Source organism: Pundamilia nyererei, unplaced genomic scaffold (genome assembly GCF_000239375.1).
Source record: "Pundamilia nyererei isolate P.nyererei 1_Seehausen unplaced genomic scaffold, PunNye1.0 scaffold00229, whole genome shotgun sequence".
Lineage (NCBI taxonomy): Eukaryota > Metazoa > Chordata > Actinopteri > Cichliformes > Cichlidae > Pundamilia > Pundamilia nyererei.
In genome coordinates this window covers 1-69,549 of record NW_005187630.1, presented here as the reverse complement: position 1 = coordinate 69,549, position 69,549 = coordinate 1, and the positions used below count along the sequence as shown (strand labels likewise).

Sequence of the window (69,549 nt, the reverse complement as noted above, 5' to 3'; positions counted from 1 at the left end):
GTATGTATGCAGTTCTATAGTGTAATGTTCAGATGTATAACAAAAATTATGAATTTTAATTTTTCAATTCCAGAACTCATTTCTTGTTCATTCTTGTTATGTTGTCATTTTGTCAGTTTTTGTAGACTGTAACTAAAAATGGTCACGCAGAGGTTTTATCTAATAAATGATAAGTGTAGAGCAAGTTTCCAACATAGCCAGACTGTCGTGGTTACACCACAGTTCTACACAGTGTGAGATAGTGGTGATAGTGTATTAGGCCCAACATTGTAATTTTGAGAAGAAAGGATCTGATTTAAGGGAAAATGTCTCTGTTAAAAGAAAAAAAACTTTACAAAAATAAAAGTTTTCTTATCAAATAACCAAACTTTGCAAAGATGCATCAGTCTTACTAGACCACAGATAGCACTGCCTGTCATTTCTTATGGCAATAAAGATGTACTTTCTTGCCATAAAAATATAAAATCATTATATTGTCACAAGCCTTCTTCAGTTTAAAGTTTGGTTAACTGGAAGTATATCACATTTACCTACTGAAGGCTGTCTGGCTTAATGGGAATCTACCCAACATCAGGAGACAACTGTCAGGTCAGTTTATCTGATTCATTGAGAAACTGCTTCTCAATCCTGGAGTTGTCTTGCTTCTGGTAAATGTTAGCTTTCCTGCTAACACAGACATTTTTGCTTTTGTACATCAGAAACTGTAGCATTCTGTTTTTAACAATGCAACTGTGGTCTGATCAAATCAATTCAATATTGCAAAGTGTGGGATTCTAGGTTACTCCTTTGAACATAGAAGGGCCCTAATCCACCCAGCGTAGATTCACTGTCCAGCTTTATATACAGTCTATAAGGGGGAGGGGCCTGTATTTTCTAAATACTATGAAGTGTGAATTAAAAAGGAAAAGATTACATTCACTTTTCACAGCTCCCTGAACACACTATAACCCCTTCTATATAGTGATAAATGGCTTTTCCAATTGCAAGTCGACATCACTGCTACACTAATGATGCCGTAGGAAAAACATGGATATTGTGTCTTGTCCCTCACTGACATGCACAGCACTACAAAGAGCACCTTCAAACAGAACTCGTTAACAATCAGCTGCAAGTTTTTGTTTTCAATTTTTAAGCTTTTTTTATGTAAAACTTCACTTCAACATGTCGTCATTGCAGAAAAAAATGTACTTTGGTTTCTGTTCCAAATCAACATTTGCTTTAATCATGGACAAAAACATAGAAAGACGAGCTCAGCACTGTAAAGTTTGAAAACAGTGCGCTGTGCACTCAGTTTGCAGTGTTGTGCATCACTGAGTCAAAGACAAAACATCCAACGACAGCAGGGGTAGGAAATTAAATACATTTATTACAAAAAGTCTAGGAGCAGGAAGGTGCTAAAAGTGAACATCAGTACAGATGGAAACAGGAAGTTACACTAATGAAAAAAGTTTAAGCAGCTTTTACCCTTTGAAATTTATAAAGTTATACAAATGTACAATAACACAGCAGGCTGAAACTTACAAATTTAATGAGAAAAGGGGTTTTTCAATTCAATGAGCAATGCCAGAAATTCCATAAAAAGTGCTAACATCCCAGAACAGCTACAAGAGCAGCGAGCAGTTCTTTAGGAGGCCTCGAACATCTTCTTCCTGTCAGCCTTGTCCTCAATGTTCTTACGCCAGTCGCCCACCGCCTCTGCAGGCTGCAGGAAAAACAGTGACAGTCAGAGACAGTCAAGACTTTCTAGCCTCCTAAATGAATCTTAAATTAAAATATTAAATGCAAACACTCACCTCCTCTTTCACCTCCTTCTTGACCTGCTTCAGGTTGGCCCTGAGGTCCAGGTTAACTGTGTGTTTGGAGCCCAGCAGAGCTTTCAGCATGGCATCGGCAGACATGCGCACTTTCTTCAGAGCGGGCTTCTTCACTCCAGCCAGGTCGACCACTTTGATTTTCAGGTCATCAATCTACGAGCGACCAAGCAGTTTAAAGGTGAAACCAAGTCGAAAGCAGAGCAGTGCGGACGCATTTAGAACCAGCGGCGAAACGCTGAAAACGCTTTACATTTGGCATGCACCCTACATCGGTGTTTTATCTGTAATGTGAGTTTATCACATTAGCAGTGCAGGAGGGGCTCTGCTTATGAAAACTAAACTGCTACTGCTACTCAGACAATGATATTTCTAGAATGTCTGATTTATTTATTGATTTATTTTAATTTGCTGATTACACAAATATCTCCGGCTCTGTGAAGAATTTGCAACAACTTTTGAACCTGATCAACTTGATCAGGACTCAGAAATTTAAAAAAGCTTAACATAAATTAATTATCACTAAATTTGAAAAACAGACAATTCAAAGTATTATGTATAAAATAAATCAAATTTAGATACTTAAATAAAATGTTAAGATAGAGTGAAATTAAATTCCTTGGTGTGACAATAAATGACAAAATTTGCTGGAAATTAAATGTACAATATATTTTGTTGTTACTTTATTATCCATATTTAAATGTTAAAAATAAAACAGTCTAATCAATAATCAGTATTAATGAGAAAAAAATGATCTCTCATGCATCTAAATTGTAGGAAATATCAAGAATAAAGAATAAAGCAGACATCATGCACAAAGAGAAAGGATTTGTGCTCATCCAGATAACTTCAGGATTTAACCTTGGTGCTCAGTATTACTTTCACTTCTTCCTGGGGAACATCACCATGGTAACTTACACTGCAGATCTAACCTGCTCTGTAGGAGGTAATGTTCTAGATTTGAGACTAATAGGTATGAAATAACCACAGATCAGTCAATTCTAAGGAAAATGACGTGATTTCTGAAAGACCCTTGAAATATGGAAAGAAATGTGGATTCTCATGTGCAACAATTTATGATACTAATATGGGACATCTATTTATATTTGTTGAAATTATATCAAATTTGTATGTAGATCAAGCACAGAGTTCAATTTGTTCTTTATATGTCGTCTCTATTGACGCCCAGAACATTAAACAGCTGCAGCTGAACAGATAAAAACTAAAATTGTCTTGACTCAGCTTCAAATAGGCTTTTAATACAGTAGCCCTACTCCAATCTTACCAACCTGATTATTACAGTGAACCTTTGTACTTGATGCTTTAACTCTTGTGCAAATCTTGTGCAAGAAAGAAGGTGAAAGAACAACCTGCCTTCCTGTTTTGTTTACAACTATATCACACTGAGTGATTTCAAGGTTAACACGTTCTGTGGATGTGAAAAGCTGCCAGTCTGTTCTGCAGAACAGGTGGAAGTGTACCTCTTTATCAGCCTTGCCCACTTTGATCTCCAGGTCGTACCTCTCTTCATCAAGTTTGTCGATGAGGGCGTGCAACTTTTTGCAGGTTTCCTGAGCGAACAGACACATCCAATGTTTGGTTACTTAGGACTCATCTTTAGTGAGGATATTATAGTTACAAATATCCTCACTAAATGAATATTATAAATAAGAGCTGACAAGAATTCGGAAATCCTCAAATAAAAGAACCATTGTCTGCATGAAATAATGATAAAGGGAATATTCAGAATGATTTCCATTCAGCAGCTTTCAGTTGAGCTTTGACTCTCACCATGAGAGTTGCCTGGTCTCCACTCAGCGCAGGAGGGGGGCAATTCTCTGCCATGTAGGTCTGCTTAGAGGCTGCAATTTCCTGTTTCTCCTTTTCAATCCAGTTCACCGCGATCTGCAGCATCAAACTCTGCAGGACAAAAGAAAAGTCAAGAAGTCAGTAGTAATGAACCGTTGAGTGCGAAAGTGAAACCTGAATACTTTAAAATGTTCAGCAGAAACACCTTTGGCTGTATAGAGGTCTATGGGAAACTAGTTTTTGAGTCAGTTGACCTGTGACCTCAGAAAACACTTTGCTGTTGAGTTTATGGCTTAACTGTTACTTTTAACACTTGGAATATAGCACGGAGTTCATTTTGTCCATTTTGTCATTTTGTCAATCGTCATTAGTATGTGGAAAGATAATAAAGTAGGGTTGGGTTCCTGATATATTGGCCTATATTTGCCAGTATGTGAGTATAATGACAGATAAATGAAAATTAAAAAATAAAATAACAAAGAGACAGGACACAAAAAACTATGCAAACAATGTTGCATAGTCTGTCCACCAGAGGGCGCTGTGTAATTAAATGTTGACAACAGGTGCTTGGAAGACCAGAAACCCCACCAGCTGATCTGAGCTGAGTTGGGGAGCGCACAAAGGACTGATCTACAACTTGCTGTGACAATAAAGAAAGATTACTTTTCAGCTGCATTGTCATATTATCTTACTAGCTCATAAATAACTACACATAAGCATTAGGTAACCCCATTTGCTTAATGTGGTTGACGTTACAGTATCAACATCCATCTTTTATTTACAGTCGATACAGAGAACATGCCAACTTTCTTTTTAAAGTAATAAAACCGTTCAAAGCTCAGAAAGACTGCCGACGACATACCTTCAGATGATGCCTGCGGCTTGAAGTCATCTTTTTTCTGTGAGGAGTGAACACAACAGTCTCTGTCACAACTGTAACAGCAGTAATTCAAACAGCTGTACAAACACAGCTAGAAAGAAAATGACATGAAGTTTTTAAAGTTTTCCCTCCTAATTTTCTTCTTTGCACTTTCATTTCTGATCATTTTCTTTCTTTAGTCTGTTTGACCTTTCCTCATACTTTTTCCCTGTTTTAGTAATTCCTCTAATTTTCTCCTTTATTTATTTCCTTCTTTCTGCTCTTTCCTGTATTTTCCTTTTCATTCTCTCCTCATTTTGTTCTCTTTTCTGCTTTTGTTATTTCTTCTTTTTAAATTCCTCCCTTTTTTCTAAATCCTCTTCTTTTTTCTGTTTTTCCTTCTTTTTTGTCAATTTTTGCCTTCCTTTCCATTTTTTCCATCCTCCTTTTTCTTCTTTTGCCCTCTCCTTCCTTCTTTTCCTCTATTAACGTTTACTTCCTAAGTAAGATCCATAGTAATCTTATGTTCATTTGATCCAGTGAAGTCCAGTAAAATACTTGCTCCACTAAAATCACTGATATATGATGAAGAGACAGCACTTACTCAGACATGTTTACGGTTTCTGTTCTTCACAATCTGTTTGGAGAAAGAAACAGAAGAAAAACTCATCAGGATGGAAACATATGAGACACCTTATTTGTATGAAATGTGATCTATTCAGCCAGTTGATGAGCAGCTGAGTGATGACAGAGCTAACTTTGGGGTTGGGGTCAAATGTGGCCACTGACGCCTGCGATAAGCTCCTTTACAGGGGTTCATAACTAAATATCCTTGGGGAGTTAACACTTCAATTCCTTTCCCAGAGAAGAATCTTTCCAACAGAATGTGCTGCGGCAGCAGCTTCGCGGCCAACACCAGCGGGTAAACACACCCCAAAAACAAGGCAGCCGGTCCCAGAGTCAAGTTTCAGAAGATATATTTAATGAGAATAACGCACAGGTTTAGTTTTCCAGCTGAAATATGACACAAAGAAGCTAATTTAAGGCAAGAAGGTTTATAGTTTTAGGCTATAAAACTTCTAAAACTGTAAAACAAAAAGAAGAACTTTTATATTTGTGCAGTCCACAAATCAAACCGTAAAACACTCAGAATCAGCTCCATGCTTTACCAATCAATATACTTTAAAAAAAAAGTAACAAATAATTACATTTTGTGATGCTTATAGCAGAGTGACTTCACAGCTTGAGAAATGTTTAACAGTGGAGCACAAATTCCCTAAACAGTCAAAAAGGAAACTAATATCCATCATAACACCTCATTTTTTTCCATGTTTTTTCCTTCTGTCCTTCAGGACATGTAAAGATCCTGATCTTTAAAACTCAGTCAAACAACAAAATACAATAAAATGTACTTTGATTTTATTTTTAATGCTTCATAAATAGTTTTTACAGAGAAACATACAGAAAAAGAACAGATATTCCCAAACATAAATCTGTAAGACGCATCGCAGTAACAACTGTTCTGATTATTTTAGGAAAGAAAAGTAAACTCGTTCCATAAAATGCTTTCCAGTAATTTCAGCAACAGAAAACTCTTAAACTAATCTTGAAATCAGTAGAAATATCCCAGCTTTGTTTTTGCTTTTTTCTAAAAGAAATTAAACATCTAAAAAAATAAACCTAAAAATAAAATAAACCATCTAAATTTTATCAAAACTTTCCAAAACTGCCAAATGTTCCCAAAATGTAGAAATCTTCATAGAAAGTCAAAATCAAATGAGAGCATCGTTCAGTCTCTGCAGCGCTGCTCAAACACACAACGCTCAGATCGCCCTGGTTCATGTTTCCCTTCAGTTATTAACAAACCCCAGAGGTCAGGACTTTCATCACCTTAGCGCTTTCCCCCAAAAGATTCCACACAGCAGTGGTTTCATATCCGTTCACCAGCTCTGTACAGACATGCAGAGAGAGGAGGAGGAGGAGGAGGAAGATAGGGAAACTGGTCTCACCTACGACGAGACGGAAAGTCCAGGAGGAGGGCAGCAGTGGCCAGTGGCAGTGGGAAGAAATCATCCCAGGGGTGTATATATACGAGGCATCAGATATGGATATGGTGCTCCTGTTTATGGAAATGCAGAATCCTCAGACCAATCGGCCAGCAAGATCCTGAAATATCATCAACCCCTTCCAACTTCACCCCATAAATCAGCGTTTATTGAGGAGGAGCCTGATTTCATTTTAGGACTTTGCTGGGTGCCACCGGGATGCTATAAAAGGGAGGAAGAGAAGGATGATGATGATTCACATTTGATATGAAACTATCAGAGTGCAAATATTTCACTGGGTGATCATGGGACTGCTGGAAATAGAGGGACAGTAAAAACATTTTTGGCTTGTTATTGAACTCAAGATGCTCAAATCCAAAAAGTTGGTAAGAAGTTGTGACAAAACAAACTTTTCAGGCTGGTTTTCACTTTTGAGTCATTGATTAAAGGATGATTTTTCTCTTTTTAACATCACTACAAGCAGTCAACACCCCTTGGTTTCATTGTGTTCCTTTAAAGATTTACAGGTCCAACATGATTGCTTAAATGTGTCAAACCTCTCAGGATTCAAGGAGAAAGGTCTGAAAATGCATTGAATTCATTCTTGTGAGTAATTTACATCAAAATGTAACTGTATCTATATCTATGTGATAGTCAAGAAGTCACTTTGTCTTCTGGAGTCCTAAAGTGTCAGACCTGGGTGTGCCAACATTGGAAACATGAGCATTTTATCACTAATTAGAAGGAACATTTCTCACAAAGCACACAACCTTTGAAGCTGGCATGAACTTAAATCCCAGCATCTCCATGTTGTCACCTTCATCTCCACAGCTGCCTGACTCGTCTGAACGCAGGACGGGGCAAAAGCCTGGTTTTCCCGGTAATGACAAAAAATAAACAATTCAATTTAATCCTCAATGGACCAAAATAAAGATGCAAACATTGCTAATGTGGGATGATATCTCTTGTTTGAGCTTACCTTCATGTAACTTCCGAAGATGGATCACATGAAACCACTTCCTAAAAGCCAGAAGGGATGTGTTTTAGTCTAAAAACGAAGTTTCTAATGGATAATTTAACTTTTAAGTTGTGAAAAGCTGATCTGGGATTGTACCGGTGATCAAACTGAACGCTGCGATGAATGAAGAGCGCTGGACCGAGCGGAGTTAAGGAGGTGGCTTCAAATAATCAAACAAACAGGAAAACTTTGATATAACTTTTAAACATTGCTCCACAAACAAAGTGCTTCACAAGCTCACATTTCTGCAGACTATAAATACCACATTAATGACTTGCTGGCCTGCTTACTGTTTCATATTGGACCTCTTATCTGAGCTATGGCTCTGCCTTCAGAAAGGCTTCCAGATCTTTCTCTGGCTGCAGAAGGGCCATGTTGATCAAGTTACGTGTCTTAGATTGAGATGGAGGTTGTTTTTTTCTTGGATGACATAAAATCGCATCAAAGCATTTTACCTTCGCTATTTTTGACCATTTATAAACGATGGACACAGCTGCCAGGAGGGGAAGCTTCAAGCTGAGCATTTTCACCATCACTGGAGACATTATAAAAGATGCTGGTGGGACATAGCAAACACATCATTCTTCAGTCTCAGTGCTTTGGTGCATTCTTAGAAGCTCTCTTTTTTGACCTAGAAACTTTAAGGGCACACAGCGCTCCATGCTGAGATTTGCCCATTTTTACTTGCTTCCAGCATGCACCTCTCTTGTTTAGCCTGGTTAAATCTCAGTACTTAATCACTACTTTGTTTTGGTTTAGGAGCAGTTGGAATCATGCAGTGGTAAATGAAACTTGTACTTTACGTCACATGTGCAGACACATATGTAAAGAAAAAAACAATACAGCATTCTCTGATTGTAGTTTTAGAGTTTTAATAAATATTGTAAATTAACAATATATTTAGTAACTAATGCTCAAAAATGTAGTGGAGCTGTGAGACTGACCAAATTCTACAAAGAGCCTTTTAGGAAATCAAATAAAAGCATAAAAAAAACTGGATTGCTTTGTTTGTTAAATTTTCACTGGCGATCACCTCAGGCCCACGAACGAATGTAAAAGAGTCTGCAGAGCCAAAAGCGTTCAGCATATCAGACTATAGTCTTATAAGCTGACAGCTGAGGAGGAAGGTGCTGACGGGTCTGAGTGATGCACAGATGATGAAGAGTCATGCTGGGAATGCAGCATTAAGGGGCAACGTTTGGGCTCAGGTTTACGGTCCCGTCACAGAGTCCAGTAGGTGTTTTCTATGAAAACACACGACCTACAACTCAAGCTTCAGGAACGCTCCATACCTCCGGTGTGACTTTAGAAACTCAAGTGAAGCGTGCTGCCTTTCCTCACTATGTGAAAGTATTAATAACTATATGTTTATGTTTACACGCAGTTTGATACATGCTCCTGATGCTTGTAGTAGTTTGCTCGGAGTCATCCACCATCTGTGTTCATGTGGCCTCCTGCAGGGATGGTTTGCAGTTAGATTTATTGCCTGTCATTAAGGCTTTCCCAGTGTTAAAATACCATGCATCTATCTAAAGGCATCTCGCAACCAGAGAAAACTGCTGACAGCGATAACATTTGGAAAGTGTGAACAGTTTATTGCTCTTTGTTTCTACTTCAATTTTACAAGTTAGATTTACTAAATCACTGATTGGGCAAAACAGATGTAACAATTTTTCATGGGATATGTACAAAAATTTTTTTATTAATACACATAAGCCAAAGCCAGATGCCAGGTCATCCTCTTCAGCATATAACTGCAGTGTGTTAGCTGCACACTAAAAAGCCTTGTCCCAATGGGAAGAAAAACCAAACCAAAAAATAAAAAATAAATCACTACGTTGGTGCTAAAAATGCTTTTTTAAATCAGTTTCTTTCTTTAGAATAACTTTAGACTTTCAGGCTCAGGCAGGTGATGCTTGGTTTATACTTCTTGTGGCAGTGATGAGAGAGCTGGACTGGAGCGATTAATGATGCCAGCATTCTGCTCACACCCCTATAAGGAGACAAGCCCAATGCTTAGGCTGGACCGGAAAACTCACTCAGCAGGTGTGTTTGGTCTGGTGTCATTTTCCTTTAACTCACTCACCTCCAGCCTGACCTCCTTTTAAACCCCCTTTCTGTCCCTTCAGATTGGACATGTCGGTCCGTGCTGGCTGCCGACAAGATAAAGGACCGGACACAAAGTACAGTACAAGTGCTGCCAAAAACTCGCCAACACTGGGAGGTAAAAACAACTCCACCTCACTGATAAAACCATACAATCCTAAAGGTAAATGAGCTTTCTGGGTATGCGGTCATGGCCATGTGGTCATCCAACAGTGTGCAAGATGCTCTGGTTACAACGCACCGAGGTGCATTTCTCACTTTTGACTGTAATTTAAAATTGCCACCTGATAAGTGCAAAGTAACACTTTAGCACCACAGCTTGTCACAGTAATTTTTGGAGGAGCTGAAGTATGTGACATTGAGAGCAGCTGATTTCACTCATTAACACGTTTGATTCAGAGAGGAAGAGCTAATCGGTGCGATCGGCTGCTGCTGCGTTGGACTGGAACTCAAACCTGCAGGTTGGACTGCATTACACTCCACAGATGTACCACAAGCAATGCAGATGCGTGATTAGTGCATGCAGTGTTTCAACTCAGTATTTATTCGCCATCTAGTGGACATAGTTTATAATCTTCCCAATGCACACAGAGTGGGCCAGTCCAAAACAAGGATGACATATAGTATTTCACATTAATGACAATATCGACGCTCATTCTAAACCTGTGGAGAAACTGGCACAGGTAAAAAATAAAGGAGGGCCTTTGTTTTACTTGATTCTTATTCTCATACTTAAAAAGACACATGAAATGCCAATAAGTGCTTAAATTATATGGAAATTTGCAGAAACAGATGAATGTTGTCTTTTGCAACACTAGTGCCTCAAGAGAGGCATTTTAAAGATGGACAAAGCTTACATTCCTGCGTTTTAATCATGGATGGAACCACGGCAGGTTTCAGTCATCTTTGGGGTAGAGTTGGACTTCATGTTGGCTACATCCATCTTTTACATACAGAGTGATCACAGACTGCAGCCTCCCATAAATTAGCATTGGACACTACTGAACCTTGGTTTTTAATGACACTACAATTAATAGCTGTTATTCCCCTCTTGTTACAATATATACATGCATACAATCCATATCATCTTTGTCAGAATCCATTGGATTCTACCAACGCTGAACATGGATGACAATCTTTCATCAAGACAGTATCTGTTATGTTAAAACAAGCCCTCAGATTCTCATCCATCTCTTACCTCTAAGTCCTGAAGACACTTATTCATGTTCAGGCCTCTGAGTATGACAGAGATTATGGTTCCCTTCCTGAAGGTGAGAAGAAGGATGTACTGTGAGCAGCACTTTTCTATGGGTTACTGCAGGTCAGCATGGAGGAGACTGTAAATGCTCCTCTCCTTGTCTGTTCTCTCATTTCTAATTCTGGCTGGTGTGAATCTAAGTGGAGAGGCAGCTGTTATCTGAGGATATGATGCAGCTGTCAGCAGAGGTCAAATATAACCTGCGGTAACACTGAGCAGTGAGATGCCAAATGCACAAGACATTGTTGTCAAGTGGAGGAGAAAAGTGGATTAATAAAATCCAACCTCCAAGTGTAACCGTGAAACAAAACGACAGGAGAAACCTACACAGTGGTGTGAAAGAGAAATTTTCCACAGGATTCTTTTTAGTCCTGTGAAAAACTAAATCCACCCTTACTCCTTCATTAGGAAATAAGAGAGTACTTATCAGCCAGGTGCTGTTAGTTAAATGCACTTGATTAACTGATCATCACCAACTATCTGCACCTCTGCAAAAGCAGAAGTTTGGCAGTTTGCAGGTGTGGAGCTTTCAGGTGTGTGTTAACACAATAACACAATCATGTCAGGAGCGCACATGCCAGCAAATTCACCCCAAGGTCAGAAACTGTGAAAAAAAAACCCTAGAGGTCCAGCTCAGTCTCTGCAGGCCTCAGTTAACATGTTAAATGTCAAAGTTTATGGCTTGTTTGGAAAGGCTGCTGGGAGGAAGCCTCTTCTCTCGAAAAAGACTCAAGACTTCTGGAGCAAAACAGGACCAAAGTGGAGATGCTTGGTCATAAAGCACAGCAGCACATTTGGAGAAAACCAAACACAGCATATCAACTATTCACACAGAAGGGGATTTATGTTTGTCTACCTTTTTACCCTGTAAAGACCAGTGGGCCAAACTTTCCCCACAATAATGTGAAAGACTGGGAATATGGCTAAAATAACAAGGAGTCCAATGCATTATTAGTTATGTCTAAATAAAAGCTTTCTGGAGGGAGTGAATCAAGCATTTTTCATTGAACTAGTGACTCTGAAGCTTTCTTTCTTTCTGTCTTTTTCCTAATTGCTCCATCGAAGGAGTAAAATTATTGCAGTTTTCATACACGGGGTCTTCTGCTCTGTGCTCATACTGTAAGTATCACAGTGTTTTGCTTCCTGCTGCCAGGAGTGACAGACATGAGAGGATGGATTTAAGCTGTGAAATCTGGTAACGATTTAACAAAATGCCACACGTGTCTGTACAGGACTGGGACCACCTGCACCTCCAGGTTTCAGCTGAAAGTTGAAACCAGTACTCCCAGTGGCATCTGCATGAATAACCTTTTATTTGTTTATTTTACTACCATCAAACTACATGAAGACTTTTAAATTTATGGATATTTTTGACTTCAGCGTACCTTTGTGGAAAAGCATGCTGTGTCACATCTAAGTGATCGAATCTGCAAAGAAAGGAAAGAAAAGTGATTTGGGGGGAAAAAGCTTAAAATCTAAAAATAGTAAAATGCGGTTTAAACGCTCACCTTTTCTGCTCTGTGGAAAATAAGCCAGACTTCTTCATTTATGACAAAAACATTTAGGATTCAGGTTTTGGAAATCAGCTAATTAAATATATGCAGTTATTACTCACCTTCTAAATATTACTATTTCAGCCTTTTCCACAAGCAAGCCAACGGCTTTAAGCATCATAATTCAATGTTGTTTCTTCCATAAATTCAAATTAGGCAACTTTTTATAAAACATCACATTACTATAATTTTGTGTACAGGTAAAAAATAGCTCACTTAGTATCTTAGTACAATAAAATAGTTAAATAAAATTAACCTCCAGTGTTTTACAAACTCAGGAAAACTGGGAACAAGATGAGCATGAAGCTTTTCTAGTTAATGTGACAGCAAAAAGACGGTAAAAGTACATCACATCTTGTTTTAGAAACATGAAGTGATTTAGTACTGTTACAGTTCTCCAACGTAGGAAGCACAACTATTCCTCTACACTGGCCTTGTGCCTTATTTGATCCATTATAGGCTGTCAGGCAAATGCAAGCCTTCTCAAATTAGTTATTTCCCACAGGCTCTATAAGAACTATGGATAAAGACATCGTAATGTTACAAACCGGCTCCCAAAGTCCAGTTTTTGATGGCTCGCCCTCCTATCTTTTTAAAACCAGACGTCACAACTGAGGGATGCGATTAAGAAACCATTTTTATAATGCCGTCCACTGGCAGGGTCCATAACTTTCATAAAGAGCATAATGTTACTTTAAACATGAGCAACTGAGCCCCCAGTCTCATTAGCAAAGGTCTGGAGGGGGTTCGCAACCTGTTTAAGGCGCTTCACATGGAAGCTACATGTGGGGGGGTCTTCAAATATTTGCACTTGCAGACAACAATCAACTGTTACATTCACAAAGCAACTAGGCAAAATAATAAATGGATGAAATTTATTAATAAATGAAAGTGTATTACAGGAAACATGTTGGCAGACAGAATAAGAGATGTAACTTGTGGGTCTGACAAGTTTCCAGACTAGTTTTAGGTTATAATGAATGAAACTTTAGGTCCATTTTATAAATTATCTCATTATAAGAGCCAGAAAAGATAATTGTCCAGAATATGCTCATTGGCCACATCAGTGTCAGTTATCAGACTGACAACCAGCTTCCCAACAGGACTTTACAAACCACTAAGTGATGTAATGGTGTCTGTCCATCTTTTGATATTTACAGTTTATGGTAACAGGTCATGTCAGAGATCTAATGGTTCTTGGACAGCTAAGTGGCACGAAACACTTGACTAGACGTTCTACAATCTACATCAAACAAGGGAGAAGTGAAGGATTGACCAAATGAATGTGTGTAAAGAGCATGTTGTAGTGTTTCATTTATTCATGCTGGGCCAGTTAGAATATGGGTCATGATTTATTTGCAAAATATGCGTCCATTGCATTTGGATTTTAACCTCAGACACTAACTAGAGTTTCAGGAAACGTACATCACAACAGCACATTAGTAAAAGCAAAAGGAGAAAAAAGTAGAATTGATTTATCTGACACATACTAACTGTAACACAGTACAAATATATCACAGTACAGTTTCAATACAGGCTAAAGCATGAAGGAAGCTTAGTGACGAGTATAATTCAAAGTGAGATATCCAAAAACTACAACCATGCTTCACTGGCATCAGTGCATATCACAGATTCCCTACATTTCACTGCACCTTAACACAAGCCTTGAATTAAAGTAAAGGCCATTTATCACATACTGTACCAAAACAGAAGCTTAGTAAGCACCATAATCTTCCACCAAACATATGCCTTTAGATTATGTTTACTAAGATCAGGATCTACAGATCAAGTAAAATGAATTAGAAATGCATCACTTTGGATTAAAACCCTTCAGTTAACAAAGACAGTAAACCCAATTTCTGTCCTGAAAGTCACCCTCGCATTTAGCTATCAAACATCTTCTTCCTATCAGACTTGTCTTCAATGTTCTTACGCCAGTCTCCCACATCACGCAGCTGCTTGTCCTGCAAACACAGACGATGCTCTGTTAGTCCAGACTGAAATCAGATGCAAAAAGGCTGCTAATCAAGAAAAAAACTATTTGTTTTGATGGTTTTTCTGCCCCCTAGTGGCCAGAAAATGGATTGTTACAGTTTCTGAGGATTAAGTCCTCCTCGATGTTGAGAAGAAACTCTACCTCCTAAACCAGGGGTCTCAAATCTGCAGCTCCAGAGCCACATGTGGAGCTACTGTAGATGCCTCCCTGTGGACACCTTAGTATTGTAGGTCTTAGTATTGTTAATTAAGACCTGCTGTGCTGTAGAGCCCAGTGAGGAACTCTGTGATCCTGTTTCGCTGAGTGTAATTCTAATTTGACTGTGCTGGCACTCAATCCTTTAGCCTAAATGTGGGCTAATAGTCACAACAGCACGAAGGCAGCAAAAATACTAATGCTCTAGCTTCAACCAGTGGGTAAAGTAGGCACACTCCTCTTTTTTCTGTCTGTGGAGTTACTTCTCATCGCTGATAAGGACTTAGACCTCACAGGTATCTGTGATTTTATTGAGTGAGGACCAAATGAACCAGGTAGCTGCTCACCTCCTCTTTCACCTCCTTCTTGACCTGCTTCAGATTGGCCCTCAGGTCCATGTTGACAGTGTGTTTGGAGCCCAACAGAGCTTTGAGCATGGCGTCAGCAGACATGCGCACTTTCTTCAGCCGGGGTCTCTTGAACTTTCCTCTCAAATCCACAATCTTGATATTGAGGTCCCTGACCTGAAGGAGGATTCTGAGGATTACTGACCTGACAGATTAAATAATCAATCATGAAGCAAACAGCAGTGACATGCAGGGTGTTTGGTGCTGAATTCATCACCAAGTACCACTAGCTTTAAAACAGTGTTGTTGGGTAATTAAAATGCTGACAGAAAAGCTACAGGAAGGAATAAGGATGTGAAATATTTCCAGTTAATGTTGCTATACGATTCACGGCAACTGCAGACCTCACAAGAAGGTTTGTTGTGTCTTCCATCAAAGTCTCAAGAGTGTGGAGGAGAAGTCAGAAAATGGTCAGTTACTCAATGAAAGCCTGACAAGCATCAGCCTAGCAGCAAGATCAGTATCTGCTCCTTTGAGGAGTAACGGGCAGAGGACACAGGGAGGAGCCCTAAAAGGTGACGACTGCATGTGCATGTTTCTGGCCTGTGTACACAGAGCAGTGCCACCCAGATGGACTGCAGAGCCAGCATGCATGTACAAGCAAATGTGACTGCATAATATTATATTTGAAGTAAGCAGTTTTGTAATGTACTTTTTCCTTAGTGTCAGACCAAAATCCAAAAGATAGGGAAGCTTCTAACATGAAAATAACCAAACAGCAACTGAAAATGACTGAAAAGTTTAAAAAAAACTTCAGGTATGTGATACTTGTTCCGAATACTTTTTTGGTCTTTTTTTTTGTTTTAAGGTGATCAGGAGAAAATACAAGAATTCATTTGGTTGATATTAAAATATAGCTTCCTATGTTTGTTGCAGTTTGGTTAAAGACATATACAGATACAGTATCTCTACTCGGTGCAAATAAAGACAAAAGGCCAACCTGGTGCAATGAAAAGTGTCTCACCTCATTCAGCACCATGTTCAGTTTGAACTCTATGCCGTATCTCTCATCTTCACTGATGATGATCTGCTCATGAAGCTTCTGGCACAGTTCCTAAAGTCAAGATAGTGATAAAAGTTTTTTTTCTTTTTTAGATGCTTCCAATTTCAAAAACCCACAAAAGAAATGAAATGCAATATGAAACGTGTCAAAAGCATAATTGTTTGAAACAGTGCAGTTTCTTCTCACCAACAGCTCATCCCTGGAGTACGGCAGCTCAACAGGAGGACATTTATCTGCCAAAAACGTCTCTCTCTCTTTGGCCTTCACATTCGCTTCAGCGTCCAACAAATTACCTGCCACCACGAGCATGCAACCCTGAGGAGATTACATCATCACCCCATGTCAGGTAAGAGGAAGCACAGGCAAGCAGATGGGCATGTATGAGGTATTTTGCTCTGTTAAGCTTATCAGTTAAAGTTAATCTTACCTTCAGGGTGTGCTTACGCCTCGCAGACAGCCTTTTCCTGCAGACGGAAACACAAATTATAATTGATGGAAGTAATGTATATTTGTGATGATCAATTTTATTGCAACCATAAAGATCGGTTTAATCCATTCCCAAAGGAAATAGTAATATATGTGGGTCACTGATGTGACATCAATATTTCATTGTCAAAGCAAAAAACGAGATGTAGGTATTTTGATTTCTTTAAAAAAATCTTTAAGGTTTTATAAATTTTCAGCGCATTGAAATAAGTGAACAGCTTTATTGTGACTGTTACAAGGTTACAAAATGCAAAGCAACAAAGTCAGTAAACAAACTCCAAAAGAGCCGGGCGATCACGAGGGAGAAGACACACGGGACTGACAGGAAACAGTACTATTTCTACACAAAAAGATAATCAGGGTAGACACAGGAGGGTGACAGGATGCAGTTGAAGATGACCAGTGACAAAGGGGCAGGAGGTGGAAGTAAAACTGAATACAAAACACAGAAGATTAAGGTATTAAAATACAAAATTGGACAATCAGGAAATGAAAAACAATTATAATGAAAGGAAAGGACAGACAGAGGATGTCAAGTCAGAGGGAAATAAAGCAGGGATTAATTAAAGTCTAGAAATACACAGTAACTAGAACTACACAGAGTACCAAAGATAAATGAAAATCAAAGATGAAATAAACAAAACTAAGAGCTTTTAATATTAAACAAGAATTAAAAACTTTGGGACCATCCAGGGATCGTGGAAAACATATGCATGTCTCATTAGTGACCCATAAATAATTTAATAATAAAGTAATCAGTGCAGTTATGATGAATGCAAGCTAAATGTCACACACTGAATAAAAACAAAACCAAACAGTCCTTGTGAGGGAACCGCTTGTTCCTTTGCACACTGGCTGGTTACACAAACAGGGAAAATAAACTTACATGATTTACAGAAAATAGTAAAGTTTTTACTCACTCAGTGGCCATGTTTGCTGGATGATCCCGAGGTTACCTGACAAACACATAACAAGAGTTAATGCTTTTTATTGGAATCAATTTAGATACAAATATACAAATATATACATTTTAATGTCCTTGCCAGCAAAATGGTGACAGGGACACAATAAAAAGCAAAACTAGAGAAAAACATAAGTCACAAAGGATAAGGAGAGAGCAGTGGTCTGGAGCCACCACCTGTTAAACCATCACCTGTCTGGGTGTTATCTTTCATATATATATCACAAGGTTTAGGATTGTGTTCATGGGAATTTTTGACCATTTTTCCCAAGCACATTTCTGAGGTCAGACACTGACGCTGGCTCACACTCTGCTCTAATTCATCCCAAAGGGCTTCTGTCGGGTTGAGGTCAGGACTCTGTGCAGGCCTGTCAAGGTCTTCCACACCAAACTCTCTCATCCAATTCTTTATGGACCTTGCTTTGTGCACTGGTGAGCAGTCATGTTGAAACAAAAGCTGTTCCCACAAAGCTGGTAGCATAAAATTGTCCAAAATGTCTAAGGGATTGACCCAAACGCCTGAAAAACACTCCCACACCCTAATCCCTCCTGTACCAAACTTTACACTTGCCACAATGCAGTCAGACAAGTACTGTTGTCCTGGCAACTGCCAAATCCAGACCAGTCCATCGGATTGCCAGACAGAGAAGCATGGCTTATTGAGATCACATCTCTACTGCTCTAAAGTCCAGTGATGGCGCACTATACACCACTGCTTTCAGCACTTTGCACTAACCTTTGTCATGTAAGGCTTGGATGCAGCTGCTCGGTCATAGAAACCCATTCCATGAATCTCTCTACACACTTGAGCTAATCTGAAGACCACATAAAGTTTGGAGCTCTGTAGTGATTTAACTCTGCAGACAGTTAGGTAGATGAGTAGAAGCACCTATGGTAGAGGTTGGCAACTTGTGGCTCCCTCACAAGCCACAGGTTACAATTAGGGTGAACGGTAATCCTGTTACTATTCATACTGGATGTAGTAATACTTAATGTATCCTCTCCCAGTTACATCTGCAAATCTGTCACCTGCGTGTGCTGCTCTTTTTCTCACGTTCTTTGGTAGGAGGAGCTAAAATGGCTCTTTTGATGTTGGAGGTTATGGACACCTGACCTGAAGTATTAATTCTCACCAGGGTCTCGAGTTATCATGATCACCAATCTGAATGTCCACGGAATAACAACTATACTCCAAGCCTTTTAGACTGAGGCGTAACTTACCAAAGATAACCCAAGCAAATACAACATGAAGTTTTTAAATGATGATTTCTTTTATTAAAGGGAAAGAAAGCTGTCCAAACCGCTTTTATGACATCTTCCCATTCAAGTATTATACACAAACGCTGTGTATCAGCATAAACACCTCATACCAACTTTCATTTTTCAGGGGCTGATTATTTAGAGACCTTTTAGTCACCGAGTGGACCACGAACTCCTCTTTATACTAAAGTAAAGTCGATTTAAATAAATGTGAGGTAATCTGTCCAACAGCTGAAACCTGGCCTACACTGCATCATGCAACAGGATAATAATCAAAGATAATAAGGAAATAATCAAGGTGCTGCAAATTTGCAGCCAATTTTCAGATGTCAGTCTGATTGACAGGACATTCAGAGAGCTGTGCATGTAATGAGTGGGCCAGAATTCCTCCACAACAATGTAAGCGACTGATAAACTCATACAGAAATCTATTATTTCCAATTATTTTTTGCTAAAAATGTACTTTTTTCACAGGACTGCAGAGAGTCCTGTGAAGACATTTTCCCTTGGGAGTAAATAAAGAAATGAACGCCCATTTTCTTTGGTATATTAACAGCATTGGCAGCAGTGGCAAAGATCTAAGAATAGCACGGTTGTGTTATCTTTCCATGGAGCACTAACAAGGCAGAGTTTCAGCGTACTCGTTTTATCAAACGGACAAAGAATAAATCTTTGGAGCACTTTCAAATGTGGCCTCAGAAAAATCCATGCAGCTTTTCTGCTGACGGGTGGAGGAACGCTTCCTTTAGTCAGGCTGCCCGCAGCTGTCCACTGTTTGCTTTATAAAGAATTGAGGGTGAACAAGGAAAAGCAATAACCCACATTTTTATTTCAGTATTAAACCACATCATGTCTCCGTTCTCTGACGCTGTCCTGCACCCACATTCACCTATCTCATATTTCATGTTTGGACTGTGTGAATTCTATCTTAAGACATCAGGTTAATTCCAGGAAATTTCATGGAACGGCACTTTGTAACCCAGGACGTGTTAATGCCTTAAAGGAACCATGCCGCTATTTCTAGCAGCACAGCTCAAGGGATACAGGTCCAGCACTGCGAAGGGAAACATTTCAACAACTGTGGATTGCCATGACATTTGGTTTGTTGTCTGGTGCCTGTGCTTTCAGCGCCACGAGCAGGTCAGATTTTTTTCTTCACTGTAGCATGCAATAAAAAATGAATTTGCATAGATTTTAGAACAGATTACTACAATGCTAAATCAATGTTATGTTAACTAACTAAAAGCCAGTGTTATAACATTGTTATAAGGGTCACAGTGTTATAACAAGCATATAATACCAGCGCCACACCTCTAAAATAACCTGAACAGACGTGTACTTTTGGTGTGATGTTTACAGAACATGCTAATATTAGCATGATAATAAGATAATGACCTTTACAACGCCCAGCATATGATATAAAGAACATTGAGGAGTTCATGACTATCCTTCCACTTCACACACTCTCTATAAAAAGACAACTACTTTCTCCTTTGCTTCTAAAAGATTATCCCTACCAGAAGTGTATCATGTAGCATGCTTTATAACATCCACCCACGTCTTCTTCTGTTTGTCCAAAGTTGGATATCACATCTTAAGCAAGGGTATTCTAGACATCCCTCTCCCCTGCAACATTTTTGGTCCCTCCTGGTCAACCTTGAGCCATTCCCAGGATAGATGAGACATGTGATACCCCCAGCTCAGGGTCTACCCCGGGGTCTCCTCCCAGCCGGACATGTCTGTAAAACCTCCAAAGGAAGGCACCAAACCACCACATCTGACGTCATTTGGATGTCCTTTTGACACAAAGGAGCAGATGTCAAAGCAACCCAAGTTCCAGGGCTGAGCTCTTGTAGCTGTCTCATTCTTTTTCATTTGTCACTAACTAGAGCTTATAACCATGGGTGAGAGTTGGAGCACAGATCTGCCTTTAAAGCAAACGTTGATTGCTTTACAAGTCAAGCTTTTCACCATAATAAGCCTGTCAAACTCCTGCATTTCATCTAACTCCAAATGAGTCAGCCTTCCTATCAGACACTCTACATTGCCATCACTTACAAGCAAGACCTCAAGATATTAAAACATCTTAACAGCAACCCAGCCCCAGAGGGAGCTATCTGCAGTTTCAGGAGAGAACCAAGGTTTCAGACTTGGAGATGCTGACTTTAACACTTGGCTACAAGATGTCGCAGTGGGTGCTAAAGATTGGGGCCTGATAAAGCCAACAGAACACGTCAAGTGGAAAAAGCAGAGCACGATGCCATGTCTCCATACTTGACATGCTACTCACCAAGGCCCAGACCTTTAAGCCTTTACTGTCTGAGAATACAGATAGTTGTCTGAACTGTAAACAACCCCAAATTTAAGGGTAATTTTGTCCATTTACAAGCCACACCTAAGACACAATCTGTCAATTAAGATGCTGCATAAGCTTCACTTCTGGAAATGTACCTTCTCCCTTTATTATCATCACAGATAATGGTACATAGCTAGAAAACAGTTGCTTAGGCATGTCTGTGGATGGCAGTATCAGTCTGTCAGCCCATATATTCAGTTATTCTGGCTTTTCTTCCAATGTGACATCCCTGCTTACTAATCACTCATCTTATCAACAACTTCAATAACTTTGTTGAGCCTCTGAATTTTCATCTAGCCCAACCATTAGGTACTTGGAAGTTCATGACATGTAAAACTACTGACATTTCCATAGTATCAGCTGGAGTTTTTGTTTTGTTTGCAAATAGATCCAAACTCCAGGCAAACAAAATGCAAACTATCTGCAGGGTTAGATATCAGTGGACGGGTAAACCAACCCTACCAGCCACACGACACTTGTAGACATCCTCAGAAGTTAGACGGTCACTGCCTGAGCTGCTTGTAATGTTTAGGAGATGTGATGGAGGAGAGGATTAAGACTATTTCTGGAGCCACAGCTGTTCTTGACGTCTTCATTGTACAGGGGGGAAAAAGAGGGACAGCAGGCTCGCCTTAAAAGAAAAGACGAGTGACAACCACTGCAGGCATCCTAACGCACATAACTGACCAGGAACACATGGTCGTCATCTGTAAGCCAATGAGAAGCCGGTGAGGGGGGTATCGCCGGGTATTTTAAGACACTCAGAACTCCGAGGGCACAACAGCATGTTGCTCTGGAGATAAAATCATATTTGTAGGGGCCTTGATTTTTAAGTGTGTGTGCGTGTGTGAGTATCATGAGCAGGATTGTCTCTGAAGGAGCAGGAGGATTCACAGTAACCCAATACTGCAGAACATCCCTCAGACACTAGAGCATATCACAAAAATAGCGTGCCGCTGCCCTCAGACACACACTGCTTCACTCTTACAAAAATAAAAACAAGAAGATACAGGATACATTTCCATCCAATGCAAAATCCTGAATTGAATCTGCTGTAATAGCATGTGTGTTAGAGAAAAGACTCAAAAGTGTTCAAAAAGCCTAAATGAAGCTTGTCTCAAACACTTGTAGAAGAGCATCAATAGATGAATGATGACTTCAACAGCGGCTAAAACAGAAAAACAGTTGGAAAGTATTTTTAAAAACGAGCCAAAACACAAACGACATGTGGAATAAAATATTTTTCTAGCTTTGTGGTTGGGCTTATTCTGCACAAACATAGTTTCAGGTACTATGTTTCCCTTTAAGCCTCATCCATGCATTTCCATTTGAGTGTCCCAAACAGCTGAAAACTCCAGATAAAGACATTGATGTGAAGCTAGCTTTGAAATGAAGTTGATAAAATGAAGTTTTGTTGTTTCTTAACACATTTGAAGATTATATTTTCCTCAAAAATAATATTTCCACAAAATATAGACATGGGTACAACAAAAACAATATGACTTAAAGTTATATTTAAAATACACAATCTGTTGTTCAGAGAAGTCCAGAAAAAGAACCAAAAACCAAGCCATAGTGGGCTTTAATGCTTTAACGCGTGTGGAAAAAAACAGGCTAAATTTGATAAGCAGGGATTAAACTGAAGTGTAAAATGTGAAGTCAGGTCCCTGAAGATTAGACCCAGTTTTCTTCTGCTGTCCCCCCGCTTCCCTCAGTGCTGACAGGAGGATAAACACTGGCAGATCGACTTTCAGGTTAATGCCTTGTAGTGGTGTCATCTTTCAGCATGCCACATCACCACGCCATACATCACCGTACGCCAATGCAGCAGAGCGAGCACACGTCCAGACGGAAAACTACTCTTTCAAACTTTGAAATCCTAAAAATATGTCAAGTAATTACATGTAACTCCACACAAACATTAACTACAGAGTGAGGAAATCACTCAAATTCTCCACTGTCAACATTCGATATAATGGTGACTTCCAAAAGACGTAAAACCTCCAAGAACCTTTTATGGTCACTACAAACTTATCAAACTGACACCATCTTTAAATAGTTGGCCAGGCGCCAACAACATCCTCCCATCAATGACAGCAAATATCAAATATTCTCCTCTGAGATCAAAGCTTCAACCTTCCACAGAGACATTTACGTCTGCACTCCCAAGACGAGACAAATCATCTACAGCTGCAACCAACCAAAATGTGATCAACTAAAATAAAAGAGGAAAAGAGAGAAATCTTACTTTAACCAGGCCGAGCTGTTAGAGTCACGGAGACACAGACAGAGTCGCAGGCAGACCAAGTGTTAAGAAGGTATATATTGCAATCTCCATGGCCTTCTAAATCCTGCACTTTCTCGTTATGGAAGTGGATTACTGGTCAAACCAATGAGCTGGCAAGGTCATGAAATACAGTACACTGTCATCTGCCCCTTCCACGGCTTGCCTCATTATAAATAACCCGCCCTTTAACATTGTAATCTGTATTATCTTGAGCCATCAAGTCTCTGACAGGCAGAATTCAAGGAAGAAATGAAACCACAGAGATATTTTATGAATCCCACTTAACACTTATATAAATACTTTGCTGACAAATGATGAGTTGGGATAGAGCAGGAAAACACACACTGCTAACTTTAACTCGTTGGCTATGGAGAAGCTTTTTTTTTCATTTTAATATTTGAAAACAGGAGGAAGAGGAACTCCCAGTGTGCTGCTGCAGAGATGAGCTTTGGAGGTGACTTGGTTAAATAAGAGAACGTTAGCATCCTATAAAACATTAATAAACAGTGTAACTCACATTTTAGATTATTTTAAACCTGGGATAAAATGTGGTGATAATTTAAAAAGAACTAAAACAACTTTAGAAAAACATTTGATAAAGAACACTTACCTGTGATGTGTCCCTGAGTGAAGACAGTCAAACACCCTTTTTCTACTGATGGCCCAAAGTCTGCGACCACAATTAAAAAGTTGTCATATTTTCAGAGAAAATTCAAAATTAGTTTCAAAATTTCAAAGAAGTTTCTCAGAACTTAGTTTTTTTTTTTTAATACTTGCATTGCCCGTGCTCTTAAAGGTGAGAGCGGCTGTTTTAATTCCATGCAGGTAAAGAGGACTCATCAAAAAGTCTTTAAAGGATGATCGAAATACATCAAGTCTAATAAGCTCTTTGAAAAGGAGCACCAGGAAATAAGAGGAGGCAAGGGGAGAGACAAGAATATGGACACACACACAGAGGAAAGAAAACAAAGGAAGGAACGGACTCAGAAAGAAAGTCGTTACCAAAATAAAACTGTGAGCAAAAGTGAAGGAGAAGGCCACTAACAAACCGGCACAGATGACGGCAAGGAAACACAGTAGACATCAGGAAATTTTGATATTATATCAAAACCAAAATGTAAACACTAAGCAAGAAACCATGAAGCTTGTATTCTTTCATTTACTCAAAAAAGCTTCTGCCCAAAATGCTGACTTTAACATATTAGGCGGCATGAAGACTCCAGCAATACTTGAACAACAACAACAACTTTATTCGCAGACCAACACGTCTCGGCTTCATCAGGGACAGAAATTATTAGATTTAATGGATTCTGCTCAACTGAAATGTATTAATTGGTATCATTCATTTAATAACAATCCAAATTTCTTTAAAGATTATGCATTTGAATAAATAAACCTTTAATTTTATATATCATTTTACTTCCAATTGAGACTCAAGTGTCTTTCTCGAGACATTTTTTTTTAATTTCTGAGCATGATCCAAAACAACTTTAAATTTAATGTTCATGTGAATGATCAGCAGTTAAAATGTTCATCTCTTTAATAGTTTTTTTCTCCCGGGAATTATACTTCTGCTTTCTTATATTATACTTTTACATGAGCCCAAAAGCAAGATTTTTTTTCATAGTATATTTAAATAATACATTTTATGAAGCTTTGTAAACCATATGGTTGTAATATTCCGAGTTAAACACGAGTATTTCAGAAACGTTGTTGACACAGAAAGAATAAAAACTAAAAGACGAGCCTGGTATCAGAATGTAGGTAAAAAGCAGAACTTTCATATCATTTAGCTTCTTCTGAGAAACCAGAATCCTCCATGCTCATAGGAACCTTGAAAGTTATAGACTTGTGGAGTTATCTCCAATCGTGTTTTCAATGAGAAAACTGATCAAACATCCAGGGTACCAATATGTTATACCCTGTGATACTGGTGCTCAGATTTCTTCATAGGCAAAAAACAAATAAGATAAAACTAAAGCTAAAAATAGTTCTGAGGAAAACTAAGAGTTTAGTTTAGATTGTGACGCTTGTAGTCAGTGTAAAATTGCTGTTTGTAGCAGAGCTTAAATGTGTTTTGTAGCCTTAAAAATCACACATACAAGCTTCAGCCCATCCCTATAAATGTGTATGATTATGAGGGATGAGGATCAAACTTTGTGTGACTTCATTAAACTTCCAAATTGTAGAAATAACAATCAGCTCATCAGATGAAAACTGGGATCACAAATAAATCTTAAAAAAATGACATATTGGTTTATTGGTCTATATTTGCAATTTGTGGAACTTTTCTCACTCAGGATTCTTCAACTGAACTTTTATTGACAAAAGATCCAACCATCATTATAACTGAATGGTGCAAATCACTACGAAAAGTTCTGCTGTTCCCAAAGCAAACAGGGAGGTCAAACACATACAAAGATATTCTGCTTTTTCTTAAACAGTCATCTTTTCTATCAAACTGTGAAACCTGTGGGAAAGATTCGATTCCAAGGTGATTTGTATGAAGTCTTGGTGTCACCTCTGTCTGTCACCAAAAATCAAAGAGCCATCGAAGATGAATTTAGAGTTTTAGTTAATCTGCCTGACACCATTAGATCCTTTGGGCCTCATAAAGCAAAAACAGCCACAAACACGACTCAGTCCGGAACTCTGAACCGCATTAGAGCTGCTGCTTTTTAACATTCCCGCAAGCTAAAGAGAAACCACAAAAAGATCTTTTTTTAAGAAAAAATAAAGGACGTGTTGTTTCATTTTCCCTTCACTCCTATTTATTGAAAACTATCCCAACCTCCACTTCGGTATGTCAGCACAGCCCCGAAATGCATATTCTTAAGACCAAATAGTCAGCTAACTGACCACAGGTTAAAGAATATTTAAGAAATGTTCTCAAAAACAATCATCGTGATGCTGAAAAGTCATTGTTCAACTATAATAATAATAATAATAATAATAATAATAATGCAAAGATTAAAGTATTATGTCTATGATATCATACAGAGGGAAAAGTATAAAAAACTGCGTGAAGTTAAGTGTTTCGAGCAGTCGGCAGCCTGAGAGTTTGGTTGACAGGGATTACTGAGTATGTGCAGTAATCCCTGTCAGCCAAACGCTCATTATTACAAACTTTGGATATTTTTAATTTGGGTATCCAAATTAAAAATATCCAAATTAAAAAAAAAAAAAAACTCACTGTTGTTTTGGAATAAATCACATTTTCTTCAGTTAAACACACACTATGTCCATAAGCATGAGCCATCACAGCGCAGTTATCATTTAGAGGTTATTTTTTTAGACTGTGGCTGTCTCTACTGTCATAGTTTGGTTTCTATTAGTGTAAACCAGAAATGCTTCAACCTGGTTGGCATTACCATAAGTAAAGACAGCACATCTTCTTCAGCAGGAATTGTTTGTTTATTCAGTAAAAATGTTTACAGGATCAAAAATGGTTGTGTGCTTTCTAATCGTCACATTAAGCCTGTCAGTGACAAACAGAAACTAAAAATACTCTTAAGCATTGTTTAGGCCTCAGCCTCAAACATCTTCTTCCTCCCATCCATGCCGGATTTGTCTTCAATGTTTTTGCGCCAGTCGCCGACATCACGGAGATCTTTGTCCTAAAACACAACCAAAAAAGAGAGCCAGGTTAGGTGCTTTAATTAAACAGTGTCAGAGAATAATCTCAGCCTCATACACCAAGTTAGAGTCTAATAAACTGTTTTCATTTGAATACAGCGATAAAAGGCACATTTCACCAAAAGCAGAAATATTTGGGCATGATCTCGATCACCTTTTGCAGTTACCGCTCTATTAGGGTGTTGACAAGTGTTATATGGCCAGATGTGGCCCAAATGTCACAACACACATGGGATCTGTTCAGTACAATGTAGACCGATGTGTGGACCCTGAGACTCAACAGTGTTAGTCACGACCAAATATGACCAAAAGAAGAATCAAATGTCATTGCTATTTAATGAAATTTGATTAAACGTTGGTTAAGTGACAAAATGTTAGAAACCTAAAAAATATAGCATCAAATGATAAATGCACATTGATAAATATTACTGGCGGCTGCTTTTGAGACAACAACAAACACATTTATAAAATATGCATCCAACCAGGTCCTCACCTCGTCCTTCACCTCCTTCTTGACCTGCTTCAGGTTGGCTCTCAGGTCCAGGTTAACTGTGTGTTTGGAGCCTAGCAGAGCTTTCAGCATGGCGTCTGCAGACATGCGTACTTTCTTCAGCACGGGCTTCTTAAACTTGCCCATCAGGTCCTGGACTTTAATCTTCAGGTCATCGATCTGGAAAAGCAGATTACAGAGACCATGATGAAAGTTCTTCAGCATGGAATTTGATCCAAAGCACTGGATATTCCAGTTTTATTTAATCATCAGAACATTAAAGTGTCGGGTGAAAAAAAGTAGAAGGTTTGCCATCTGGGCAGCGGTGCTGTGTTTTACATCATTTTATTCACACTCCCTAAATCTGACATGACATCCTTCTGCCCCATGGAAGACTTCACCATCAACCGATACCTTAGTTTAAATGTTCAAACAAAGCACAACCCGAGCTTCTGATGATGGACGCACGGCAGGTTCCGCAGGGTTATATTCTACCTCTTTGTTGGCTTTGTTGACTTTCATTTCCAGGTCGTATCGCTCCTCATCGATCCCGTCGATCTTGCGGTGGATCTCCTTGCACAGATCCTGAGCACAGATGCAAAAGCCATTGTTACACATGCACTGCAACTATGAACTTTTCCAGACGTTACCCAACAGAGATGCATATTAGAACGCAAATGCTGGACATGAAATGGTCATTAACGAGCCAGGTCGCTAGTCTGTGTGACATCCTCAGCACAAGTGTTGGTGTTCTTTTGTGACGTGCCTGCAGCTCCTGCATGGTCCTGGGCATGGACACAGGAGGACAGGTCTCAGCTATGTACCTCCTCTTTGCCTCCTCTCGCTCTCTTTCTTCCTCCTCCAGTATACCTTTAGCGATGGATAGCATCAAACTCTTCAAAAAAAATAACGTACATGTCACATCGAGTGTACATGCAGATTCCAAATAGTTCCGATTGCAAAAGAGCTTTTACCTTCAGCTGATGCTTACGACTTGATGACACTTTTTTCCTAAAAGAAAATCAATCCGTTTGTCATAAGCAAACTTCAAAATTCAAAATCAGCTTAGATAAATCTTTTTTTTTTACTTCAAAATGTTTAAGAACTTTTTCAGACTTATGTAAAAACAAGACAGAAGTACTCACCCCGACATCTTGGTGTTTGTTTGGGTTCAAAACCCTGCAGAGAAACATCAGGGGAAACAAGAATGGTTAATTATTAGGAAATAACTGGGAAGTCATGGGCTAACAGAAAGATTGGGAAGGAAGGCAGGTTAAAGTGGGGTCAGACTGAGAAACAGTTCAAGAATGCTTCTATTGGAAAGAATAACTCCACTTAGGAGAAACACGACACCGACTTGAGGAAAAGCCTCTAGGCTAAATTAGGATCAGGATTTTGGGTCTGTTGTCCCCCCCTGGGTTCCCTTGTCTGTCTTCTGGAAGATTATTAAGAAAAACTTGATACCTCCTGTGTTGGTGCAAACATCTCAGACATGACTAAGTCATGAAATGCCTTCTCTGAAAATAGAGACTGAGCAGAACAATCCAGATCAACAATCGCTGCACCCAGACCGAGAGGAGGGAAATAAGGACCCTGCCATTTTTAACCAAGAAGAATCAAGAATCTTCCTTAGGTACTCAGTACTCAGTACTCAACTAGCAATAAATGTTTAGCGCAAATGTGGTCCACAATCTGTAGTTTCTCTGGGCCACATTCAGCCCTGATTGATGGTACAGACTAAGGGTGAGTCCAACTGGCTTAACTTAGGTGCACCTTATATGGCATAGATGGCAAGCTCGTTTGTGGCATTTGGACCACATGTGGTCCACACAATAATTGCAAAACCTTTCTTGCCCCCAGCTCTTGATTTTTGGGCTACCAACAGCACACACTACGTTTGCTCTAAATAGTATCAGGCCTACATCGTGACTTTTGGTCCAGGTTGGACCAACAAGACATTCCTGCAAATGACAAAATTAACCCAGATTCAGCCCAGAATACAGAATCGTAGCTTCACTTTGCATAAATCTGCAGTTTGAACCTTTCTTCTTTTTTTAATCTCATCCAAGCTTTCTAGCATTCAAAGTATTAAAACAGAATCCAATAAAAAGCTTAATATTTCTATGGAATAACACACACACACACACACATCATCATCATCATCATCAGTTAAAAGATGCGGATCTCAAGATGGTCTCAAGAAAAAGCAATAAATTTAAAGTTATTTTGATGCCTTCAAACTCCCACCATTTTTCAACAACACTCAACTTTTTAGAACTCGCAAACTCCAAACATCAGAAATTTAAACCATGAGAAGAAAAAAGTACTGATGATACAAAAGGGAGAGCACATGTTTGAAGTGACTTTAAGCTTTTCTTTTGGGATAATGACACAACGTACCACAAAACAACCACTGAAGGATCACAGAGAGTTGAAAATGTAACGCATTTCTAATTACTCGCAAGGCAGAACACCATCGGTGCGCTTCTTCTGTGCAGCTGTCGCACTTTGGTTGGACTTGTGACAGCTACAGGTGCTGGAGCTCTCAGAGTGTTTACAGTTGACTCAGTCCCACTGAGTTACATAAAGAAGAGTTTTGTTCTTTCTACAAATACAAAACGGATGACATTTCATTATGTTTTGGATGCTGATGTTTTCATGTATTGGAGCTTATCTGTATAAAACATGGAGCTGATTTCATTAGACCAGATAAATGTGACACACGACCTCTGTGATGACACGGCGAGAAACACTGGGACTATCACTTTCCAAACGTGAGAGTCCATTTGGACCAGCACACCTCATCACACTGCACTCCACACCTGGAGCGCTGACAGCGCCACCCCCAAAACAAACCATACTGGCATTAAAAAGCTTCTCATGACCATCGTCATCATCATCATCCTGCAGTGACACTTTCTAATGAGCTCATTTCCTCTCACCACATCACAAGTTTAGCTTTAGCTTTTTTTTTTTTTAAAAAAAGATCCCTTCAATGAACTGCAACAGAACGAGATCTGTCCAAAAGGTAGTCTAAGAGATTTCTCACCTTTTGGCTGATGAGGAAAACAGAAATGACCAACCGATTTGGGAAGCAGCCTCGTTCCTGGTGCTATAAGTTGGTATATATACTGCATTCCCAAAAGGCAAAGGGAACCCCATCTTTCTCTTTATGGAAGGCAACTTTTTCACTGACCAATGGGATCCAGCACCTGAAATATTATATCTGACCTCCCCTCCTCACCCCCTGAGAATCTCCCCGCCCTATCTCGTCATTATAAATAACCCCTTCTGCCCAGATTGCTTTGCTTATTGAATTATTCTCTTCCTACCCCCAAAAAGGAAGTCGCTCCTGTACTGAGTAGAAACGCAGAAGTTGCAAATCAAACAGCATACATTCCTCTGGTATATTTACAGGGTCGAGGGGTTTTAGGCAGTTTTTCAGGAGATCACAGAGCAGGACTGATGAAAGTTAAGGAGACAGCAGGTGGGAGGGCAGAGCAATGTTGTCAAGACCCTGGCTGAAGGATACAATTAAGAAGCTGTTAACAGAAGGTGGCCAAGCACTTTCTACATTTCAGTGCAGGAGGGGGAAAAAAACAGAGCGGGAATTCCCCACTGTTTCCTGTTTTTCCTCTTAATAAGGCAATAGATGAGAAATTAAAAAAAAGGTTTATCTGAGGAGAGGTGACATGACAGTTCCATGCAATCTGCTGTTTTCATGCTCTGATATGCTGCTGAAGCTCTACCAGTGGCTCAAAACGAGGCTTTTTTGTTAATGTGGCAGCAGAGGGAGAATAAAGACTACACTGGGAACAATTTTCATGCTCTTGTGCAGCCCTGTGCCCTCATTCAGGCGTATTACACAGAAAGTGGCGCTGCACACGAGTCTGATAATTGCTTTGCATTACATAAGTGTTTTGTATTCAGAAGCGATCGTGCAGCTGTTACAGCTGGAACTCATTTCAACATATCTGAAATCTGCTTGGTAGCTTCATCGTTTATACTATAACCTTTTATTATATTTAATGTTAAGATTTAAATCTGGAACATAATTAGTGGAGCAGAAAGTACAAAATGTGACACTGCAGGTGAGCGGGCTGTACGAGAGGAAGTGGACAGCACTGTCGCCACATGGCCGGGTTCTCTCCAAATACTCCAGCAGGAACCTGGAGATTTTGATCATTCGGATCTCATATTGTCTCGTATTCTCTGGATGTCTGTCATTTTCTTTCTCTGGCTCCACTGCAGGAAATTTCCTGATTGAAGGAACTTAGTTCTTTAGTGCATGTCAGAGGAACCAGGGCACAAACGAAGCCACAGGAGACAGTTTGACCTCCACATTGTGCTTATTCAGGGAACTTCCAGGGTGGGAGTGGCTTACAAATCAACATTTAGCAATGAGCTAATTTCTTAAATGGTAATGGGTGACATCACAGTGGTTGTGTCCATCATCAGTCTGTGCTTCTTACTAAGCGTGCACACAACACCAACTCTGAACGGCTTCAACATAACAGAGCTGTGTGTGCTCAAATCACTTCCAACACATGAGCAGCTGTTAGATACATCAGTTTCTTTAATATTTCAACAGTGCAAATTAAATCTGATTAATAAACACGACATGAGAAATACATTGCTTCACATTTCTGAATCACATCGTATTCATTGAGAACATTCTGGGATACTGAGAAATCACCTGAGAGAACGAGTTAGAAAACCTATTCAGTCTGATATGATGATTGTGATGGCGAGAGTTTACGACGACGGGGAAAAAAAGAAAGAAAAAGAATCTGTTGATGATCGTTTCCACTAAACGAGCGTCAAAACATCTGTCAAATATAGAATCCGTTTCAGTCTCACCGCTACTATACACTAAAGTCTGCAAATATATCACAGCAAGGACGAGTCACACAAATGTCTTTTTTCTTCTTCTTTTTCAAAATAAAACATCCAAAAATATTCAACATCTTACAAGATATCTAGAAGTTAAAGTCATACAAAGTGTGCAAATGTCACCGAACGCTCATGAGATGACTCCAAATGAAGGCACCATACTTTTAGATTCTACTCCATCACATGAACTGTGATGCCAGGGTCACCGTGGCGGCCTGTCCGATACCAAATTTGACTAAGACCCCCCCACCAAAAAAATATATATATATGGAAAAAATGAAAATAAAAATGAAACTACAAGCAAAATAAAACCCAGTCAGCAGTACCAGTTCTGCCTTGATGCCATTTAACAACCAGCCCACATTTTGACAGACTTCAGATAGAATCTGAGCTAAATATGGAAGTCATTGGTGAATTTCTTGTGGTAGTTCCCATGATACCCACAGCAGTGGTTTCAACATTGAAACCAGTAATTCTCACACTTTTTGCAAAGGACACTGGTCCATTTCCCCCTTACTAAAATACATGGACCATTTGATGTTACACTCCCATTTAAGTGAGAATTTGGCAATGAGCTAATTTCTGTATGGCTAACACTCTGTCCTAACAATATATATATATTTTTGTACAAGGGTTCAATAAATTGGCTAAAAAGGAAGAGGCTAGCAGTGATGTGGCGACCAAAGACCATCAAGACTCAACGACATTCAACTTTTTCAAGCAATGACTGGCAAAATAACCGCTCGGGGTGAGAAGTGGAAGGTTCAGCACTTTCCTCAACTTTGAGGCAAGCAAGTGCGCCGCCTACCAATGAGAGGGCAGGATAGTGCTGATTGATGAGAGCGGGTGGTAAATACATCCCCACTAGTGTTCAACCTTTGTTACCGTCTGCTCACTCACTGACATCCAAACAGTATGGCTCCTTAAAAGTCCTTCCACCTGGCTCTACCTCCTACAGTTCACAGATGATTACTACAAGCAGATGCATGTATGGAAGACCAAATTAATCAAAAATAAAAGACCTCATATGTACATCTATGTTATTACACCTAAAATATCAAAATGCACATTAATTTTAAAAATGACTTTTTTTTTATTTCCTTTACAATTAATTTAAAATTCCTCATGTTTTTTTGATTTTGTTTTGTTCATTTCAGTGGTATGTCCCAGGTCATTTGATGTGTCGCTTCCTCTCATCCTTCTTTCCTCTGTACTGCACTGTCTAATCAAAGGCCTGAAAACCCCCAAATTAAACTTAAAATTGAATGAAAACGAAAAACGGTAAGTTTAGGAAACAAAGATATGAATTAATGTCACAGTTTATGAAATGAAGCCTACATTTGATTTTAATATTTTTAACACTTTACTGAGTCATTATTTCATTTTTAATTTTGGCAGTTCAGGTCCTCCACAATACTTACTATTTTTGATATACACGCCTGCGTAAGCATTAAAGATATAACTAAAGTAATTACAGCAAGAAATGGTGATGCTTTCCTGGTGCAAATGTTTTTTGTGTTTAAAGGTACTTCTAAATTCATTAATTTAACACACGCAAAAAAAGGCAATTGCCAGTGCTATCCCTTTAGCCTCTTAGTAGATGTGTCTATTGTATAAACTTCAAATTCCTAGATGATTTTCAGAAAAGCTGACCTCTGACCTTCAGGTGAAGGTCACTGTGATTCAAACTTATACAAGATTTTTATTAGATACAGCTATAAAACGACTTCAGAAATTTGGTGTGATGACAATACACCATCAGCCTTTCACAGCTGAGGCATTAAGGCTGCTTATATATTTACTTAAAAACCAACTACACCCACAGAATGTAAAGAAGCAACTGCTTTGAATTTGTCAAACATATCTGTGTACTGTGTTGAAGCGACATCAACTGATGTTAAAACAGGCCTGTGCCGTTGTTTCGTGTAGTACCACAGGATGGCACAGCGAGTTACCCAAGAGCAGATTCCCACAGCTAACCTGGTAAAATGCAAATCATCTAGAGGAAACGGGGCTGAGAGAAACGTTGGAAGTTTAACGAACAGCAGCACACATCTGAACATGTTTTAATACACCTGCTGTTAAAAAGCTGCTCCCTGGTGGTGACATTTGCAAATGGTAAATAAAAAGGGTACCTTTAAAGACAAAACAGTACCTCTGAAAAGGTCATTTTCACCATTTTCTGACATTTAACAAAATATTTGTAGGTTAAGAAGAATTTGACAGGTGAAACACTCATGACTTCAAAGCCCTGACTACTGTTAACACCTTCATCTGGTTACTTTTAATGAACATAGTCTCATTTTTCCCTCATTGTGAAACTCAGTCATGTTAAGTGTCTTTAAACATTCACAGGGAAACTTTAATACTCTTCTTTTTAGACAGTTCTGTAAGCAGTGGAGCGAAAAAGTAAAGAAAAAAAAATTACCTCTTGCCATCCATAAACCCCGAATCGCAGTTCAGCAATGATGGTGCACTAATACTGATAAGAGATGCATGTCACTCAACTTCACCGCACACCAAAGTTCAAATTCACAGAGCCACGCTCCTAAAGACATTTCAGCGAACTGTCACTAAAAACGAGGCTCAAGTCTTCCTCACAGAGGACAAGAGGGACCGTTCATCCTGTCGAGTATGACCTCAGCGGGGGGAAAAAATAAATAAAAAAATAAGCACACAAAAGATAGATAACGGCACAAAAAGGTCAGAAGCAACACAAAGTGTCCATGTGCAAAAGTTCCCTTTTAAGACAGAAGATGATGAAACTGCAACATAATCCAGGAAGCGGCTGTAGATCTAAAGATAACAAAAAGCATGCATGTCCTCCATTGGCTGGAGTACAGACGGTTTGTTTGGGTTTCAACCCAAGTCCATATTTCATCTACTATGACACTCCAAACTAAGACTTTATCAGCTATAGATCTCCAAACAAGCAATGCCTCCTCACTTTGCCCAAAAGTCTACATGAACCTGATGGCAGGTTACAGTTGGCACTAAAACTTTTTCTTAAATGGATCTCCAGCATCAGCCCAAGTCTGCAGCTCACATTAAACCTTAGACAGTAAATTTGTGAAGAGGTTCTCTGGGTAAAAACTAGGGTGGACATTTCTAAGCAAAGAGTGATGATTTCTCAAACGACTGTGTGCAGTTGTGGCTAGCTTGCGACATGTTAGCTCTACCTGGTGGACTTTGCAGTGGACTTACTTAGTAAAACAATTCTATACCATTCTCATAGAGCTGAATCACTGCCTTCCACGCCACTGCATCAATTCAATGTGTTACAGTAGAGGGTTTGCAGAAACTACATACATGGAGAGCAGAAGTATAAATCCACTGATATACATACACGTTTCTATGCAGTGCATAATTAAAGTCAATGAGCTAAAATAATTAACAGAAGACTCGTGAGCAGCTTCTGCTGAACGGTCCGACCTTTCCTACACAACATGAGCTCTGGCCGGCCTTTAGTCTATTTAGTTGTTTAATGGTGACCACCAACTACGTCTTATAGCCATCTGCACATAGTAGTAACATGTTACAGTAGCTCACTAGAAAAAACAAAAATAGGGGAAAATATGTATTTGAAGATAACAGATACACTTAGAATTTAATAAGCATTCAAATATTTGAAAGCCATGGCCATTCCAAGCACAGCTGAAGGAATTTTCAGCCCCTACTGGTGCAATTCCAGTTTGTTGCATCTTTAGGTTTTGTAATGTGCATATAGACAACGCAAAGTGATGCTGCGCTGGGTTAACTCGCTGAGAAACTAATGTACTAGTGGGAGAGTACTGAATCACAGGTGACCTCATTTACACACAGCAACAGTTATTTTATCAGGACATTGCTGTCTTTTTTCTATTAGTTCTACTAAACCTTTTGGGCTGTCTTTACGTAAAATGAGTCGTGTAAAAAGGGCACTAAACAGATACATTACAGCATTCGCCCAATATTCAGGCTGGTAACAGAGTCCATGTTGTAAGACGTTCCACGTGGTCGCTTGCTTCTACAGTTATTTCACATCTTAAAGCGAGAAAGGAAATCATCCTTTACAGGCTTGCATGTCTCACCAGTGGAATTACCGCCACCTGAAACACATCTGAGATGTCACACTGGATTTACACGACTAGGTTACACCTGAAAGGTCGTTTTCAACATGCAGCGTTTTTGTGCATCCAGGCATACTTTGCTTTATTGAGTCGTCCATAAAAGGCAAACTCTAGGCTGAGCAATTGGGCAAACATATTTGCGATAACCCGACTCAATCTGCAATTGGTTTGATTTTTGTAGTTCAACTTTGCTCATCCAGCAAGTGCGTCCTTGCTTTTAGTTGCACTGAGCTACAGTTACGAGTTGTACCACGCTCTGGTGCTCGTCTTACTGAACCTGGGCAATAGCCCAAAATGATGCAGCCCTCCGAGATCAATTTTGCTGAATAAGTATTTTTCATCGGGAAATGTTAATCTTGATTTTAAGAAAAATAAAGAACACACAAACTATATATTTGAGTTTAAAAAGGCATTTCTGTGAGTATTAGAGACGTCACAGCACGGCTGCTACTTGTACAAACATGGAAGAGCCTGTTTGGGGGTTAAACTATCAAGTTATTGTTTAGAAATGGGTGCTATCCTATCAGACATCCTCATCTGACCAATCGGGACCAATCTATTTTATGGACCAGATTGGCTTCTTAAAAGACATAAACGCATTTTATTCAAGTTCAGAGACTTTATCATTATCCGTTCACCATTTTTCAAAGTTAAAATCAAATGTGGGCTCTTGTGGGGACATAACCATTTTAGCCTTTTGGTTCCATTAACTCTTATGCGCTCTCGTCTGATCTGCAGCAAACATCGGTGCAATGGGATTAACAGGAAGTGGAAGAGCTCCTACAGTGGCCGTGGTGCCAGCTGGATGCATAACGTGAACGTGCAACGGCTTTATAACCCTTTTGGACCTGTTGCGGAACCCTTCCCAACTCTCCGAGCTGCATTTTTGATTCCACGTGTGAACGAAGCTGCAGGATAATCTAACGACCACTGACACGGTTCTAGTATGACATCAATAATCTCCTGAGATCACCCGGTAAGAAATTCCCCTGATATAGAACAGCAACACGACGGTGTGGCACAGAACTAAAGCAGGACTATATCAACTATACAGCCAACACTATCACACTGTTATACCGAGAAGCTTTGCACACTACAGCAAAGTCTATTGCGTCTCCTATTTGGCGAGTATGAAGGAGGAAATCACGGCCAGGTCACATTTACAGGTCTGAAGAGGAAATACATCAAATTCTCACAACCACAAGTGGGGACAATAATATCCATGTGATCAGTCTACAGCTGCCCTTGGTTGTCTGTATGAAAGGATCCAATACTGTGGGAGGAGCAGAGAGGGCGTCGAGCAGCAGCTGAGCATGATTGGAAACAAAATCAGGTCCACGCCACTTTGCGTGAGATGGCCTGTTTGAAGCACTCAGGGTCAATGTTTCCGCCGGGCCGCAGCGCCCTCTCCAGGCTCACAAGGACGTTTTGGTGGCACTCTCTGATGTTGACCGGGTACTTGGCCCTCAGCAGCTCATAGGCAGCGATCAGCCTCATGTTCTGCTTCACCATCAGGTACTGGATGATGCATGTGGGTGCCAGAGAGTAGCCGTCCCGACAGTGGACCAGGACGCGCTTCCGCTTCTCCGTGGAGGCGTTGATGCACTCGTTGATGTCCTCGAAACAGCGCTGCTTCAGCGACGGGCCATCGCCCAGAGCGTCCGGCACATCTCCGATGTCCACTTTGAGGCGGGACCAGCTGTGGCGGGCGCCACGAGAGCAGGTGCAGGGTATGAGGCTAAGGGAGGGGGCCGATTCTCCTGGAGCACTGCTCATGTCGATGATGCTATCGATGTTGTTGCGGCACAGCGTACGGCCATTGTACGCTGCGTTTAGGTTGCCGACATAGATGTAATCGGTCACCTTGGAGATGACGGGCTCCGAGTATTGGAAGTGTTCGGGACCACTGGGTTTAGGCTCTGGCGTATCAGGGCCCCTCGCTCCGGCCGGCCCCGTGGCGGCTCTCCGGCTGTAGTTGCGGAGCTTCTTAGAGCCAGAGCGGGACGGTGGGTTGGAGTCGGACTCTGAGCTGCTGTTCCAGGGCGGCGAGAAGAGAGAGAAGCGGCTGGAGGACTTGCTCTTGTTGAGTATCTCCACAGGGCTGGACAGGCCGGAGCAGGACACTGTGGTAGAAGCAGAGGCGCAGAACAGGGACGCTCGTTCCAGAGAACCCGTGCTGCTGGCTGCTCCTGCACTGTGAGCCTTCTCCATCTGCAACACAGACACAAATGAAACATGGATAACAACTCTCACAGCAGGTTGTCACACCAACCAGACCTGAGAAGTCCATAGCAGTGCCTGCTCCCCCCTTCATAAAAAAGCCAGGAAACACAGATTCCTCAGTGCTTCCAACATATGATATGGACCCATTTGAAATCCTTTCTCTACACCCTTCCACGCTGCGAGGAGTTAAACTCCACATGGAGTTTCATTTGGATCTACTGAAGTAGAAATACAGCCGCAAGCTTTAAGAACCCTGTCACCTTTCTGCTAGAAAAAGAGGAAACTAATCAGCATCTTCTGTGACCTACCCTGCTATCAGATTGATTTATTAAGACAACATCCATCACCCAGACGCATCTATTCTACTTTCAGTTTATTCAAATATTTTCAGCAAGATTTCCAAAATGTTCCTACTTCTTTTCATTATTTTCTTGTTGTTCTTTAATTGATTAATATAGTATTTAGTTATAGAAATAAAAGCATAGATGTGCCTATTTTTGTATGTGAACACTAGTCCACAGTTGCAAACTCATTCTTTTAGAAACGCCGTTTTTTTTTAATATGAAGATGTTTCAGGATCCAGATGTACCTCAACTCCTGCTGAGGACATAGCAGCAGATGTTTGTGTACCTGAGCTTTGAGGTTGTTCTTCCACTCCTGCGTCTCCAGAGCCTTGAAGCGTCCGCTGCTGTCGGAGGACACCGACACACAGAGAGGCCGGTGGGCTCTGGCAGGGAGCTGGGGGGTGAGGGCCACGGGCACGGGCCTTGCATCGGCATGATCGCTCCTACTCATCATTAGATTCGGACAGGAACCTGAAACACCCAGGAGGCCGCATGTGAGATCAAAAGGCAAACAACAGAACTTCTCCTCTCCGGTATTTGTGGAGACGACATGAAAAGAATTCTCATTCACAGACAACAGTTTAAAATTGTGTGTTAAGTAGGGCTGCACGATTTTGCATAAAATGAGAATCACGATTTTTTGGCTTAGAACTGAGATCACGATTCTCTCACGATTTTCTTTTCCAATATAAATATTTATTGCACTTATTAACTGCACATCAACTTCGTAACAGTTGAGACTGAACACAAAAACAACAAATGTCTCACATTTTGTCGTTGCCGCAAAATGTTGTACTGCTTGAAATTCCGTCTCCACCGTTGCTCGACACTGCGTGTATAGAGCAGGTAGTGCAACAATAGAAAAATAGTTGCGGGACGGCACTGTGTAGCGTTTGTCTAGGGTGTTGATCATTTTCCTAAATCCCTCATTTTGCACAGTGTTGATGGGAGCCATATCTTTGGTCAGGTGATAAGTGATAGCCTCCGTAATTTCTTTGTGCCTGCGGGAGTTCGACGGGTATAGAGAAGCGCTGTAGGTTCCCGTTATTGATGTTTGGGTGGTTGACCGGGACGGATTTTCTCCTGTCACTTTCTTGGCCTTTACAGCTTCCTCATCTCTCAGGTGCTCTCCGTTGTTTTTTTCCCTGCCAGCTGACTTCTGTATCTGGTATAAGGCTCCGCCCTTGTCATTTGTTGAGCAGGAAGAGTGAGCGCTTGTTTTCATGTAGCTTATGTCCAGGATTAAAATGCAGTACAATCGTCATCTTTTACTTTTTTTTTCTTGTTTTTTTTTTTAAAAAATCATTGTCACTTGGAAATGAGATCGCACATAAGTATGAATTGAGATCGTGATTTTCTAACGATTAATTGTGCAGCCCTAGTGTTACGGTACCATTTTCCCCAAATCTGCAAACACGCCAAAGGTTTAAAGTCAAGTTGAGGAATGAAGGATGAAACACTTCTCCAAAACTACGCTGTAGTTCATACTAGTTTTACACAGACAGTTTGTGAACTGAAGATTTGAAATCAATTATATTATTAGATTCATATTTAATTTAATCTACCTCTTTGCAGTTTCCTGCCTAAAACCGAGAGACAACAGAAGGAAGGTGTTTCTATCTGTAATAGTTTCAGTTTTAAATTGGAACTTCACTGTTTGCAAAGATACTATTCTATCTGTGCTAATGCACATGTATTCTCCCGGGCGTGTGCTTCTGTCACTCTGTGTGGGGAGAGTGGACGTCACTGCCAGCAAAGATGTTACTGCCAAGCACACAGGAGGTCAACAGGACAGTTGGACAATGAAGGAGGGAAACCGGGTTCATAGCTCGATTTTTGGGTTTAGTACATACTTCAATTTCTTTAGAACAGATAAATACTTTGACTTTCACCATTTATGTTTATTAGAACTTTATATATTTTTAAAAAAAATAACTATAAAGCCCGTCTGAGCTCAAACTGGACTTATGCTGCATATAAATTGACTTTGCCACCCCAGCTGCAGACCATGAGATTCTGCACAACTTTTACAGGTTTGCATCTTACTTACATCCATCAGAAAAAATGTGGAACGTTATTCAAGCCCAGGACTCGTTCCTTCTGTTTGTCCACAAGTTTGAAATCAGGAAAAAGAAGGCTGGGATTTGCTGCTCCCTCCTTTTAAAATCTGCTAATCAACTAAATCTTAATCAGCTGGTTTTCAATGACCTGGAAGTACCGTTAATGACACCTTGTGAATAAGGGAACTTCTGCCCATGCAGGATTTGACCTACCAGCACATTCTGAGCGGGTGATGGACTGAATCTGCAGTGTGTTCTGGGTTTTCAGCAGGCGGTGGAGAGTTCTCAAAGTACCTGCGCACAGACAGAGAGGTCACCTTACACAGAACTTAACAAAACAGAGGAGATATTTAAAAAAAAAAAAAGGACAGCGGCACCAGTCTTACCGATCCTTCCGTTCTGCCTGCAGGGCACCATTGGATCCAAAACTTTGTGTGCACTCCGCTCTTCCTCTGCATCCATGTTCCGCCTCCTGCAGGGAGAGGCGCATCATAACCCCGGCCCTTCATCTTTTGGCAAGCCGAGCAACACATCAGCTACATCGGGCAGACATGGCTTCAGATAGTTGGCGGTACCGACACCCGAACGGCTGCTAGCATCACCGCCTAGGTTAGCAGCTAACGAAAGAGCTAGCCATCCAGCCAGCTGGTCGGCTCACTGTGTGTGAGTCATATCGTGGAGCTGGTGGAGGCTCTGACCGTCAGGTAATCCTAGTGGGGAAGCGAAGCTGCAGCAAACCAGGGCTCGCTCACGACAGCTTGACGACTAGAGCCATTAACCACAGTAAACCTTAAAAATCCCCGGAGCGTTAGCGAGCTAACCGTAGACTGCACAAGTATCCGTTGCTCACGGCTCGTACACGGGTGGCACAGCTCCATTACACGAAACGACAACAAGAACATGCACACGATATTATGCGTCCATCTGCCGCCACACAACGCGGGTTAACGTGGATGTTAAACGCCGTAAATATGACCATTTATCCGGAGCTTCAGTGATTAGCTGCCTGGCTAACCACCAGCAGCATCAGCACCGTGAGCGCGCCGGCTTCAGTCAATGGGAATTGTTGTCCTGGGATTGGCCTTGCAGGATTAATGCAATTGACATTAATGCTTAATGACAACCTTTAACCTTTAAACAAATACGAATGCGTATTATCTGAGTAAATTATACGGTGTATTTGCAAAACTAGATTAACAGCAAGTAATTATACGCAATAGAAATTCCCTGCGAGACAAAACCCGGGGACTAAGGAACGCAAATTTTGTAGGCTTTCATTAAATTGTGACTCCAGTGAGTCCCAGGGCAGTGGGAAAAGCAACAACAAAAAACCCAAAGTAACCTCATAATCTTTTCCAATTCACTTTCTAAAAAAAAAACCTTAATGGAAAACATCAGCGGGAGAACTGCCAAAATCCTCACGTGAGCTGACTTCAAAATGCGCATCCTACTTCACTTCAGTATCCCCCCCCCCGTGGCCCTCATCCTCTTCTGTAGCTTTGCTACCGAAAGGCGTGCTTATGGGTATTTCACAAAATCTTGGGAGACATATGTAAATAATTCACGCAATTCTGATTCACTTTGCGGCATGCCACAAAAGCATGTCTGATTCTGCTTTGGCTTTGTCCTGCAGCTCTTCACTCGGCCCTCACACTGAGTCTTCGGAGCTGAGCATAATTCTGCATCTGTAGTAATAAAACTCACCGAAACAGAGCAGAACTGAGCTGGAATATTTTCTCAGCAATGCGCACGCGCTGATGGACTCATCATATTGAATCTGTTTTGAACCAAAGTGAAATGTCTGTCAAAACGCACTAACGCGACTGCTGGAAACCGATACGTGAAAAGAGCGATGCGCGCATTTACGCGTGTGGCACAGTAACATTCCTTTCATCAACACACTTATTTACAATATTATGCGAAATATTATTTACAGTTGTTCTGCACGTCACACAGGTCAGCTGTTACACTTAGATTTCGGTGGAATAGTTTCTAATAGCAGTTCCTAATAGAAGAGTTATCCCTTGTATCAAAAACACACCTGAAAGGACTTGCTGTTTTCAGGGAGATCTGCGCTTATACTATTATTCGGTTAGTGTATTACACACTTTCATCCCGTCTGCTGGTTTTTGAACCGCTAATTTTCCTCGCTCTTGTAGAATCATTGGATCATTTATCACTGAAAATAAACTAGTTGATCCGTCTTTGTCACCGTTGTCTGTCTCATAGCATATATAATTAAGTAAATAATTTTTTTAAAAATATTGTTCTTGCTGTTGAGTGATCCATTGTAACTATTTTGTTCTTCCATGCGTACTATTTCAATGAAACGCGCAGATATTTTGTTTAAAGGCTTAGTTGTAAATGTCGTTAACCCTGAACAGGTTACCAGTGAACTAGTCTTTGTTAGGTGCTTAATCTACCCCTAGCTCATTGTACCATAGCTTTCCTTAAGATCTATTAGATCTATTTGACTATTTCGTTCTATTTTTTATGTAATCCAGAGTATATTTTGTGGTTGTGTCTAGTTAAACAAAGACAAAACCTTACAAAAGAATTAAGGATTAAAGATGGAAACATTCGTTTAAAGTTCCAAATATTTCACTAAATAAATATAAATTCATATTTATGGCAGAAATGGTCAGATGACGTCTAAAGTGAAGTCTGTAGCATAAGTTTATTGGATCTACTCACCGTGTGTGTGTGTGAGAGAGAGAGGCGCAGGCTGCAGCTGTTTCTCAGACTCAATGACTGAAGCAGTTTCGTCTGAAAGCAGAGTTGATCCTGTTCTTCTTCTTCGTATGCTTTAATTGGATGGTCTGGGCTTCTCTTCGGGTAACCTGGTAACCCACCGATCTGCTGATGTCACTGCTCTCCATAATGAAGTGTGAGTGTATTCAGCGGCCTTTGTCAATAAGCAGGAGGGTAAATTCACAGGAGATAAGCCGGACAATGAAGGCCATGGCTGGTTTAAGCTGATCAGGAGACACTGAATTTCTCGCAAATAGGTGATTCCAGTTTATTCTCCAGTTTACTTTTGCACCTTTATTAACAATTCATCGACTTCAAACACAGATAACACTGATATTTTTTTATTATAGAATGAATTGTTATTCAAAATAATAATTAAAATGTGTGGTATTTTGGGTACATTTTAATTATTACTGAAAAGGGATGGGATTCATCACCAGTTAGTGATTTTAATAAGCATGAATGTCCACCACTGGAACAGAATATTGACACAAAATAAGAAAAAGAAGATTGTTTTTGACTCGAGGCCCCTTAGCAAAATTCTGAGAGCTACATTAGTTTAATTGTTACGTTATAGGTGAGTCTGAAGCAGATTAGGAACCCTTTAATGGATCATTTTCATATTTAAGGCCTTTGTTAAGGAGGTAAAATATAAAAGCTGTCCCATTTTGACTCCTGTGGATCAGAATTTTTGTTTGTTTAACTTCATTTATTTATTACCTTTATTGGATAGGAAAGTGTAGTGAGACAGTGCAGGAGAATGACACAGAGGAAGCAGCCCGGCAGACACTCAAACCCAGGTATCTAGCCTTCTGTACTTCAGCACATGGGTCACCTGCTCAACCAGGTGAGAGAAAGTGAAACAGAGAGCAAATTCACACCAAGTACAAACACAACAAATGGCATGATGGAGATAAAGCAAGGAAAGTAAATACACAGAAGCCACTGTAATTAAAAAGGAATAAATGACAAAATACTGCATGATGTTACATTAAGGTATAGAGAGAGAGTTCTTGCATTAGTGGCTTAGTGTAAAGCAGGGGTCCCCAGTCCCAGTCCAGGAGGGCCGGTGTCCTGCAGGATTTAGATGTGTCCTTGATCCATCACAGATGATTTAAATGGATAAATGACCTGCTCAACGTGTCTTGAAGTTCTCCAAAGGCCTGGTAATGAGCTAATCATGTGATTCAGGTGTGTTGACCCAGGATGAAATCTAAAACCTGCAGGGACACCGGCCCTCGTTGACCGGGATTGGGGACCCCTGGTGTAAAGGTTTGCAAATCCGTCTAACAAGTCAAAGATCGCTGCTCAGAGAAGACACAAATCCCCCATTTTAGGTGGAGTGAGTAAGATTTTTGTTGTAATTGCAGCAGAGTTGAAGGAGGCTGCTGCTGAACACACTTTGCTGTTTGACCGGTAGGTCCTTTAGGGGATGTGAGGTGTTGTCCAGTATGTTCAGCAACAATCTTTGCCCAGGAAACACCTGTAGGGGCTCCAGAGACCCCAGACCCAGGCCAAGCCTAATCAGCTTCATCAGCTGGCTCTGTTGCTGCTGATGCCCTAACAGAAAATTGCACTAGTAATGACAGGTTAGTTAAAAAATGTGCGGCAATATTTTTTTCCCGACTTGTATTCCTTCAACTGATGTTCCCGTTATTCATTAACGTTTATTTTTAATGAGACAGAATAAAATCACTAATGCTTAGACTACAAATGTGTCCTTCCATTGTCATCTCAGTGTCATCTGCAGGTGACAGAAAGTGGAGAGAAGATCTTGTGTGTCCTTAAGTGGGTGACATTTACATTTCAAAGAGAGCTTCCAAGCTTCTTGGCTCGTCCCTATCAGGTCTGCTGAGCCTTCACTGGCCTCCTGTAAATCAGGAGCAGCAATATAATGTTGACCAGTAAAATACAAGCCCGTAGATCATTTGTTATGGAAGCTTATTGTGATGGTACACTCTAGCGGCTGTGGTAATTATGACAAGAGCAAAGGAGAAAGTAAGTGGCGATTGTAGGGGGATGGATGGATGAACGAAAGAAATTAATCAGTCAATCTGGGGTGACTTTCTTGAGCTTGTTCCCACTCTGATAAGGATCTTTCTTCCTTTTCCCTGTGAACCTACAAGCTCTTGCTTCCTGAAGTTCTCCAAAAAATACTACTGAGTTCTCTGAAGGCCCTCTGGGCTTTTCACACAACCGGAGAACATTAAGGCAGGTCCTTTGACGATGTGACAACATAACAAAGCTTCTATTGGGATTGAAGGGTTGTAGAAGTTCAACAGAAGGTCCTCCAGGTGTTCTGCGCCATAGTGCACCTTTAAAAGGGACTGTTGAGATTAGGGTCCTCGTAAGGTCTTGGGAGCTTTGCAGAATAACCTTCAGAAAGGTCCCCTGAAGGTGCTCTGAAGGTTTCCCGAAATAACTTTCAGGGAACGTTTTCTGAAGTTCCCTTGAAAGTTCTGAAAAAAGAAATCCTCTTAAAATAATTGTTTGTATTCAGCATTGTAAGCAATAAGCTAAACTCCATCGATTGTGGTTTAGGTTTGAAACGCTGCGAGATGATGGAGTCTTTTTTGTCTTGAGGAACCACAGAGCAGCCTGAATCCATTTTAGACCCATCGTCTTACATCATGAAGCCATATCGCTTCAGCTGATCCTGGAGAAACATTAAATATCCAACAAACAAACAATCTGTAGCTGAAGCGTCTATATCACTCAAAGCCAGTATCTGCCAATGTTTTCAAACTTTATTAGAGGTAGGGTCATTTTTGCTTATGAAATCAAAGTTTCAAGTCAACAGAGGCTCATCGTAGTTGATGTTTTAACATCAGATGCTGACAGAGTGAAAATCTCCCGTTTTGTGAATGCACTGAGCTGTGCATTCACAGAGCATTTAATGAGGACGGTCTCTGGAGGCCTGAGCCAGCAGGAGAAGGCACCTGCTGAACTCTGCTTGATTGAGCTCAGTTTTTGTTTGAGTCGTCGTCTGTCAGGGGAGACGAGTGAGAGTCTCAGACTTGTTTGTCCATAAACGATTGTTTCTAGCTTTTAGATCATATTCCAACTGTGTAGAAAGTTAACAAGATCTTTTCTTAATAAAAACATATAGAGTTGTTTGTGTTTTGTAGACTAAAATACATTTCACTTTCAGTGTGTTTACATAAGAAATAATGATATGCATTTCCAGGTCCATTAGTATTTAGAAACCGGCACAACAACTGCAATTTTGCCTTTGCCTACAGGGGATTTGAAATCAAACAGTGAAGATGTGGTTGAAGTGGAGAAGTTCAGCTTTAATCCAACGGCTTTAACAAAAATATTGCATTAAGTGTTTAGGAATTACACCCAAGCTGCTCTGCTGAATCGAGCTCGGGTAACTGACTTGGCGAATTGAAGAATATCCCCATTTCTTTGCTTTGACAAACTCGTGGGTCGCTTCTTTTGCAGTCAGCCTTGTATCATCATCCTTTTGCACTGTAAAATGTAGTCCGATCGGTTTTGTAGCATTTTGTCAGAGTCTGATCACAGAGGGTGGCCTTGAGTGCCACCCAGTGCTTTGCAGCATGTCCTAAACTTTCTGTATTTCCATTCAGTAAGACATCTTTGGTTTGTAGACCTTGACAGAGATACTCCTGCCTCCTTAAGAGTGGTCCTGGCTTGGTAAGCTGTTGTAAAGCTGTTGTTTTTAACCATAGAAAGAATTCCACAACCATCAGTTGTCTTGCATGGTGTTCACAGTGCTGCTTAGCTGTTGACATTTTTGTACCTTTGTTCATACGGTACGAAGAAATATAGTACTGCCCCAGACTGCATGCATGAACAAATGATGAAGCTCTGGTTATATTACAAAACACAAGAAAAACACACCTTTATACTGATTAGTACTAAGAATTGCAATTCTACTACTAGTAGTAATAATCTTATTTAAAAAATGACTTTTTTATGTCAGCCTTTCTCCTGCTTTCCTCCTCTTCCCTCTTTTACAGCAGCATCACTCCCCGTTTCACTTTGAGATAAACTTGTTTCCTTATATAGAGAAATAAGTGTGATGGTATGCAGATTGCAGAGAGCCAGCACAAACGATGCCGGTGCCCACTCGTCATGAATCTGGCAGAAGTTTCACGTGCGAGCTCGTGTCTTTCGCAGGGTAAAAACATTTACTGAATGAGGCTCATTCAGAAGTTCAAGACTTGGAATCAACTCTTTTATCCACTTCATTTGTCTTGGAATAATGAGTGAACATATTGACTGTTTGATTTAAAATCTACCATGTTGTTGTTGTACTGAGGGAAAGTGTGTACTGAAGCTATGGACCTAACTGTATTACTCAGTACAGCTATCTTACAGAGGCTAAACTGTGTTTATAAAGCAAAAATAAATGTTAGAAAATATATTTTAGCATGTTTTGATTTGATACCAAAAATAATAATTACAAATCTTAATATACAGTATAATACAAAGTAATCTTATTCAATAATTTCCATATCAGAAGAACAAAGGGAGAAATGGTTATCAAAAATATTTGAATCTCTCTTTGTTTTAAATGGTTTCATTTAGGGTACCACTGCTGAGCGCTTTCCTTCATTTTGCTGGGGATGGGGATTTTCTTTTTCAGGGTTAGAGTGGAGTTGACCTGCTCGGCCGACAGCAGGCTGTGCCACTGAGCCACCGGCCGTCGCGGGTTGGACAACATGTCGGCCCAGTGCCTTAGTTGGTTCCCTGTGGCATCGCAGCCCAGGTAGATCTTCCCTATCGGATCATTCCTGGTCACGGCGTCATGGTCCCACACCGAGACCACCAGATTCACCCTCTGAGGAAAGAGATTCAGATTTAAAGTCGCCTCACTATCAGCGCAGCATTAAAGTGGTAGTTTTTAATATGGGAGATAGACACTATCTCTACTTTTAAGATTAGGCTTCAAACTTTCCTTTTTTACTAAAGCATATAGTTAGGGCTGGACCAGGTGACCCTGAATCCTCCCTTAGTTATGCTGCAATAGGTGTAGGCTGCTGGGGATTCCCATGATGCACTGAGTGTTTCTTCTTCACCTACTTTGTATTTATACACCTCTCTGCATGTAATCAATAGTTATTATTAACCTCTGGCTCAGCATGTCTTTTATGCTGTCTTTCTCCCCTCCAACCAATCACAGCAGATGGCCCCGCCCCTCCCTGAGCCTGGTTCTGCCGGAGGTTTCTTCCTGTTAAAAGGGAGTTTTTCCTTCCCGCTGTCGCCAAAGTGCTTGCTCAGAGGGTCACAGGATTGGGTTTTTTTTCTCTTATGTATTATTGTAGGGTCTACTTTACAACATATATAGCGCTGAGGCGACTGTTGTTGGGATTTGGTGCTGTATAAATAAAACTGAACAGAAGTGAAGTAAATTTTTCCACAGGGATGCACCAATCCATTTTTTTAGTTTGATGTGATACCTCAAGTGTGACTGTGTGCTTATAATAAGTGTCAGTCTTATAACAGTGTTAAACTAAAAAGCTGCCTCCCTCACTGCATACAGCTGAGGATCATCCCTTTATGTGTTAGGCTGCATTAGGCTCTTCTTTGAGAAAGGAGCTGAATCCCTACACCAGAGGTAGAAAACCTTAAAGCCTTCAGTGTGTGATGGTTTACAAAAGTGTGTGCGCCATGTTCATCAGAAAATCACAGCCACTCAGAACAACAGTAAAAGGGTAATTATCAAACATGTGAAAGTGGCAGGAGTCTGTTTCCCTTCTCAACAATGCGGCATGTATTATGTAACCACTTAGACCAGGACTGGAAAAATAGCAGGTTGAATTTTATTTTTATTGACACGGTGTATGCGTCAGCCAGTGCAGAAGTATAAATGTCAGGAAAGAGGAAAACATTCTCAAGTTAGTTCAATCCAGGATCTATGCTGATATATATTCTTTATATTCTAAACCATCATCACAAAATGTCTCCAGAATTACTGTTAAAATGTTTTGTGTTTATGTAAAATTAATATCGATGACCAGTCTATTGTTTCAGATCGTCTCAAATATTGTTAAAGATCTGCTTCAGCCAGGATGTCGTGACACTCACCTGGATTTGATCCAGTGACACGTCAAAGACGAACGATTCGTTGAAATAAGGGTTCAGCGTCTTCTTTTTGATAGACGTCTTCTTTTTCTTCCACTTCCTTTTGTCCAGAGCTAGCTGCATCTTCACATAAGGATCTACGAACACAGCATGGAGGAAAGTCACTCGGAGCACCTATAAACTGTATTTCTTCATGCAGATGCATGATACCTGCATAAAATACCTGAGAAGAATTAATGGGGTAAAATAATAAGGTAAGCAGGAATCAAGAAACATGAATATTGTAACAGCTGTAACAGTATTGATGCAATCATGTCTGAATTGCATCAATAAAGAAATTTTAGATAATCATCCTTTTAGTTAAGATAATCCGTTATGGCTTTCTTTAAATAAATATACAGCTAGATGTTTAAATTAAACATGGTCAGCACTTAAGCATTACTGCTCAAACCTGTTTAAGAAGACAGTTTATAGATAAGCTGCATTAGACCCCAGTGTAAGATAAACGAAGCTGCTGTAGTCGAGTACAGCTCCCACAATATGAAGATGGAAATGACTAAACTTCTCCCATCTTCACTGTTTCTGTAGTTACTGCTGTCAACCACTGTGAGGCAGTGTTGTCTTCTGTTACACCTCCAGTGATCACCCGTTGGTTTAATGGAGAGCAAATGTGTTCTTGGATTTGCTGTAAATTAGCACGCTGGAGTGTTTTTGAAAAGTTACATTTTTGATTAAGATCCCGTTTCAGTCTGACCTGAGGATCCTCCAACATCCATGCTCTTCAGATTTTTGGCCTCCAGGATTACCACAGTCAGCTTGCTGGCAGAGGGAACATAGCGCAGGGAGAAGCAGATCTCTCCTAGATTTTCTTCCTGTAGCACAAACGTCATACAGAAATCTGTAGTTCTTACAAACTGAATCAGCTCTGATATATTTCAGTAAACTGAAATGAATAAAAATGCAAATAAAAGGAGGAAGCTGAAGGAGAAAGTGACCATCTACCCATTATGAGAGCCTTGTGCTAGTGACAGTACACAATGATTTAAATAATATTCACATTCCTCTTGGATAACCTGCAAAACCTATAATGTTACTAACAAGTATAAAAATAAGAATAATACGTTTTATCTCAAGTGCCTTTCAAAAATATTCAAGGTTAGAAGAGTTTAAAAAATTAAAAAAGCCAAGAAAAATGTCAAAGTGAATAAAACAAATTTGCAGTATATAAAAATCATTAAGAACAGAGGATGCATGTGACAGGTGGAAGATGGTCAGAAAGAGTAAGTCACTTTAAAGAAATGTGTTGGGATTTGAAAGTGGAGAGAGTCAGGCAGGAGATGTCTGGTAGGAGAAAGCATCTGATGACTCTAACCTGAGAGGAGGGGGGAACCGAGAAAGGAGAACCTTTTATAACCTGGATTTGGTGCCAATGAGGGGGACCTCAGTTTTAACACTATTCAATCTGATAAAGTTCCTGGAGACCCAGGATTTGATTTCCTTGAGGCAACGAAAGAGAGAGGTGGGTGGGAGGTTTGGTGCACAGGTAAAGCTGGGTGTCATCAGCATAAAAATTGAAATTAATATCAAATTTACAAAAGAGAAGAGACCATGAGGAAGTAGATTATTAATAGGAGAGGTCCCGGGACAGATCCTTCAGGAAGTGTAAATCGGTTGTTTTGAGATTTTTGAGTTGAATGAAATTAGTTTCAGGATGCGTCAGTGATTCCGCTACAGGCTAGTGTCTCAAGAAAATGTATTGGGGTATAGTATAAAAAACCAGAATAGATTTTGACAGTATGAAGAGAAGAGTAAACAAACCAAGCTTGAAAAACTGTTAATCCTGCCATTAATCCAACTATTGGTCCCAGGAAGCAACATGACTGCTTTTTCTTTTTGAATGACACAAGAGGTTTGGATTAGGAAACTGAATCCTTAAAGAATATGGAAATACATTCGACAAAAATTGATTAAATCCTTCCTAGATGCCACCACTTGGACCATGAAGAATAAGGAAATGTGTGAAAGCAAACCTCAAATTTGGCGGGTGCTTCCAGCTCCTGCCACTCCTCGATGATGTGATTCCAATCAACATTGCAGAGCTGCACCCGGATCTCGCCGATGATTTCGTGTTTGGAAAACCGGTTAAAGTCAAACACTTTCATCACAGCTGTCGACTTCATGAGGGTAGACTTTGGTAGCTGGGGGCATATAACTAAGGTTGGAAGCTCTTTCTTTTTTGAGGATTTGCAGCATTGACGTTCAACTTCAATAATTCACCACATACACAACAATTTTTAATTATAACTGTTTTTTAAGAAAATGCAACTAAACAGGGCAAGTCACCAGGTCCTACCTGGAAGGTGAACTGCTCGTTGAAGACAGGGTTCAGCGTGCTCCTGAACACTTTGGTTTCATAGGTTTTGCTCTTTTCGGGGAGGATGTAGACTCTGACATATGGGTCTGAGGTTCCTCCGAGGTCCATGGCCATCAGGCTGCTGGCTTGTTTGATCCCCAGTTTGAGCTGTAAAGGTCGACAGGAAACAGATGGATATTGACTCATACCACAGCTGAAAACTAAAGAGGAGCTGAACAAATTTCACACATTCAAATGTTTAAAATAAGAATGCAACATTATAGAAGTGCAACGCTGCATGAAAGGTAAACAATTAGACATTCATTTAATCACCTCAGACAGAGGCCCATCATATTCCAGAGAGTAGAGCAGCTTTCCTCTCTGCTTTTTGGTTGAGCCATAATCAACATCTGCCACATCTGGCTGAACCTGTCAGACGAGCACAGGAAGCACATTAGCTGTCCAAGCCTTTTCAGGGGGTAAAGCCATGTTAAACTTTTAAACTAAAACTGTTGTATACTTTTAATTAAAAAAATAAAATTATGTCACACCCAGAACCAAATAAATCCAGAGTAACGACACAACATAGAACATCAAGTCTGTTCTTTGAGTCTGAAAAATAAAGTCATGTGGTGTCCTAGTGTGCATTACATCTAAAGGACAGCAGGGGTCACTGGAACTATGCTAAAATTACTCTACTGCTCTACTTGATCAATAACTTAAGTGAACATTTTCCTGATGAGTTTATGGCATTAATTGTTAGTGTCAGGTCTTATTTAACATAGTCTCATGTTGACTCAACGGTTTCTCTAAAGTGCCAACCGCATGTTCCCAGTGACGTAAAAGTACAGGTTGTGCGTGCCAGTTCCTAACACCTTGATTGTATTTTGTTGTGGACATGGACAACTGGAGACCCAACAATGAGTAGTCATTCCTGTGGCACATGCACAGCTGTAAAGTAAATTCTCCACAGACGAGTCAGTGGCATCGTCCCTCGCAGTAACCAAAAAGTTATTTCACTGAGCGCTTTCAAACCTATCAAAAGTAAAATCAAGTCAAAGGTTCTAACCAGTTGTTTCTTGACCCAAAAAGTAACTAAACTGTTCAGCAACTAATATCTGTCCAGTTTACAAGGAGCCTGTCATTAACCAAGGTCTTTTCACAGGAATTCTTGAGGGTTGGCAAAGCCCAGGAATACCATAGCATGCTGAAAAGTAACACGTGAGACATTCCAATGGTTATTTCCATCTTTTATGTGTAGTCTGTAGTGTGTAGTTATAATCAGTTCAGTGGAAATAAAAAACAATAGAATACATTATGTTTTTGTGTTGTGTATCAGTCAAATTTATATCAGATACTCTGGCCTCTGCCACTCACCAGGGCTGTGGTTGTTTTTCCATTCACCGCCTTCAGATCAATCTGCTCGTTCTTCTTCTTTTTCTTCTTTCCTTTGCAGCAGCACTTGATGCAGACACACAGGCAGCAGAGCAAAATCAGCAGACCGCCAGCTGCAAAGATGGTGTAGATCGCCCATCGAGGCACTGTGGAGATAAGACGAGTCCACATTATTATCTCACCAACAAAGACTGATTCTGTAAACAAAATGTCCATTTTATTCTCATTGAAAATCTATGAAAATATTTGTTCCTTTGATTAAAAGTTGAACATATGAGCTTTATGGTAGAGTTAGATACAATGGTAAACTGATTACACATTCAGTTCACATTAAAATTATTTCTTTGTATTTGCAGTGACAAATAGTACCAGTGTTTAAATCCTTTGATGTCCCAGTGCTAAAAGATGGACAAAACATAATTCATCAGAAGATAAATATAAATAATTTCTTTGGACATAATATTAATTGACTGAGTATGTTAAGAATGTAGTTTAAAGAGAATAATTTAAGACTGGAGATAAAACACTCTGGGAGCAGCTACGTCTCTAAATCGTACAACTCTATGCAGATGACACACTTTTGTGTGTGACTAACTTTAAGCCTCTGAGATCAAAGTCATCATTAGTGATAACTTTGACTCTAGATTTTGGAGAATGGCTAAACGGATGTTTTTGAAAATAAGGATAGGTTTTGATGCATTTCCAAATATTCATTTTCTTGGCCTCCTGATTACCGAGTCTTCAGAGACCAATTAAAAGAAAAAAGAAAATGACATATTCAGATTGCAGAGGGTTCAGATTGAGGACATCAACAACGATGACATAAGAGACTAGCTTGGTTGTGCAATGAGCCTATGCACAACTTTGCAGAGCATCGTATACATGTAATAACTTTGTGCTATCATAAAAAATACGTGCAACAATAAGTTTGTGTGCTGCTCTTGTTTGTGTTGTTGTTGGTCATTTAGGCAGTAGAAACTACAACATCTAAGTTTTAGTGAAATTTCAAGACACGTTCCAAATAACAGCTAAACCCAGGCATCTTATATTACAAGACACAGCATACAGCAGAACCAGGCTCAGGGAGGGGCAGCCATCTGTTTTGACTGGTTGGGGAGAAGGGGAAAGAAGCTATTATTGAGACCCTTCTCATCATTGTGTCTTTCATCGGCAGCAGGGGGAGATCACTAGCATTTGTATCTAACTTATTTGCTCACCTGACAAGATATCAAAACACATATTTAACTCTAGTTATCCTTTGGCTACTTGGGAAATAATTCATTACTCACAGGGTATCCGGTCGAGCAGGCCATTGATGAAGGCAACAGCTGGGTCGGCAGTGGTGTTAGTATATGTGGAAATGGTGGAGATGAGGGTGGTGGGGTGATCTGTGACTGTGAAGCTTTTTGCCTTTGATAACAAGTTAGATTTCACATGGGAAGAATGTTGTGGGGGAAGGATTTTAGACATGATGAAGAGGATGAAGATTTCTGGAAGCAAGAGATGACAAATGTTTACATGTGTTAACAAAAAAGTCTCTCAGCCTTTGTGCTTAATGAAAAGTGGAGAGAATGGCTTCCCTCAAATTACCACAGGCTTGATAGATATGAGTCAAAGTGACCGCATGATGCACGTGCAGTCACTTTAAAAACACACACACACACACACTGAGCCACATCCTTTACAACTTAACGAGGTACTGTTACTAAAATAAACCATCAAAGTTAAGGCTGTTTTACTGGTAGTAAGAACAGAAATCAAGCACTGGGTTAGTTGGGCTGCAGAGTCCATTTAAATGTTAAGCAACCTGCATTAAGCGATGATCACCCTCCACAAGGAGACTAAGCCACTGCTGAAAAGGCTGGCTGTTCACAGAGCGCTGTACTGGAGCATAATTAATGGAGATTTAAATATAAAAATTTAAATTGTGGCAGGAAAAGGGGCAGAGGAAGCACCGATGAGTGCAGCCTTAAGAGGATTGTTAGGAAATGTTGACAGAAATATGGTGTCTACATGCACGGTGGGAACCATGCATGTAGACACCATTCACCTTTTTTGAGTCCAACAAAGAGACGGTGGGTGGAACCTAAAACCTCAAATTTGGACTCATCAGACCAAAGCACAGATTTCCACTGGTCTAATGTCCATTCCTTTTCTTTCTTGGCCCAAACAAATCTCTTCTGCTTGTTGCTTTCACTTAGTCGTGGATTCTTAGCAGCTATTTGACCATAAAGACCTGATTTCCGCATTCTTATTACATTATATTGTATGGTAAAGACCCTACAATATTAAAAAGCCATCTGCTGCAATTGATTGGGTGTGACAGGCGACAGCTCATTGGTTCCTGAGGTGAAAAGTCGCCTGCTATCGTCCATGAAAGCACCTAGTTAACAGAAATCCTGACCTTTTATTTATACACTGAGTTGATTTTGTTCTTAAACATATTCAAAACTCGCCACTGCACTATAATCTTATAAAAGTGATTTGTAACTATGCCACTGGTGATACACTGTGGTCAGATTACAGAGAGACCATGGTTTTACAACCTGGTCAAAATATCACCTTTTAACCCATAAAACTTTTCGGTGTTGAGATATTTTTGGACTTTAAAGGAAGTTTCCCAGCAACAGTGACGTAAAACAAATTTCAACAAACATCAGAGCCATCAAACTCTGCTGATACGACTGAGTGGAATTCCAACTACGGCCCTCCACCATGAACAAACAGCAGCAGCACATTAAACCACGGTCTGATTCATGCTCCGATAACAGCACTCCACACAATGCTTCAGTACTGTTTCTCTTTGTAGAAATACCCAAAAGCCAGGCATACATACTGAATTTACTTCTGCTGCCCAACTCCTCATCCTGATGTTAGTCCTTCACAGTCTGTGATCTAATGTTCACCCTAAAATTAAGCCTGGAAACCAACTTTTTTAAACATGTTGCTTAAAACGCTGGGTAGCGTACATGCAAATAGTTTTAATGGCGATCCATTAAAACTATTTGCATGGACACTACCCAGCGTTTAAAGAACTGTTTTAGCAAGTGTTTTAGTGTTTTAGACCATCGCAGGGTTTCTGCAGCTTAAGGCAATTTAATTTAAGACTTTAAAAACAATAACAAACATTTATTTTGCCACTCAGAATGAAAATTATGAACAAATTAAACAACAACTCAACTTGAAGGAAAAGAAAGATAAATTCCTCTGAGTTAGAGATACAACTTAATATTTTTGAAATGTTTGAAAGATTGAGTTAAAACATTTAATATTAACTCAGGCCTTATTTTAACAGAACAAATTCAGTGCTTAGAAATCAATTTTAAGCACCAGCAGGATCCTTGCTATCCTTGCAGGATCCATCAAAGTTAAACAATGACAAACAAACAAAAAAGAAAGATTTCTGCTCTCTATTATGGGTCAAGCACTTAAAAATTGGATTCTCTATATCCTGTCATACAAATGATCACATCTCTTGTGAAATCACTAAGCATAACGATTTGAAAAAGGCAAAAAAAAATTAGGATAAAAGAAGTATTTTACTTACTTATGATGAATTTAACAACAATTTTGACATCCCTGCTCAGTCTATACAGGCGACTGGCGAAGGCTGATAGTTTTCCGTGCTTTACCACTCAGATTAAAAAAAGTTCGGTTGAAGAATAACTGAAGAGGAAGGACGGACTCTCTAACAAAGGGACTTTTCCTAAAAACAATCTTTAAACTGCTGATTAAAGAGAGGAAACTTCTCCTCCCTCCAGCTACATCCACTCTGTTTTCCCCGTAATCAGAAGGGGAAACACAACAAAAGCTTCAAAACCAGGATTTACCAGGGGACAGGCCTTCTTCTAATCTATATACTTAAACTGTGGAAGTGCTTAGTGGCAAAAAGTCCATTTACTGTACGACTGAAGCTGAAAAACTAAAAGAGCTGTACTGACAGATCCCTTTATAAACAACGATAGACTCCCTTTGGCGAAACAAAACTCGTAGCTCCAGCTCCAGGGAGTCTATCGTTGTTTATAAAGGGATCTGACAGTACAGCTCTTTTAGTTTGATAAGCACGCATGCAGGTCAAATTACATGATAATAAATAAAATTCTTGTTGAAGAGACATAACAGACTACATGGCCGTCTGTCAGCAATTAAAGTTTGCCGTCTTTCATGATTATTGTGACATCACTGAAAGGAGAATATACTGAAGCCTTAAAAACTGCTGTTCCTCTAGCAGACACGAGGCCAGGGCTGCCACCAAGGTGGGGCCAGAGGGGCTCTGGCCACCCCCCAAAATTTGCTGGAGGTGTCCCTGCACGAGGCTGGTGACAAATGTTACCGAATTTAAAAAGCATGTTCACAGCCTGTTACATTTTTTTTTAAAGCAGACTTTGGATAGTTTCCCACTTCATAAAAACAGTGCTGATGATTTTTTTTTTAAACATCACTGAGTGAGTTATTGGGCTATTTTGAGACACAGTTGTTCAGATGAAGGCAAATTTGGAGCTTCAGGCTCCAACAAAGACCATGGTGATGACTAAAACACAAATATTAAAGCTTTGAAATGAACAGTCCAAAACCACGGAGTGGCATCATGGAGGCTACTGAAAGTGAGGACAATAAATGAAACTAAATTAAATCTTGCCCAGTTATAGTCAGAGTGACCAAAGTCTCTGGAAGCTAAAACACTGCCTTTTGTCTCGCTCCTTCAAAGATCAGTCTGAGAGTTAAGATTTGATCTCAGGGTTAAAGTTGGAATTAGGTTTATGTTTGGGTCAAAGTCTGGCCCTAAGTTTCAAGGGTTAAAATGAGATGTAAGAGTTCCAGGAATTCATTAATGTAAATGAATGATGAACATGCCTGTGTCTGGGGATGGCAGAAGTCTCTCTAACAGTTAAAAAAGGTTAGCCAGAGTATGAGAACCGCTCATCCAGACAGGCTCAAATTTAACAATGCACTTATTCAGGACTCACAAGTTTCTAGCAGATAGGATGAACAGCTGTGTCCTAATAATCTGAAAGATTACTTAGATTAGTACAAGAAGATTACCTTTTTACAAGATAACTAGTGCCTGATGTTGTTCTGCTATTATTGAAAGGGAAGTATTTCTAAATATTCTATAATATGTCTCAAAGCGATCTTTGAAAAGTTGCATAAGGAGTGTGACAAAATGTGAAGATTTAGAGACGTGCAAGAAACGAAGACAAAAAAAAAGTACAAAAAAGGAAAAGCAAAGGAAGAAAGGACATGGACAGGGAAAGTTTATGATATTGGGAGGGTTACATGGAGAAGAAGAAGAAGAGAAAAGAACAAATAGAAGAAAGAAAAGGGAGACAGAGAAGAGTGTGAGTGGTGAAATAAAGAAAAAACTAACACAATTACAAGAGCAGGGTAGAAAAGAGCAAAGGAAACAGGAGGAGAGAAATGAAATGGGTCGAGCTTTCAAGATGAAAGTTTAAGAGACAAAATCAGAGAAGAAAATAATTTATGGGTAAACAAAGAATGTAGACATAAAGCACATCCCAGATTCTCCGATGAGATCCCAGAACAAAAAAGTAAAGAAGGCGATCACAGAAACGAGAGAGAAGAAATGAAAGAAAGATGGGCGAATCCAGCTAACAGTGAGTGTGTCTGTTATTTTCTGCAACTGATACAAACGTAATTGGACTTTATCAAACACGGACATTTCCCCTGAGACTCAAACAGTCACATAACACAAAATTTAAAAAAAAGAAGAAGAGAAGAATAGAAGCAGCAACAATACCCCAGTGTAACGAGGACTTTTCTCTTCTTTTACTTTATTTCTTCTCCAGTTGTTTACGGGGCTGTTATACAGCTCGAGCCTGCAGAGTCTATGACTCCTCAAGCGTGGCTAATTCAACCTGGAGCAGCCGCCACACCTGCTGAACACACACAGAAACAGTAGTCAGAGTTTAAACAGAGGTGGAGTTAGTGAAATGCTGCTTACTTAAATAAAACATGCGTCATCCAGCAGCAAAAACAGCTACATGTTACTGAAACAGCAAAATGTGTTCAGTGAGCTGCAGTTCAGCTGTTAAGATGCTCTGATGATTTTACCACTAGAGCCACTGGATGTTTATTTGTATGCTGCTGAAGAAAGACAAGGATTCCATTCTAAAAGAGTAGCTTTGCATAATCCAGAGTTCATAATAATCCTCTGAGCCAAGCTCCCCTCAGTTCGTCCTGTGTCTGAAGCCCTTCGTCCTTTAAAGCCAGCTCTGATTGGCTGCCCCACGGAATCAGAAGATCTAAACTAAAAGTAGGTGGGGCTGCATACCACGACAACTATAATCAATAACTTATTAACCTTGCTGTTGTCACCTGGACAAATACGATCGATCAGTTATTAGAAGATGAGTATGAATCAGTGTTATTATCATCGCACTTTCATGATCTTTGACATTTCAACTTTAACCATAATAACCACTCTTGCTACAGTACATACAGTCTATGTCTTGAGTTTTAAATGTTAACAGGAGGCTATTTAGAGTCATCACACTTTCTGCTCGTCACACGATGCACTTATCAGCTGCACCTGCGTCAGAATTATTACTTTACCTTTAATTTTACATTTTTGAGTTGCTGTTCAATATAATGTAGATGATGTCAGTGAACCATAGACAAAGAAACGCTTGTCGAACATGGACAAATGAAGAAGACTGAAGAAGACTGAGATCTTACCTTCCTAAAACTCTTTTTTAACATAACCGTGCCGCAGGCTTGAGCCACGCTTCCTTTCTGTGTACAGTTCCAATGAGCTTGAAAGTCAATACCTTTATCCTTCAGTACAACCTGAACTCTCTTAGGCGGCTTTCTGTTCAGGAATATTTCTCCAGGCTTGTTGAAAGATGTTGGCTGTATTTGGTTATCTGTCAGGATGATTCCCCACTGCTTTAATAATGTTGGGCTCTGAGGAGGCCGATCCATGCCTGATAGTGTCCCACTGTGTTTTTCTATCCAGGGGTGGGAAACTCCAGGCCTCAAGGGCCGGTGTCCTGCAGGTTTGAGATGTGTCCTTGATCCAACACAGCTGATTTAAATGGCTAAATGACCTCCTCAACATGTCTTGAGGTTTCCAGAGGCCTGGTAATGAACTAATTATTTCATTCAGCATGTTACCCAGGGTGATTTGGGTGGGTACTTTTACTGCTTTTAATGCTGTTTGGGATCATTGTCATGCTGAAAACTGATGGGATTCCATGGTCTATCAAAATTTGATGGTACTTTTCTGGGTGCATAAATCAATAAATTTTAAAAAGATCTCCAACATTTGGGGTGGCTGTAGCTCAGGAGGTAGAGCCAGTCACCTGATCTGAAGGTGAGCAGGCTCCTCCAGTCTACATGCCAAGAATCCTTGGGCAATATAATAATCCCAAGTTGCATCCATGGGAGTATGAATATAGTTAGGAAGCACTCAGTTTATAAGAAAATGATTGGGTGAATGTAGCATAGAGCGCTTTGAGTACTCTGGGAGAGTAGAAAAGTGCTATATCAGAATCAGTCCATTTATGTCACTGGCTGAAATGCTGTCCCAAATCATAACAGCACCTTGATCTTTTACAGATGGCTGTAGACTCTGTCCTCCAGTGATTTGGATCCATCACTCATCAGATCTTCTGCCACTGATTTTCAGTCTGGTTCATGTGTATTTTGGCATACCTCAGTCTGTGCACCCCGTCACACTTCTTTAAAAACGCCTTGACAGCCACTGATGTCATTTCTGATGAGCCTAGATGCATCAGCTGAAGGGCCAGATGCATCTCTCAGTTTAACTTCATGGTCCTGTTGCAGATCAGTTTCCAAATGCACTACATAAAGTTTAAATTTTATCCCCCCCCCAATTTAGTTTCACACTGCCCATCTACATCATCCAGTGTAAGAGCTGCTATCTGCACTGAAAGTTACTTCAAAAATAATGTCGGCACATGAAGCTACACAACAGTGTCTGATTTAACTGCCTTTATTGGTTGAGATGGTGAGATACAGGCCAGAACGAATCACAGCAGAGTAATTTGAGTAGGAAACAGTCACCCGGCAACTATCAACAGCTCCCCTCCAAATGTGAGCTGATGTTGACCTAAGAGTCCTTCAGTACTTTAGTTACACAGGAAGCAGCAGCTGAGCCACATTCATTCTTATCACACATCTGTTTCTGCACAAATCTGTGACATCAGTCAGAGTGAACATGAAAGAAATATAAACTTAACCACCACCACACCAGCTATGAAGTCACCGATTTGAGATGAGCCAGAAATCCATCTTAAAATTGAAAACATGCAGATGTGAATCTTCGAGCAGCTCCAGTTTCCTGCTCTGATTACCCATCAGATGTGTTAAATTCCTCCATGCTGTAAAACAACAGACATCCCCGTCTGCTTGCACAAACAAAACAGCCAAAATAATATTCATATCTCTCTCTGACCTGCAAATGAGTGCATAATGCTCTGCTGAGAGCTTTTAAACTACGTGTGGAAAACAAAAAGCCTGACAGCAGTCAGTATTTATTTACCCACCAAACCACCCGTTTATGATTTTATTGAACATTTAAATAACGTTAGCGCTAAACTGGTACAGTCTGGATGAACACCGAGGATCCCAGGTGGGTCAAAGTCAGAAGGTTTTTGAAGCAGACACGCAGCTTTTCTGTTTCTCCGCTGTCATGTCCGCTGAAGGTGCGACAGCGGCTGGCGGCTCAGAAGTTGATGGCTTTGCCGAAGGAGGCGGCCAAGTTGGCTTCTCTGAACGCCTCGGACACCGTCTGCAGGAGAAGGACGAAGAGAAAGGCGTTTGAAAGAGGTCACGGTGCAACAGGACTTATCATTTGTCATGTAATTTCTCATATCTTTACTACAAGATAAACTAAGAACTGTGCATGTGCACTATGCTGTGTCGTGTGTGATGAAGAGAACGCACCGGATGGGCGTGGCAGACTCTGGCGACGTCCTCGCAGGAGGCGCCGTACTCCATGGCCAAAGCAGCTTCGTTGATCATCTCTCCTGCGCCCTGCAGAGAAACACACATCAGCGTCTGGTTTAGCAGGTCTGTAAACAGCAACAGCTTCACATGGTCTGTTACAACAATTAACTTTCCAGCAAGCAATTTTACTTGTCAGGTAATTACAATCAAATGCGCAGCAAGACAAACACAGTAGCAAACTTGGCCACTTAATTCAGGCACTTATCCCTGTGATGGAAAGGTAATGACTGCCTGAGAAAAAAACAGTCCCTTGATCGGGATCATGTCCATTTTTATATTTATTTTATTTTATTTTTTTTACACATGGGTTCACTGCACCAATCTTCTGTCTAAGACTGTCCAGCAAATTTAAGGGGGGAGTTTGAGACGCATTCAGAAACATGAAACAAAAACGTAATTGTGCATGTAACAGAGCTTTATAAGACGTTTCTGGTCTCATAAAGCAGCGGTCCCCAACCTTTTTTGCGCCACGGACCGGTTTATGCCCGACAATATTTTCATGGACCGGCCTTTAAGGTGTCGCGGATAAATACAACAAAATAAAACTAGTACCGGTACCGAAAAATAGAAAATTTATTCATAACACACGTGAAAAGACCCAGGAAAACCGAGTTAACGATAAAAACGATAACAAAATAACCCTGAAAACCACACATTTCACACCTGAGCCTCAACTCTCGCGGCCCGGTACCAAGCGACTCACGGACCGGTACCGGTCCGAGGCCCAGGGGTTGGGGACCGCTGTCATAAAGGACCGACAGAGATGTTAACAGAGATCCGGACACTCCATGGAACAGGGTCACCATGAATGTCAGTCAGTCCACCTGCACTCCTCGGATCTTTGCACTGACAAATATCTGCTTTATTGTCGCCTCAGAGTTACTGTAAGTCTAATCTGAGCAGTACAAACATGGATGTCTCATCCTTGACACAGTTAAAGGTCATTAACGGGGAAGTGTGTTCATCGAGAGCCAGCCTGATGGTTTTACAGCACTCGCATGTGTCTGTCTGGGATTAGTGTTTATTAGGACAGATGCAGTAATGAGACAGACACACAAACCGTTAACTTCCATTTTCATAGGAGGCTGATATTCTACATAAACACTCCAAAGCTGTAAACACTCGATTCCATCATCATCATCCTCCCACGTGCTCAATGTCTATTTGATTGGGTAGATGATCCTCTACAAAGACAGTCTGAGCCCATTAACACCCAGTCCACCCACACAGATGTTTTTACATTTAAGGCTAACGCGGGTCCAAAGGAGGCTGATGAACTCTTACAGATCCAAGGATGTGAGCTCCCAGCATCCTGTCGGTCTCCTTGTGGCTGAGGATCTTCACCAGGCCGTCGGTGTCGGCGTTGGTTTTGGCTCGGCTGTTGGCTGCAAAGGGGAATTTGCCCACTTTAAACGGGACACCCTGTAGAGGAGAAGAGAGGAGGACTCAGACTGAAGTGAAATGACACAGAAATATTAGTTTTAAATGTTGCACTTTTCACACATTTTTCCGTAGTTATGGGACGCTTCCTGGCTGTCACGTTTGTGTTTGTCACTTGTACAATATAAATAAGCACAAACAATCAGGATGAAACCCTTCTTTTGGCTTGGATCTGGATTGAAATGTTGGGAAATATCACCACCAGGTGGCCGATGTCAATGTCTGAAGCAGCTTAGTTTTAACAGAGACACATATTTACATTTAAAGCACTTTAAGCTGCATGGCTACTTTGTGCATGATCTCTGCTACAATGGTTTAGTGACATTTCCTTCAGTTGCCCTAGAAGAACAATGCTGCACCCAGAGAGCTGGCTATCCATCGTGCTGGAAGCAAACACCTTCCCAACTTTCACCTCCTCTTTGAGCTGCTCCTCGCTCTTGCCCACCCAGGCCACCTCGGGGTGCGTGTAGATGACTGAAGGGACGCAGTTATAGTCGATGTGCACAGCGCCGCCCGCCATGCCCTCCACGCAGATGATGCCCTCGTCCTCGGCCTTGTGGGCCAACATCGGCCCGGCAACCACGTCACCGATTGCATAAACGCTAAAAGAGGAGAGGAAGAAGCAAAGAGGGAACAAATGTCACTGAGCCGTGTTTTGCAAGGAGTGATACATATAATTTATTTTTTTGGTCTGGGTCATTTACTGACCCAGGAATTCAGCAGCTACATAAATACATAGAGGTTCTCTTACAGAGCAACAGAGCATCCCAGTGACGCGATCAAAGGCCTTTTCGTAACAGACTTGTTACTTTATTTCTCCTGTTACACTAATCTATTTGTGCTTACTATTTTTAGAGATTTTGATATTTTTAAAATTGGACACAAAATTTTAGCAGGGGTAAACTGGTGAGGATGCACCAAATTGGTAAGTCTGCTTTCAGAGATTCAATCACTTCATTTTAGCTTAAATTTGGCAGCATGAGCTCGGTGGTACCTGGGGACTTTGGTCTGGAAGCGGTTGTTGACGGGGATGCGACCCCTGTTGTCCAGCTCGATGCCGACAGTGTCTAGGCCCAGGTTCTGGGTGAAAGGTCGTCTGCCGATGCAGACCAGCAGCACGTCACATGTCAGAGTCTCGCTCTTCCCTCCAGCTGCCGCCTCCACCCTGAAACACGCATAATACCCACGTGGTTACATGACAAAGCTCCCCAGCCATATTTCAAATTTCATGAGTTTAGATAGCACATGGGTGTAAAACAGCCCAAAAGAAAATGCATCAAAGAGAGTCCTGAAAGTCTGAGTCTGGTTTTTCCACTCACGCCACATCGATCTTGCCATCGGGCCTCTTGGTTGCTCCCATGACTTTGGTGCCGAGCTTGAACTTGAGGCCCTGCTTCTGCAGGATGCGCTGGAAGTTCTTGGAGATCTCCATGTCGATGCCCATACCACCCACGTGGCCCAGGAACTCCACCGCTGTGACCTTGGCACCCAGACGCTGCCACACTGACCCCTGCAGGATGGCAGGACAAACACACGTCTGACAAGTGCAACTCTCCTTTCTAAAGAAACAGAGCTGAGGCAGGAAATGTTGCCGATGTAGTCGACATAATCATGTGTTTGTGGGTGAATCAGTCTGTAGTGATGCTGACCAGCTCCACCCCGATGACTCCAGCTCCGATCACAATCAGCTCCTCTGGTACTTTCTTCAGGGAAAGAGCTCCTGTCGATGACACGATGGTCTCTTCATCAATCTAAAGAAACATATTTGAACACACTTCTTTTAAAAATCAACCCAGAATTATCTTTTAAAAATCAAGTGCATGTGAGTTCTTATGGAGTGGTGAAAGGAGGGTGACATGTGTGAGATATGATAAGGCTCTTGAGACGAGGACGCCTTTTGTTAGACACCTGCAGCACTGACTCCTCTCTTCATGTCCCTTCCTCGCCTCCTCCACCCCCTTTGGTAAATACAACAAGCAAAAAACCTGCAACTAGTGAAATGAAGTATGAACAGGTCACAAATTCTCATACCTGGATGCCTGGAAAGGGCGTGACCTCTGAGCCTGTGGCGATGAGGATGTTCTTGGTGTTGATGACCTGCTCTGTACCATCAGCTGTTGTGGCGGTCACTTGGTTCTTCCCGGTTAACCTTCCAAAACCATTAACGTGAGTAACCTGTGGGGAGTGATGTCACACCACAGACACTGTTAAAAGTGGTTCAGATGTAGCATCTGTGTAAACCAGCACTAATGCAGAGAGGGAAGACTGACTTTGTTCTGTTTGAATAAATGTGCGATTCCTCCAGTCAACGCTTTGACCGCCCCACTCTTCTGAGCCATCATCTTCTCCAGGTTCAACGAGATGCCTGAAACTGAAAGACAAAGACTTTATTGTCAATGTGGTCACAAATGTCAAACTAAGAAACCGATGGAAAAACAAGTTATATTCAATTAAAGTGTATTGTCGAAAACACACATTCTGTGCCATCAGTATCCAGTACTAAGGAATACAGACACAAGTGTTATAATAACGTATATGCTTATATTAAATATGGCTAATGCTGCAAATAATGACCTTCAGTGTAATCTTGGCTAAAAAAAAATCTACTTGAAAGGTTTAAAGACAATGGATTTCTCTACTGTAGTCATTTCAGGCACACAGAGCATGTACTGCTGGTCAAACCAATCATAAGAGGGTTGGTTGGCTTAAAGCGAGGGGAGCTAACACAGCTTGTTTCTGACAGGATTAACTGAGGGGCAGCACAAAAACCTCTATGACATAAAGAAGGATTATTTTGAACTTTGAATCATGCAAAGCTCTACTAGAGCTCAAAATTACAACACATAACTGGAAATGACCCCCCTTTAAGGATCAGTGAACTACGCAAAATGTACAAAACGTCTCTTTAAAGCCTGATGGTGATTCTTACTTTCGATGCCTCTGCTTTCAAAGTCATTCCCATGAGCCAAGTGGTACAAGTAGGAGTTGTTCAGCAGAGCCTGCAGAAACAAAACAGCAGCTTATTTAGCTGGAGGAATGACTTTATACACGTTTGCATCATTTTACGGATTCAATATAGTTTAATCAATCTTACGTTCAGTGCTCATCACCAAACTGAAAAGTTATTTTTAGGTGAAGTTTGTTCTGCTTTCCTCTCTCTGTGAAATTTAGTCCTTATTATGAAGTGGAAAATGTTTTTCCCACTCTGCTTGGATAAATCCAAAAGTATTGGCTTATTTTTGAATTCATCAAGACAATAAAAAGATGCTACCAGTATGTGCTGCTATTCTTTCTGGCAAAATATTTGGCTCTACTACTCAAATGTGCTCCATGGAAGCATTTGCCCTTTATAATATATCTATGGATAGAAAACCATCACTGGATTACTTTTATACGAAAGGTGTACAAGTTCTGAAAGAGAAACCAAACCCAAGATAAAAACATCCTTGGTATCTCTCCTTCCTGTAAAATGATCATACTGATCAAACCTCTTACAAACAAACCTGTGAATTTGTGGTGATTAAAAGCAGTTTGTTACCTTCGAGGGGATGCAGCCGACATTGAGACAAGTCCCGCCGAGTGTGAGATTTTTCTCGACACACACTGTCTGTCCAAAAATAACAAATGTAGAGACGGGGGATACATTATTCACCAAAAACTTCCACTTGTGACCATCTGTGGGATTTAGACAGCAGGATATCTGTCGAGCAGGTGGGTTACCTTAAAGCCGAGCTGTGCAGCTTTGATTGCAGCGACATAGCCTCCTGGACCGGAGCCCACCACTGTGACGTCTGCATCAACTGCAGAGAGGCAACACAGCAGCTTTTAGCATGACTTTACACCACCAGAGAAAACTACATGATTAAGGTCTGGTGTATGTAAATGAACATTTTAATGCAAGCTCTCTACCACCCCTCTTTACATAGCCCATGAAGTCCTATCCCCACCCAAATCCAGCACCCAAGACTCTCTGCAAGTCTGAATTATGAGACTGCTTTGATACAAACATCAGAGATCAAACCGCACAAACATGTGGCTAAAGTTCAGTAAACACTGTGCCACAAATAAAGTCCTATGATAAGATTTACAGCACAATCGTACTTGCTGCTTTGTCAGCGTAGGTACGAACAGACAGCGCTGCAGCTCCGTGCACTTTGCAGGGCAGGTGGTGGCTCCTCTGTGAAGCAAACGAAATGCACAGTTAGAAAATACGCATGCACAATACAACTAGGCAATGCAACACAAAACAATGTTATAGTGCATCACAAGCCAACTTTGCAAACTAAAAGCATCTGTCTTCAGTGGCTTCTCTCACTTCCGTAATCTGCTGCTTAATAATTTCTAATAATTTCTGCATACTAAGATAGTGAAGCCTAGTGAGTCACGAAGGAGCAAACTCAACTACTAAACTAACATTTGAATTTTCATATTTAGTTTAATATTTAGACTCATGCACTTGTTTTCATGGAATTGTACCACATTCAGCTGGTTTGCTGTTGCAGTGCCAGCTCTCAGCAAGGACACCCTCAGCCTGTCCACCAGCAACTCTGAAACTTTCCCCTCTAGCAGACTACCAAGTTAGAAAATAACTACTATTTAAGTGTTATAGAGTCACAAAGCTTCTAAAAGCCCCGAAACAATTCGGAATGATCTGATGCTCGCCGTGAAGCTGTGAGACAACAGCTGAGCTTACGACATAAATGAGTTAGGCAACCGCTGCTAAACAGCTAAGCGAGCTAACACGACACCAGAGTGGGAAATGTCAACTGTAAAGTCATAGAACCTAGATGCTTTTCTTCTAGCTTTGTGTGATTTAAGCCCCTTTAATATTAGCAGAATACAAATATCACGCTTCTTTTCATTGCAGGTTTTACTTCAAAATACTGCGGCAATATTTAACCAGAAAAGTCGTGATTTAGTTTAAATGTGGGGAAGGTTGTTAGTCTAACTCATGCCGAATTAAAATAAAAAAGGTATAAGAATAGGAAAAACATCAACTGAAAACCAAGCAACGTGTTTAGACATCGATAACCACAACAACTCCAAATTGCATGTCTTTTCCAGTGCAGTCTGGTTCGCCTTCTGCTGTTAGCCGAGTAGCTAGCCAGGTGCGGGCCGCAGGTCTAAAATTTCCCCTATCCTCTAGATCTGCAGCACGCAGGACAGTTTACGACACATCCGGATTTCGCATACTGGTTATCGCGAAAATAATATGACTGCTTACCGTGGCCAGGGAGCGGTATAACTGTGTCCAGCTCTGCATTCTGTCGGTGCACTCTCACTGGATCCGTAACCTACAGCAGGCCGAGCAGCCAAGGACTCCTATCATTGCGCAAGCGCAGTATGGGTCCAAACCGAAAACTCCTCCGGGTCGCATCTATTACGCATCACGTCAAAATT

The 69,549-nt window shown here is 40.5% G+C and overlaps 6 protein-coding genes across 7 annotated transcripts; all 6 read right to left on the bottom strand.

Annotated features, from left to right (window-relative positions):
• Positions 1-1,346: 1,346 nt before the first annotated feature.
• Positions 1,347-6,608, bottom strand: LOC102195741 (troponin I, fast skeletal muscle-like). The gene is made up of 7 exons (XM_005748751.2): positions 6,489-6,608; positions 5,084-5,116; positions 4,483-4,519; positions 3,603-3,731; positions 3,293-3,382; positions 1,794-1,967; positions 1,347-1,702 (listed from the first exon to the last, which is right to left on the bottom strand). The coding sequence occupies exons 2-7, from the start codon at positions 5,089-5,091 to the stop codon at positions 1,625-1,627; spliced, it is 516 nt and encodes a 171-aa protein (XP_005748808.1). The 5' UTR covers positions 5,092-5,116; positions 6,489-6,608; the 3' UTR covers positions 1,347-1,624.
• Positions 6,609-13,320: 6,712 nt separating this feature from the next.
• LOC102194587 (troponin I, fast skeletal muscle-like) lies at positions 13,321-23,451 on the bottom strand. Its single transcript, XM_005748747.1, has 7 exons — positions 23,372-23,451; positions 17,467-17,502; positions 16,488-16,524; positions 16,247-16,375; positions 16,022-16,111; positions 14,998-15,174; positions 13,321-14,423 (listed from the first exon to the last, which is right to left on the bottom strand). The coding sequence occupies exons 2-7, from the start codon at positions 17,475-17,477 to the stop codon at positions 14,343-14,345; spliced, it is 525 nt and encodes a 174-aa protein (XP_005748804.1). The 5' UTR covers positions 17,478-17,502; positions 23,372-23,451; the 3' UTR covers positions 13,321-14,342.
• Positions 23,452-26,805: 3,354 nt separating this feature from the next.
• Positions 26,806-28,696, bottom strand: LOC102194883 (troponin I, fast skeletal muscle-like). The gene is made up of 6 exons (XM_005748748.2): positions 28,682-28,696; positions 28,511-28,547; positions 28,303-28,431; positions 28,032-28,121; positions 27,540-27,716; positions 26,806-27,027 (listed from the first exon to the last, which is right to left on the bottom strand). Exons 1-6 carry the CDS (start codon positions 28,687-28,689, stop codon positions 26,932-26,934), a joined length of 537 nt encoding a protein of 178 aa, XP_005748805.1. The 5' UTR covers positions 28,690-28,696; the 3' UTR covers positions 26,806-26,931.
• A 3,398-nt stretch (positions 28,697-32,094) lies between these two features.
• On the bottom strand, positions 32,095-42,218 carry LOC102193809 (uncharacterized). Of its 2 annotated transcripts, XM_005748744.1 has the most exons (4): positions 41,552-42,218; positions 41,379-41,459; positions 39,392-39,576; positions 32,095-38,749 (listed from the first exon to the last, which is right to left on the bottom strand). In XM_005748744.1, the coding sequence occupies exons 1-4, from the start codon at positions 41,625-41,627 to the stop codon at positions 37,868-37,870; spliced, it is 1,224 nt and encodes a 407-aa protein (XP_005748801.1). In that variant the 5' UTR covers positions 41,628-42,218; the 3' UTR covers positions 32,095-37,867. The 2 variants fall into 2 exon arrangements, with proteins under 2 accessions (XP_005748801.1, XP_005748802.1); XM_005748745.1 differs by lacking the exons at positions 41,379-41,459; positions 41,552-42,218 and adding an exon at positions 41,156-41,218.
• Positions 42,219-48,465: 6,247 nt separating this feature from the next.
• syt8 (synaptotagmin VIII) lies at positions 48,466-57,332 on the bottom strand. Its single transcript, XM_005748746.1, has 9 exons — positions 57,266-57,332; positions 55,008-55,208; positions 53,701-53,864; positions 52,657-52,752; positions 52,324-52,491; positions 52,001-52,168; positions 50,725-50,842; positions 49,974-50,107; positions 48,466-48,726 (listed from the first exon to the last, which is right to left on the bottom strand). Exons 2-9 carry the CDS (start codon positions 55,186-55,188, stop codon positions 48,466-48,468), a joined length of 1,290 nt encoding a protein of 429 aa, XP_005748803.1. The 5' UTR covers positions 55,189-55,208; positions 57,266-57,332.
• Positions 57,333-61,677: 4,345 nt separating this feature from the next.
• On the bottom strand, positions 61,678-69,507 carry dld (deltaD). Its single transcript, XM_005748743.1, has 14 exons — positions 69,374-69,507; positions 68,251-68,326; positions 67,870-67,949; positions 67,688-67,756; positions 67,079-67,148; positions 66,420-66,520; positions 66,181-66,324; positions 65,799-65,900; positions 65,469-65,659; positions 65,144-65,314; positions 64,562-64,751; positions 63,994-64,131; positions 62,647-62,736; positions 61,678-62,491 (listed from the first exon to the last, which is right to left on the bottom strand). The coding sequence occupies exons 1-14, from the start codon at positions 69,410-69,412 to the stop codon at positions 62,426-62,428; spliced, it is 1,527 nt and encodes a 508-aa protein (XP_005748800.1). The 5' UTR covers positions 69,413-69,507; the 3' UTR covers positions 61,678-62,425.
• Between the last annotated feature and the right edge of the window lie 42 nt (positions 69,508-69,549).

Excerpts from the sequence above, each read along its gene's own strand:
- LOC102195741 (XM_005748751.2), bottom strand. Across the intron at positions 3,732-4,482 it reads GCCGCAGGCATCATCTGAAG|AGTTTGATGCTGCAGATCGC; the intron begins GTATGTCGTCGG and ends TTTGTCCTGCAG. Across the intron at positions 1,703-1,793 it reads AGAAGGAGGTGAAAGAGGAG|CCTGCAGAGGCGGTGGGCGA; the intron begins GTGAGTGTTTGC and ends TTTTTCCTGCAG.
- LOC102194587 (XM_005748747.1), bottom strand. Across the intron at positions 16,376-16,487 it reads GGCGTAAGCACACCCTGAAG|GGTTGCATGCTCGTGGTGGC; the intron begins GTAAGATTAACT and ends TAATCTCCTCAG. Across the intron at positions 14,424-14,997 it reads AGAAGGAGGTGAAAGAGGAG|GACAAGCAGCTGCGTGATGT; the intron begins GTGAGCAGCTAC and ends CTGTGTTTGCAG.
- LOC102194883 (XM_005748748.2), bottom strand. Across the intron at positions 27,717-28,031 it reads TCAACAAAGCCAACAAAGAG|ATCGATGACCTGAAGATTAA; the intron begins GTAGAATATAAC and ends CTGCTTTTCCAG. Across the intron at positions 27,028-27,539 it reads AGAAGGAGGTGAAGGACGAG|GACAAAGATCTCCGTGATGT; the intron begins GTGAGGACCTGG and ends GTTGTGTTTTAG.
- LOC102193809 (XM_005748744.1), bottom strand. The coding sequence starts at position 41,627 with ATGGATGCAGAGGAAGAGCGGAGTGCACACAAAGTTTTGGATCCAATG. Across the intron at positions 41,460-41,551 it reads CAGGCAGAACGGAAGGATCG|GTACTTTGAGAACTCTCCAC; the intron begins GTAAGACTGGTG and ends GTCTGTGCGCAG. Across the intron at positions 39,577-41,378 it reads CACCCGCTCAGAATGTGCTG|GTTCCTGTCCGAATCTAATG; the intron begins GTAGGTCAAATC and ends TGGGTGTTTCAG.
- syt8 (XM_005748746.1), bottom strand. The coding sequence starts at position 55,188 with ATGTCTAAAATCCTTCCCCCACAACATTCTTCCCATGTGAAATCTAAC. Across the intron at positions 53,865-55,007 it reads CCTGCTCGACCGGATACCCT|TGCCTCGATGGGCGATCTAC; the intron begins GTGAGTAATGAA and ends TTATCTCCACAG. Across the intron at positions 50,843-52,000 it reads AAGCACCCGCCAAATTTGAG|GAAGAAAATCTAGGAGAGAT; the intron begins GTTTGCTTTCAC and ends TTTGTGCTACAG.
- dld (XM_005748743.1), bottom strand. The coding sequence starts at position 69,412 with ATGCAGAGCTGGACACAGTTATACCGCTCCCTGGCCACG. Across the intron at positions 66,521-67,078 it reads TGAAAGCAGAGGCATCGAAA|TTTCAGGCATCTCGTTGAAC; the intron begins GTAAGAATCACC and ends TTTGTCTTTCAG. Across the intron at positions 64,752-65,143 it reads TTCCAGACCAAAGTCCCCAG|CGTTTATGCAATCGGTGACG; the intron begins GTACCACCGAGC and ends CTCCTCTTTTAG.